Below are 72,089 nucleotides of genomic sequence, written 5' to 3'. Positions count from 1 at the left end.
AGAGTTTGCCTACAACTGATCGGAAAACAATACCATGAGATTGAGTCCTTTTGAGATTGTTTATGGCTGAAATCCATCAAGAGTTCTAGACTTAGCCCCTGTTCCATGTGTAGGGCGAATTAGTCTTAAATAAGATGAGATGACAGAGCATCTTCAAGGTATTCATGAGCAGGTGAAACTGACAATTATGAAAAGCAATACTAAGTATAAGGCTCGAGTCAATCATCATTGTCGATAGGTACTTTTTGATATTGGAGATTTTGTCTGGGTTGTATTAACTCATGATCATTTCCCTGTTGGAGAATATAATAAGGTAAAGGATCAAAAAATTGGACTATACAAGATACTACAGAAGATTAACGACAATGCCTATAGGTTACACCTTCCTAGCCATCTGAAGACTTCTGATGTCTTCAATATGAAGTCCCTAACTCCTTATTCCACGGTTGTCAATAAAGTTAATATGAACTCGAGGGCGAGTTCTTCTCAAGCTAAGAAGATTGATGTAAGCCTAACTTATGTTAAAGCCCAATATGAGTTTTCAAATTTTAAACGAACATAACTTTTGACTCGGGACTCGGAATCAGGCTCTATCAGTCGCCACGTGTGTAGAAATTTGAAAACTTACGTTTGTTACTAATGAAACCATAATCGTCAAATTTTTAGCCCCAAATTCTATCATTTAAACCCTTTTCAAGGTATTTTTACTATTTTTGGTAATTTTTATTTTTTGAGTATTTAGGATAATTTTCATATTTCTAGTATTTTTTAGAGAGGATTTATCTTGATCTGCATCTTGATTTGAGTTAAGATCGTTAAGTTAATTACTTTCCTTTTTGGTTAAAATCTATTTTCTCTTTATAAGATTGGAATTATGATCTATTAATTATAATTTGTTTCCTTATTTGAGTCTTACGTTGTGATTTATATAAGAGTCATGTTTAGATATTGAGGGATCAACCCTCTAGTTTTAATAAAAAGTTTCTTTTTTGGAGGCTCCTCTTCTTGTCTTCTCCTTAATTTTCCTCTTCTCGTCAACACACAGAATTATCGCTATCCTATCCGGCGTCATCGTTCTTGGTTAGCTTGACTCTCTAGATTCCCAAAGATTCTACACATCTAAGAGTAACATTCCAAATCAACGATGTAATTAAAATTCACATGGATCTATGGTGGATTCATTTTCCGTTGTATTTTATTGTTTAATTTTTATATGAAACCCAATAAAAAATTAATAAACTCAACTAGTCCTGGAATGACCGGTCAGATCCTACGAAATTTTTCTACTGACTATCAAGATAAATCGAAAAATGCTCATGATGGACGATCACGAAGTGTCTGTGTGACAACCTGGAATCCAATAGATGGATGAGGAGGTGGAGGTGATGACACAAAAGTATGTAGATGTGGTGGCCATCAAAGTGGAGGGTATAGTTCGACTTGCATAACGGTGTCTGACTTATGTGCATGAGAGCAAACAGTGGAGGGCGCATCTAATGTTATTTTTGGAGAGGTTATTTCCATACTTAGTCACTAATAGTGGATAATATAAGTAGAATGAACAAGATTCATTCTCCTCATATGAAGTATATGCTTGGATATTTATAGGAAGGATTTTAAGAAATACCTGAGAAGATCATGCCCATAATCTCTTAAAAACCAAGGACTATATTCTATCACTGTAGTTGTTAATCCCGATTTAATGGCCACTTAATTATGGTGACCAGAAAAGAAGATTGTAAAGGAACCTATAATTGCAAGGGTGATAACAACTCCGTCAAGGAAAGACCTTGATATGAATCGAGAATGTGGCCTGTTGTGCTTGGAATAAAGAGGTCAAGATAGTTTGTGAGAAAGCTCTTCTGAGAGATGCAATGTGATATTTAATTATATTATATTATATTATATATATATATATATATATATATATATATATATATATATATATATATATATATATCGACTGTGCTATTTGCCGTGCACTCATGCACTCGTGCACGATAGTGGCCTAGGCGCTTGGATCCAAGCGCCTGGATTCCTGCAATAATTTTTTAATTTTATTTTAGGATATATTATAGATATTTAGGGTTCAAGATTTTAGGATTTAGGAGTTGGTTTATAATTAATCTGAGTCAATAAGATTTTCCTCTAGAGTTCAAATTTTCCTTTTGAATTATAGTGTTCAAAATTAAAAATTTTAGATACTCACGAAAATATATATATATATATATATATATATGCTGCAGACCATTCGTCGTGCACTCATGCGCTCATGCACGATAGTGGTCTAGGTGCATCGATCCAGACACCTGGATTCCTACAATATTTTTTAAAATTGTATTTTAGGATATATTATATATATTTAGGGTTCAAGATTTTAGGATTTAGGAATTGGTTTATAATGAATCTGAGTCAATAAGATTTTCCTTCTCGGGTTCAAATTTTTCTTTTGAATTATAGTGTTCAAAATTAAAAATTATATATATATATATATTGTGTTATGCTGCAGACCATTTGTCGTGCACTCATGCACGATAGTGGTCTAGGCGCCTTAATCTAGACGCCTGGATTCCTACAATATTTTTTTTAATTTTATTTTAGGGTATATTATATATATTTAGAGTTCGAGATTTTAGGATTTAGGAGTTGGTTTATAATGAATTTAAGTTAATAATATTTTTCCCTCTATGGTTCAGATTTTCCTTTTGAATTATAGTGTTTAAAATTAAAAATTTTAGATATTCACGGGGTATATTATATGTATTTATAGTTTAAGATTTTAGGATTTAAGGGCTGAGTTATAATAAGTTTAAGTTAATAAAATTTTTCTTGTAGTGTTCACACTTCCTTCTTAGGTTATAGTGTTCAAAATTATAAATTTTAGATGTTTCCTATTTAAAGGAAATGCTATATATATATATATATATATAACAAAATGTCATCTGATTGTACGGACTCAGGGTGCCTGGATTCACTCCAAGCGCCCAAAGTCTGTAGTAGTTATTATTATTATTATTTGGGGGTATAATATATGTATTTAGCGTTTAACATTTTAAAATTTAGGAGTTGTGTTATAATGGGTTTGAGCCAATAAGATTTTCCCTTTAGGGTTCAGACTTCCCTCTTGGGTTATAGTGTTCAAATTAAAAATTTTAGATACTCACAGTGTATATTATATATATTTAGGGATTACGATTTTAAAATTTAGAGGTTGAGTTATAATGAGTTTAAACTAATAAGATTTTCTCTTTAGGGTTTAGACTTTTATTTTAAGTTATAGTGTTCAAGATTAAAAATTTTAGATACTCACAGGGTATAGGATTTCTTTTTAGGAAATATTGTATGCCCATTTCTTATCCCACATCACTTCAACTTAGCTAGGAATGAAAGTTGTCGATGTATATTAAGGTGGTGTTTGGTTTATGGATTTGGAAATGAGGGAATGGATTTATTCCCAAACTTTATATTTGGTTGATGAGAATGAAAATAAATTTTAGAATGAAACCTAAAAAATTGGGTATTGATGAAATTCACCTCCTCCTTTGGGTTTTGATGGGAATGAGAATGAGAATTAAGTTTTAAACAAAAATACCCTTAATATATTTGTTCAATTTTTCTTTCATATCATTTTTTCTCTCCTTATCATCTCTAATCATACTTTCTCTCTCATCATTCTATCATCACACTTTCTCTCTCATCATACTTTCTCTCTCCTCACACTCTCTCATTATACACTCGCTTTCCTTATTTTCTTTCATTATACTTTTTCTCTATTCATTCTCTCTCATCATACTTTCTCTCTCTTCATCCTTTCTCATCATGCTTTCTCTTCTATTACACTCTCTTTCCTTATTTTTTTTATCACACTTTCTCTCTCATTATACTTTCTCTCTTCTCAATTTCTTCCATCACACTCTCTTTCCTCAGTTTATTTCATCTCAATTTCTTTCTCTTCATTCTCTCATATCACACTTTCTCTCTTATCATATTTTCTCTCTTCTCATCCTCTCTTATCAAGCTCTTTTCCATCACTTCCGTGTTGGCCCTAGGACGAGTTGGCGGGGGCATTAGGGCGAGCGTATTTGCCTTTTTGCCATCATGCTCTTTTTCATTACACTCTCTTTTCTCATTTTCTCTCATCACATTTTTTTCTCTTTCATTCTTTTCCATCACTTTTTATCTCTTAATATATTTTTCTCACATTCAACTTTTCCTTACATCTAGGTTTTTTTTCTTATTTTCCTCTAAGAGTAAAAAAGAAAATTTTTATTTATTCTAATAAAAAATATTTAACTAACCAAATATTATTTTTAAGAGTGATATTCATGCTCATATTCATTTCCATTCCACAATACTATAATTTTCATTCTCATTCCAATTCCTAAAAAATAGCCCAACGCCACTTAAGAATCATCATTATTAAAGACTTGATTTCCACTGATTAGCGTCAAAGTAGAAATGCTTCAGCTAATACTTAAAATGTTTATTTTATTCTTTAAATTATTATCTAAATTATGTGAAATTGAAAGAGAAAACAGAGCATTTTGATATTAATTAAAATTTTAAAGATATCTTAAAAAATAGTAAATGTTGAAAGAAAATTAAACTGACTTATGGAGCGGAGCGGGCCAATGTGTAATTTCATTAAAAGGTATAAGCTCACTAGGATTAATCCTAGTCGAGCTCAAACAAGATATCAAGATGCGGAAATAATCTGCATGCGTTTGAAACCACAAAAATTTGGGGAATGCAATCAACAAAAGACGTAAGATAGCAAAGTACCCGAACGATCTCTGGGGCTCAGATTCCCGGATTACCACTCCTCCACGTTTGCTACAAAGATCTCACCCAAAACAGCACCATCCAATGAGAGCAAAGATAGAGATTCCACAAGATAAGCGGAAATCAGGGTGCCTCGGGCTTTAAAACGACGCCCCAATTCCGGTTCCAATTCCCATTCCGATTCCAAACGCAGCAGAAGCCTTTCCTTGATCGAGCACCTCTCCTCCATCAATCTGCTTAAATGGCTTCCACCATGGCGCTCTCCTCCCCGTCCTTCGTTGGCAAGCCAGTCAAGCTCGCCCCCTCACTCTCCGACGGCCTTGGCGGCGGTGGCCGGTTCACCATGCGGAAGACCGGCGGCAGACCCAAGCCAGCGGTGTCGGGGAGCCCCTGGTACGGCGCCGACCGCGTCAAGTATCTTGGCCCCTTCTCTGGCGAGCCCCCATCCTACCTCACCGGTGAATTCCCCGGCGACTATGGGTGGGACACCGCCGGCCTCTCCGCCGACCCCGAGACGTTCGCCAAGAACCGGGAGCTGGAGGTGATCCACTGCCGGTGGGCCATGCTGGGTGCGCTGGGCTGCGTCTTCCCTGAGCTCCTCTCCCGCAACGGCGTCAAGTTCGGCGAGGCGGTTTGGTTCAAGGCCGGGTCACAGATCTTCTCCGAGGGCGGACTCGATTACCTCGGCAACCCCAGCCTGATCCACGCGCAGAGCATCCTGGCCATATGGGCGTGCCAAGTGGTGCTGATGGGCGCCGTGGAGGGGTACCGTGTGGCCGGCGGCCCGCTAGGGGAGGTGGTCGACCCACTCTACCCCGGAGGGAGCTTCGACCCTCTTGGTCTCGCCGACGATCCTGAGGCCTTCGCGGAGCTGAAGGTGAAAGAGATTAAGAACGGGCGGCTGGCCATGTTCTCCATGTTCGGCTTCTTCGTGCAAGCCATCGTCACCGGCAAGGGGCCGTTGGAGAACTTGGCCGACCACCTGGCCGACCCAGTGAACAACAACGCATGGGCCTACGCCACCAACTTCGTTCCCGGCAAATGAGAACACCGTGTTAAGATTGTAAATTACTGTACCAATTGGAATGTGCTATTTAGTCATTGTTTTTTTTTATGCTCCGTTTTTTTGTTGAATGGATTGGGGGAAGAGCTTAATTGCTATGTTCTACTCCAAAGCCTTGTTTGTTTTCTATGCTCCTTGTTCTACTCCAAGGCCACTAATTCACTTTTAAAATCCCACTATAAAACTCATTTTTCAAAGCCATGAAGCCTCTAAAAGTAGTTGGTTAATATTCTACTCGTCCACTTAGTTGTTAAAATATTAATATTAAATTTGTCCTATGTCAAATGCTTATAAAGAGTGACCTCCCCGACTTTAACAGATTGATGTGTGTCAGGCAGGGACAAAGCGATCAATGAAGGCCACAGCGAGGCGTGGAATCCGGTATGATATAAACACTCGTTTAAGTTATTTGTAAGAAGACATAAGGCTTTGGTTCACGTCACACTTTGAATGGTTTGGCTAACCTTCTGCATCTATGAATTCGCAGTAATAGCTACTGTATTCCTTACGGTGAGAATTCTCACAGGAAATAACTGTTCCTTTGTTGTTGGAATACTGATTGTCAGAAATTCTCGTTCCCTTTTTTGATCAACTGTAGGAATAAGCTAGTAGGAACTGTTCTTGTTCCATAAACCAAACAAAGGAATTATACTATTTCATCCTTTATTTATTTCATTCCATGAACAAACATTATATTAAGCTTTGATATATCACAAACTATCAACTACTTTGTGCTTGGGCAGCAGCCAGAGATGGACTTTTCAAGGGCAGAAATAGCCTAATGCTGTGATGAGGGCAGTAACAGAGCTAAGTTTGTGTTTAGCTGAATTAAAATTATATAAAATTAATTTTAACTTATCCATTAAGATGATCAGAATAGATAATCTCAGACTATCGACCTTGAAAGTTAGGCCGAGCTGCTAGGTTATTTGAAAGATGGTTACTCTGTATCGCCGAGTCCGAGTCCCAACCGAGTCCGAGTGACAAGTCAAGTTGGCTGAATTCTTCAAGTGCCAAGTCGGGAAGCGAGTCAATGCAGTGTTCAACTAAATCAGGATGAAAATCACCGAGTTGAGAAAAGAGGCCACCTAGTGGTTCCTTCAGTTGGGAACCAACTACTCGAGTCGGGAAGGAACTCACGGAGTTGGAATGCACGTCACCCAAGGAGGTTGCAAAGTGAAGACACCGAGTGCTCAGTTGAGAACCAAACACTCTGAGTACTCATCTTAGTCAAGAAGCAGAGTCATCGAGTCGGGAGTCGATCGTCGAGTCGAAAATCAAAGTCGTTGAGTTGGGAGTCGATCATCGAGGGAGATGTTAAGGCTTGCGCTCAATGCAGTTTCCTTGAAACAAATTTGTCGAACTTTCAGTTGTTCTTAGAAATTCTCTTGAGTCGTCTATTTCCTAAGATATAACAGTAGATCGCCGAGGGAGATGTCAAGACATGCACTCAATATAGTTTCATTGAAACAGATTCGCCCCACCTTTGACTGTTCAAGATTCTCTCAAATCATTTGTTTCTAAGATACAACGGTAGACTATGATCGTCACCAAGAACTGATGGATCACGGCGAATTGAGATGTACCCAATTGCTATCACCACCAAATTTGTCGAGCGAGTGCATGATAGAGAGGAAGAGATAGGGAATTACGAGTGATCTTGTCCAGAAACTAAGTCAAATGAGGGGTTGGTGACGAGGACAAGAGCGTTGACAAAGAGAAGATTGGACTCCTGGACCCCAACACACATTGCAGGCTTTTAGATCATTGAGGGGAGCAGGGAGAAGACGTTCAAAATGGTACCCATGGGCTTGCACACACCACAGAGAGATCCCACGAGGGCATTAAAGCGAGAATCAGGTAAGAGGTCCCTGACACAGACCCTCCGACGCTCAGTCAGAAAAAAAAGCTTCCTGAAAAGTTCAAGAAAAAGTAGAACTATAGTAGATGTTTGTGTGTACGCATACCTAACCAACGGACAGAGACGGATCTATGTTATAGCTGTAGTGGGCTATAGCACACCCCAAATTTATGATTAATTACCAATAGTGAGGACTCACACATCAAGGTGTTGAAATGAGACTCATTTTCTTACCTGGTAGCTTGTTATGACGTCTAATCAAATGGAAACAAATCAAGTGACATAATATAATTATGGCAAAAAGGGGGGGGGGGGGGGGTGAATCATTCCTTAAAAAAAAAAAATCTATCACGTCTAAATCATATAACGATTTTATTACATAAATAATAAAAAATATAATTTGGATGAATAAATTTGTTTGTAGCATAGTCATCTAGAATAATGAGTTTTCTAATTAATTAATTATGTCTGTCAAATTTTATATAACATTAATGTGATGTACGAATGGACGCAACCAAGTATGCCTATATGTATACTTTTGGATCTGCCACATTTCTTCATCGTATATATCGATGATATTAAGGATTTCACCTAATGTAATGGACTCAATTTTATAGACCCAATATATTAAATGAGATAATTTAGTTAAGAATATAGATGTAAATTTTATTATAAATAATTTTATAATTCAAAATTTCATATGCACAATCTCATTAAACAATATCATGTACGGAGTATATCTTTAGTTCTTTTTCTAGCTTTTGGTTATGTCAATTAAATTTTACCTTTCGGATTTAGGGGTTGAGTTATGATATTAAACACATAAAAATTTATATATATATATATAACCATCTCTTATTTCTGGATCCGTCCATGCCAACGGAGAAGACCTCCCTTTTATACTACCTCTCATAACCTACGCAATAATAAGACATCAGGGAATGTCGAGACTCAGGGTATGTCAGGTGATGGGGGGATATACAACAGACTTCCATTAGGTGAAGGAAGATTCCGTGTCGTGAATGTATGTAGCAGAGTATCAGAATATTCTCTGACATGACCATTGTTCTCTAACGGATGGTTGTGATTCCCTAACAATGTTGTTCTCTGCTGATAGTCCGACCGACACTTGGGCCGACAGGGAATAGACTGAGAGTCATGCCCATGAGAAGTAAGAGACTGAACCCTGGAGGACCAACCGACGTTGGGACCGACCAGGAGTAGACTGGAAGCTATGCCCATTAGAAGTGAGGGATTGATTGGCGCTTGGGCCAACCAGGAGTAGACTAGGAGTCGTGCCCATGAAAAGTGAGGGACTGAGCCCTTGGGCCCGACCAACGTTAGGGTTGACCGAAAGTAGACTGAGAGTTGTGCCCATAAGAAGTGAGGGACTGAGCCCTGAGGGATCGACCGACGTGGAGGATCGATTGGCATTTGGGCCGACTGGGAGTAGATTGGGAGTCGTGCCTATGAGAAGTGAGGGGCTGAGCCCTGGGGCCCAACCAGTGTTGGGGTCAACTAGGAGTAGACTAGGAGTCGTGCCCATAAGAAGTGAGAAACTGAGCCTTGGGGGCTGACCGAATCTGGGGCCTATCAAGAGTAGACTGGGAGTCGTGCCTATGAGAAGTGAGAGACAGGGTCGTGGAGGAACCGACCGGATCTAGGGCCGGCTAGAAGTAGATTGGAAGCTAGGCCTTGTTTAGGGGACTACGGTCCGTTGGGACATGCACTCTTCGACCTTAACTGTCACTTTCTCTTGACTCCTGACTGTCACATCACCTTGACCATTGACCCTATCCTATTCCTAGGGACATCCATTATATGTCGTATCAATGAGCAAATTTGCCAAGCGAGTACACAATAGAGAGAAAGAGATATGGAATCACAAGCAAATTTACCGAGCGAGTACACGACTGAGAGGAAGAGAAGGGGAAACAAAGGTGGAAGATTTTTCTTGAGTGTCCTCTAAGTTTTATATTTTGATCTGTTAATAGCTTCATCCTTATAAAGGACCTTAGCCTTTTACTATAGTAAATGACCGAATAAAGGTCATTTAATATCTTTACTCGCTAGCCATTATTACTCATTGGTTTCAATGCGATTGAATTAATCTCAATTAATTCATCCATTTTACATTTGAGTAGTAGTAAAAAAAATATGGTAAAATATTGGTTCATTGACTTGAATAAATTTTACCCCGATCATTCCATTTGACGCACACAGGTCATGTTGCTCGCACGCAAGTCAACTTGATTCAGTGAAATTTAGATCCTGGATTTGTAACCCCTGCACATCCACGTATAAGATAAAGTTTCTCCCTATACATTTGTTCATATCATCAATACATATATTACAATTTAAACTAATAAACTTATCATGAGATTTCCAATGCTCGAACTAAAGTTCCATTGATAATAAAATTTTCTATTTTCATCGATCTTTTATTTCTCCATCATTTACTATTACATTAAGAAAATACCTCTTCCATTGCTCTTTTATTTCTCCATTGTTTACTAGTACCCTATTACATAAAATATTGATTTATTTACTAAGGCAAATTTTACCCCGATCGTTCAGGCATTCGACGCACGCAAGTCGTGCTACTCGCACATAAGTCAACTTAATTCAATGCAATTAGGATCTGGATTTGCACCCTTACATATCCACAAGTAAAATAGAGTATTTTCTCATATATTTATTCACATCATCAACCTATATACAGGGGTGGATATAGGCGAGGGCTGAAGCCCTCGCCAAGATTTGCCGGAAAAAGAGCTAAAGAGGAGTCCAGCAAGAGAAGTTTGGTCTTCGGCGTGATCGACGTCCAACAGCCACAGGATTAAAACAGAAGCAGCGAGGTTTTCATCTTTTTTTTTAAAAAAAAAAAAATTAAATAAAATTTAAAGGTCTCGCTTTTGCAGCCCAAATGCCCAATAGGTCATCCATATGGTTTTTTTGCCCTTCATGTTCGTCAATTGCGCTTTCTCCCTCCTCGCAATCGCAAATCGTGACTCCGCCTCAGCAATCAGCAGTCGGGGCTTCGTTCCGCAGTCCACTGTTCGTGTTCTATCATCCGCTGTCCGCCGGTCCACTTCCCACCAGTCCGACTCCCGTCGGTCTGCCGCCCGCCGGTCCGCTGCCCACCGATCCGCCGCCCGCTGACTGCAGAAGCCACCCACCACTAGGTCCGCAGTCCGCCGCCTACCTCTGACCCACTCTGGTTTTTTCTCTACTTTTATTTTGTTTTCTTGTGTTGATTCCACTATCACCTGTATGTCGGTTCGCCACCAACCAGTCTGCCACCCGCCGATTCGCCGCCCATCGACTGCAGCAGGCTGGCAGCCGCCAGCTGTTAAACCCCGTGGTAGTTTTGATGTGATCAACCAAGTTGGTTAGGTCCTGCTGTGTTTGATCCCTGTGTCTGAGTGTGCAGGAGCTTAGGAGCACAGGAAGTCGAGCGGAAGACGCAACTAGCGAGAAGGACGGCACGGGAAGAGAGCCGACGGGCTCGGTGCGTCCGAAGGACGAGAGAGCTGCAAAAGAGTACTCCGGTGGGCGTGAAGAGCGTGCGCAGCGTTCGAGGGACGTTAAGCCGGGATGGAAGGCTGCTCGAGGAGAAGGCCGGGAATTGGGTTCGGGTGAGCCCTATTCCGGTTGGCCGCAATCACCCAAAAGAACGGAGCATCGGAAGCCAACGAAAGGAGCTGGAAAAGAGAGCTGTGTTGGAAAACCAACTCAAGGCCCCTTCATTATGGCTTGAAGGGCCTTGAGCTTTAAGGCGCCTTCAAGGCTTGTTTAAGGCGCCTTGAGTCTGGTCAAATCGACCGTTTGGCTTCGGATAGAGTTCTATCCGAACACCTGCTTGGAGGTGCCTTGGACCATTGTTGGAGGCGCCTTGGAGCTTCGGGATAGACTTTTCAGGGGCTATAAAAGGACCCCTTGTAACGCCCGAAAATTCTCAAAACTATTTTAGAAATATTCTATGATTTTTCTGGAATTTTATGATATTTTTACAGAATTTTTATAGTAACGGAAGTAGCAAAAACAAATAGAAAACGAAAACAGCCTAAGCGGGAATTGAACCCGAGACCTACGGTTTACGGATAATGTTAGTAACCAGTTGAACCCAGCAGGGCCGTGCTGAAAGGAAAGGGAAACAATTTTATTTAAGTTGGAGTTGGGCCGGAATTATCACTTAATATAAATAGGAAATAATTAGGTGAAGAGTTATTTTCTTGGATCGTAGCTTTCTCCACCCCAACCTAATTCCGCCGCCCACTTCTCCTCTCCCTCTCTCAGCGCCAACCACAAGGAAGGCTGAGGTTCGGCCCAAGGACACTTTCCGGCGATGACTTCGACACGAGGACGCTCCCCTACGCATAGACGCGAGAAGATCGTCGAAAGGATCGTCTCCTCCGGAAATCCAGCGATTAGAATCGTAAGAAAATCCAAACAGGAGGTAAGAAACCCCTCACCTGCAGCATAAGTAGCTTCCGTGTGAATTCCATGTTTTAGTTTAGTAATATGTAGACTTTCGGCACAAGGATGCGAATTAGTGCATACTAAGTGTTCGATTAAATTATTTAGCACAGAAAAATGCAACTTAGGCATTTTAATAGCTTAGTAAATGCAATAGAAGCATTTAAATAGTTTAGTTAGCCTTGCCACAGCATATATGGGACTACGGTCCAATGGGTGGGCACCCACAATCGCCTCTAGGTTCAGATAACCTAGTAGAAGCAAGGTAAATTAATTAGCTATGATTCAGTATTTTATTTTCAGTAGTGGCACTGTACAGGATTAGATATCCATTGGGTTGGGCTCCCATAGTCGGTCCCTAGGTTTAGATAACCTAGTAAACCTTGCTAAATTCGGGATTTGCAACCCCGGGTTTAGTTGAGGATGCGCGCATAGCATGTACAGTTGCCGGGCCCATTAGCAGTATAATTATATATTTTAATCTATTATATTATAGTTTTTCAAAACTCACAAAGATCAGTTATGTTAGTTGAGTTTGAATTCAGTTCCAGACTAGTTTAATTCATGTTCAGCTCAGTTTTCCTTGTTGTTACACATGATAGTTATGGTTAGCCTTGTATGTCATGTTTTGGTGTTCATGTTCAGCTTTTATTACACATGTTTAGATGATAGTATGTCATGACTAGCTTTGATTTCTATGTATGATAACATGTCATGTTTTAGTCTAATCAGTGCACTTTCAAACAGCATGTTTTAAAAGCATATTGCATCGAATGCATGTTTTAGTGAGGTAGATGGTTTCTTACTAAGCGAAAGCTTATAGATACTTTCTTTTCCTTATACTGCAGATAAAGGTAAAGGAAAGATGGACTAGCAGAGGCTGGAGGACAATGCTACGAAGATGTGTGTGGGCAGGAACTTGGAAAGAAGATCTTAGGGAACTCTAGCAAGCTTTGTTTAAACATTAGTACTTTTTAGTGTTTTAGCAATTTGCACTTTAGTATGTTGATCGCTATGAATTAGTTAACCATGCACTCTATTATGCTTAGAACATTGTTCTTTATGATGTTAGAATGTTAGTTGTGGTTGTTAGAGTGTTTCCTAGCCATCTTAGAACATGTAATGTGATTGAGGCACAAAATAGTGCTGAAATCAGGGGTTCTGGTTCGAAATCAGAAACCCAGATCGATCTACAGATCGATCAGAATTGGGTTGTGTCACTGGATCGGTCAGCTGACCGATACTGGATCGGTCAGCCGACCGATCAGTGTACTCCTGGATCGGTCGGTAGACCGATCCAGCCGCATACAGAAGCAATGTAGCTTATGGATCGGTCAGCCGACCGATCCAGAGTTTTTCTCCGTGCCGGTATCAAGCTGGATCGATCACTGGATCGATCCGACAGCCCAATCGATTCATGGATCGATTGAAATGCCTGATTACAGCTAGCAGGACATCCGAGAGGCATAGATTATCTTCCCTAGCATGTGTACAACTCCTAGGTACACCTAAAATATTAAGTTCAGATTTTACAGTAATCAGTTTAGTAAAATTTTAATCAATCCAGATTTCTGTAATAGTAATTTAGCACAGTATAATGTAGCGATCGGCCTCACAGCCTAGTCAATAGAAGGCGGGTCGTTACACCCCTGGACCTAGGAATTAATCATTCATTCAAGCTTTCAATTCCTAGCAACTTGTGAGTTCATTAAGTGTGTAAAAAGACTTCTCCGCCTACAGTGAAGGAGACTCTGCTAGTGCGATCTTCGATTATCCTGGATTAACAACCTTCTTGGTTGTAACCAGGTTAAACTTCTGTCTCCCGTTTTATTTTTGTCTTTTTATATAGTTGCTAGTTATTTTACTGCTGATTTTATTTCTGAGTTGAAATCTGAGGAGGGTATAGTTTATTTTTGTTTTCAGAAGCAATTCACCCCTCTCTTGCCGGCCTTCGCTGCACCTACAATTGGTATCAGAGCCTGATCGCCTCAGAAGGACTAACCGCCAACTGAAGTACTACGATCAAGACGATGGCCGGAGCGAACATTCATCCCCCAAAGTTCGACGGAGACTTCGTCACATGGAAGCGCAAAATGGAGGTATTTTTTAAAACAGATTTTGATATTCTTATTACAATGAAATATGGTTTTGCAGCACCGAAAGACAAAGAAGAAAACACATGGAGCAAGAAGGAGCAAGCCGATTTCGTTGCCAACGGAAAGGCTGAGTTCCATCTACTCAGTGTACTGCCACCTCAGGGGGTAAATCGGATCGGAAGCTACGACTCCGCGAAAGATCTCTGGGAGAAATTCCTGGAGCTTCACGAAGGTACCTCCGAAGCGAAGCTAGCCAGGCACAACATCCTTCGGACCCAGTTGACGAACCTCCGGATGAACCAAGGCGAGAAGGTAGTGCAACTCCAAGCAAGGATCAAAGAGCTGATCACGCAACTAACCAATCTTGGAGAAGAAGTCACGAACCGGGACTCAATCCGATACGCGCTCAACGCCTTCCCTAGAACTCCAGAGTGGGCCTCCTTAGTAGATGCGTACTACATCTCTAAGGATTTCGAGGTAAGTACTTTAGAACAGTTATTTTCTACTTTTGAACTTCACGAATCTCGAGTTTCAAAGCCCAATGGAGTAGAGAAGACCAGTCAGAACATTGCCTTAAAGGCAAAAAAGAACAGTTCTGACTCTGAAGCCTCAGTCGACGAATCAGAAGCAGCACTACTGGTAAGATGCTTCAATAAAAATTTTAAGTCTAACAAATTTAGATCGCAGAGGCATGAGAGAAAAAGAAGAACGATTCGTTGCTACAACTGCAACGAAGAAGGGCACATCAAGGATGACTGCCCGAAATTGAAGAGCAAGCAAAAAGAAAAGGAAAAGTCAAAATACAAGAAACCAAAACCCTCTAAGCATAAGAACCTGAAGGCTACTTGGTCAGATTCGTCATCCTCTGAGTCGGACATCGAAGAATTCTCGGGGTTAGCGCTAATGGCGAACCATCAACCGGAAGAAGATTCAAGCTCAGAGATGAGCATCGATGAAGGGGGAGGAACATCAGAAGAAGAAAGCAGCAGTGAAGGGGGAGCGTTACCAGTTCAGGTAAGTAAAGTACGCAATCTAACCCCGTCTCAGTCTTTTCAATTTATTAAATCGCTTTCTAAAGACTTATTCGAATTAGAAAAAGAAAATAAAGAATTGAAAGTGAAATTAGCAAAAACATGTCCACTTGAGATGTACGATAGTATAAAATCAGAAAATGATAAATTAAAATTAGAATTTGAAAAATTGAAATATGATGCATGCTTAAATAAATTTCCTAAATCAAAATTAAGAACTTATGGAAAATTAAATTGGTACATTAGAAAACACCAGGGTCAACTTAGAAATGTGCCCAAAAATCATGTACCCCCTAAGTTTTTGACCAACCCTGTATGAAGGAACCTTTATTGGGTTCCAAAATCACTGCTAGTTTAAATTTCTCTTTTAGTTAAAAGCTTACAGTGAGAAAATTAAACATTGAAATTCTTTATGGAAGCTTTGTCTAAGGAAGTGGTTGTTGCTCCAATAACCAAGAAGGCCTAGTGACTCGCCACGACCTGGAAGCTAAAATATTGAAAGAAAATGTTTAATTAACTTTCTGAAAAAGCATTAAAAACTAGAATTAAAAAATGCTTTGAAAGTTTATCAAATATTTTTTTACTTAGAAACTTTTTGTTGAAAATTCTAACTTAGAAAATTTTGTTTAGTTAGAAATTTTTTCCTGGAGAAATTCTAAATAACTCAATTAATTGACTTAGAAATTTTTTCTCTGAAAATTCAGCTTAACTTAGAAATTTTTTTATAAAACTCTAAAAAATCATTTTTGCTTAGAAAAGCTTTCTGAAAATTCAATTTAACCTAGAAATTTTTTCTAAAAATTCATTTTTGCTCAGAATTAATAATTTGCTTAATATTCTCTTATTGGAACCCCTTTTTTGCTGTGATCAAAGGGGGAGAGAAAGGTTACAAGTTAAGAGGGAGTTAAAAAGTTTTAATATTTTTCTAATATGAGAAAGGTTACAAGTTAAAGGGGGGAGTTAGAAAGTTTAAAAATTTTTATTTTTCTAATATGTGTTGCAATTTTATTTATTGCAAAAAAAAATTATGCTTAAACATGCTAGTTTAGTAATTTTACTTTAAAATTACTTTTTGTGTCTGTTTTTACCCTAACTTAAACTTGAGTTGATGCACATCAAAAAGGGGGAGATTGTTAAACCCCGTGGTAGTTTTGATGTGATCAACCAAGTTGGTTAGGTCCTGCTGTGTTTGATCCCTGTGTCTGAGTGTGCAGGAGCTTAGGAGCACAGGAAGTCGAGCGGAAGACGCAGCTAGCGAGAAGGTCGGCACGGGAAGGGAGCCGACGGGCTCGGTGCGTCCGAAGGACGAGAGAGCTGCGGAAGAGTACTCCGGTGGGCGTGAAGAGCGTGCGCGGCGTTCGAGGGACGTTAAGCCGGGACGGAAGACTGCTCGAGGAGAAGGCCGGGAATTGGGTTCGGGTGAGCCCTATTCCGGTTGACCGCAATCACCCAAAAGAACGGAGCATCGGAAGCCAACGAAAGGAGCTGGAAAAGAGAGCTGTGCTGGAAAACCAGCTCAAGGCGCCTTCATTATGGCTTGAAGGCGCCTTGAGCTTTAAGGCGCCTTCAAGCTACCTTGAAGGCGCCTTCAAGGTTTGTTTAAGGCGCCTTGAGTCTGGTCAAATCGACCGTTTGGCTTCGGATAGAGTTCTATCTGAACACCTGCTTGGAGGCGCCTTGGACCATTGTTGGAGGCGCCTTGGAGCTTCGGGATAGACTTTTCAGGGGCTATAAAAGGACCCTTGGACCTAGGAATTAATCATTCATTCAAGCTTTCAATTCCTAGCAACTTGTGAGTTCATTAAGTGTGTAAAAAGGCTGCTCCGCCTACAGTGAAGGAGACTCTACTAGTGCGATCTTCGATTGTCCTGGATTAACAACCTTCTTGGTTGTAACCAGGTTAAACTTCGGTCTCCCATTTTATTTCTGTCTTTTTATATAGTTGCTAGTTATTTTTACTGCTCATTTTATTTCTGAGTTGAAATCCAAGGAGGGTATAGTTTATTTTTGTTTTCAGAAGCAATTCACCCCCCTCTTGCCGGCCTCCGCTGCACCTACACCAGCTGGCCACTAGGTTCGCTGCCTCCTTGTTTTTTCTATACTTTTTTTTTCTGGTGTTGATTCTAGTGTCTGCCAGTCCGCCACCCACTAGTCCGCCGCCGGCCAATCCTGGCCCCTGGGCCCGTCGGTCCGCCGCCCACCACCCGCCGACTACAGCAGCCGCCCACTAGGTCCACCGCCTTCCTCTCTGTTTTTTTTCTCTAGTTTTGTTTTTTTTTTCTTGTGTTGATTCCGCTATTTGCCAATCCGCCGCTGACCAGTTTGCCGCTCTTCGGTCCGTCGCCCGCCGACTGCAACAACCGCCCACTAGGTCCACTGCCTCCCTCTCTTGTGTTTTTCTCTACTATTTTTTTTTCTTTTGTTGATTCATTTATTGGATTGTGTGTGACTTTGTTCTCAAAATCTCTTCTATTTTAAATTGTTCTATTGACTATCATTACCAAATATGAAAATTAATAGTATTCAGTGGCACAATGTTATTCGAGGTAAATAGTAAACTCATTGTGTTGTTTCTCACTTGTTTTGCAGAGTCATTGTCTTATTGGGAAACCCCTATCTACTAGGCAACCACTGCTCAAGTCATTCATATAATTCAAGGTTAATTTTTTTACCATTCTTATTTCTTTTTTTTTACGTTTTAATTTCAATTTAAATTAGGGGTTTAGGGTTTAAATTAATTGTGATTGGTGAATATTAATTTAATTACATCATATACATGACTTTATTTTTAATTATTTATTTATTTATGTAGATTATGAAGAGTTTTTTTAAATCTAAACGTTTTTGTGAGGGTTCTTCCAATGAACCTAATATTAGTGAAGTTGTGGAAATTCAATCTCATGTGGAATTAGATTTAAATGATATTGTTAGTGACACTGGATTACGAAAATCAATTGAAGAGTTTGATATTTCTATTCGAGATCAAGTTCGAAGAGAGTACTTGACTAGGGGCCCTGCCAACTAATTGGGCATATGTATCCAAAAAGAACTTTTGGTAATCAAGAAAGGAGTTTCCAAGATAGTTGGTATAAAATATATACATGACTACAATATAGCATATCAAAAGATGTGGCATTTTGCTTATGGTGTTATCTTTTTAAACCATCAAATAAAGGAGGTCGATATAAAGAGGATGCCTTTGTAAAAACGGGATTCATTAATTGGAAAAATACTTTAGAAAGATTTAATTTGCATAATGGTGCCGTAGATAGTTGTCACAATCATGCTAGAGTACAGTTTGAATATTTTCAAGATCAAAGACATAGTGTTTCAAATATATTACCAGCACATGAGTGAGATATAGAGGTTTCTTATCGCACTCGTTTAACAGCAATGTTGGATGTTATGCGATTTCTTTTGAAGCAGGGTCTGTCTTTCAGTGGACATGATGAGTCAAGTAATTCTTTAAATAGAGGAAACTGTCTTGAATTGCTTCAATGGTACAGTCAACGAAATGAGGAAGTTTCAAAGGTTGTTAATCAAAATGCTCCCGGAAACAATCAAATGATTTCTCCAGCAATTCAAAAAGACTTTACGCGTGCTTGTGCCTCTGAGATCACACTTTCCATAATCAAAGATATTGGAAACAATGTTTTCTCCTTAATGATTGATGAATCTCGAGACATTTCAGTGAAGGAGTAAATAGGAGTTGTTTTGAGATATGTGAAAAAAAGAGGACAGGTGATTGAACGATTCGTTGCAATTGTACATGTATCTGACACTAGCTCTTGTTCTTTGAAGGATGCTATTGATGTTTTATTTGTTAAACATGGATTATCATTATCTAGACTGAGAGGTCAAGGATATGATAGAGCTTTAAATATGTGGGGTGAATTCAATGGGTTGAAATTTCTCATTTTGCAAGAAAATCCATATGCAAGGTATATTCATTGTTTTTCTCATCAATTACAGTTAGTTATTGTTGTTGTTGCCAAGAGTATTCTCAATGCGAGTGATTTTTTAACTATGCCACTATGATTGTCAATACAACGGGAGCATCATGTAAAAGGAGATATCAACTTAGGCAAATTGAACATGATAGGATTGTTGCAATGTTGGAGGGTGGAGACATTAGTACGAGCAGTGGCAAAAATCAAGAAACTAATTTAGTAAGGCTAGGAGACACTCGTTGGGGATCACACTGCTTGACATTGGATCGTCTATTATCTATGTGGTCTTCAGTGATATAAGTGTCGGTTGCTACTCGGAAAACCTAGAGGTTCCACTGTACAAAAATTTTGTACAAAGGTCTGAACCTTTTCCTAGCTACCATGTGTTCTTTTAAATTAAGTTTTGGATCGCCTGCGGAACTTACCACGTTTGATCCAAAACTTAATCTATTTGTTCTTTTAGGTTTTGACTTGGATCTCCTGCGGAACTTAACACGTTCGACCCAAACCGCCTTAAGTTATTAATTCCATTAAATATTAATTTCCATAATTGGTTCCCAGTACTGACGTGGCGAGGCACATGGCCTTCTTGGATATGGGAGCAACCACCACCGACTAGACAAAACCTTTTATAGAAATCTAATATTTAATTTCCTAAAATAACTTTAGGTTAACCGAAAAGAACAATCAAATCACAAGGAAAAAATAAAACAAAAGAACACAACTTCGAAAAACATATTCGAAATACTAGAATCGTAAGCCTCTTGTATTTGGTATTATTTCCATAAATAACTAGCATGATGCGGAAAGAAAAATGACTAGTTATACCTTCTAGAAAGACCTCTTGATCTTGGCGAATAAGGAAAATTTAATAAAAATTTCCTTAATTCTTTTTCCATTGAAAAGGAAAAATTATTTAATTAAAAACAATTTTCTTTCTCAATTCTATTTGGCCGGCCACCATCAAGCTATAAACAAGGAGAGTTTTAATTAATTAAAACTTCCTAATTTGTCTCCAGAAATTTATAAAATTTCTCCAATAATTTAATCCCTTCATGATTGGTTTATAAAAAGGAAATTTAATAAATTAAAATCTTTCTTTTAAACATGTGGATAAAAAGAAAGTTATCTCTAAAAATTAAAATCTCTTTTAATCTACAAATAAGGAAAGATATCAAATCTTTTCTCAATCTTTTGTAGAAACTAATAAAAGAGAATTATTAATTTTTAAACTTTCTTTTAAATCATGAACATGGTTAAAAAGGAAAGTTTTCTTAAAATTTAAAATCCTCCTTTAATCAACAAATAAGGAAAGATTTCAAATTTTAAACTCTCTTTTAAACATGTAGATGATTTACAAATAAGGAAAGTTTTTACCAAAAAATTAAAACTATCCTTTTAAACTACAAATAAGGAAAGAGATTAATCTCTTCTCTTAATCTTTTGTAGAAAGCTATAAAAGGAAATTTTTAATTTTTAAACTCTCTTTTAAAATCATGATATCCACATAAGAAATAATTTTAATAAAAATCCATTTAAATATTCTAGTGGTCGACCACCTAAGCTTGGGACCCAAGCTTTGGCCGGCCACCTACATGGCTCATCCACTTGGTCTTGGCCGGCCCTAGCTTGGGTTCCAAGCTAGCTTGGCCGGCCCCATTGGATGGGTAAGAAGGTGGGTATGCGGTGGGTATAAATCTCTATATACTAGAGGCTACGATAGGGACCGAGAGGAGGAATTGGTTTTGGTCTCTCGATGAAATTAAGCATCCCGTGTTCGCCTCGAACACACAACTAAATTTTATCAATAATAATTCATTCCACTAAAGAACTATTATTGAACTACCGCACCAATCCCAAATTACATTTTGGGCTCCTTCTTATTATGAGTGTGTTAGTCTCCCTGTGTTTAAGATAACAAATGTCCACTAATTAAGTAAGTTACTGACAACTCACTTAATTAATATCTAGCTCCAAGAGTAGTACCACTCAACTTCATCGTCATGTCGGACTAAGTCCACCTGCAGGGTTTAACATGACAATCCTTATGAGCTCCTCTTGGGGACATTCTCAACCTAGATCACTAGGACACAATTTCCTTCTATAGTCAACAACACACACTATAAGTGATATCATTTCCCAACTTATCGGGCTTATTGATTCATCGAACTAAATCTCACCCATTGATAAATTAAAGAAATAAATATCAAATATATGAGCTTGTTATTATATTAGGATTAAGAGCACACACTTCCATAATAACTGAGGTCTTTGTTTCTTTATAAAGTCAGTATAAAAGAAACGACCTCTAATGGTCCTACTCAATACACTCTAAGTGTACTAGTGTAATTATATAGTTAAGATAAACTAATACCTAATTACACTACGACCTTCCAATGGTTTGTTCCTTTCCATTATGGTCGTGAGCTACTGTTTATAATTTATAAGGTACTGATAACATGATCCTCTGTGTGTGACACCACACACCATGTTATCTACAATATAAATTAATTGAACAACTGCATTTATCATAAATGTAGATATTTGACCAATGTGATTCTTATTTCTAGATAAATGTTTATACCAAAAGCTAGGCTTTTAGTATACACTCTAACAATCTCCCACTTATACTAAAAGACTAAGCTGCCATATCTGCTGCCATACATCTGATTCCCATGCCTTTCAAAAAGCTCTTGCCTTAAGGACCTTAGGTTATCATCTGATGCAATCTAGGTGGCAACAACTTCTCCTCGTTATACAATTTCTCGTATTGGGTGGTACTTGCGCTCTATTATGTTTACTTGCCTTATAGATTTATGGTTTCTTCGAGTTTGCTACTGCACCAACATTATTACAATAAATTGTAATAATCTTTGGACAAACCAGAAATCATATCTAAGTCTATCTTGAGGTTATTGAGTCATTCAGCTTTTATGGCTACCTCAGAGGCTTGCCATATACTAAACTTCTATGGTGGACTGAAAAACACCTATGTTTATCACTCTTCCATAGTTATGACTTTACCTCCTAAAGTAAACACAAAACCCCGAGGTCGACTTATTATTGTCCCTATCCGATTGGAAGTCAAAATCCATGCAGCCCACAGGGACCAAATTAACTGCCTTGTAAGCTAGCATATAATCTCTAGTGCCTCTAAGGTACTTTAATATATGCTTTACTGCAGTCCAATGTCCTTGTCTAGGGTTACTTTGATATCTGCTAACTATGCCCTTGGCAAAACAGATTTCTGATCTCGTGCATAGCATACATTAGGCTTCCAACAGCCGAAGCATAAAGAACTGCCTTTATTTCCTTTATCTCCTTTGATGTCTACAGAGACATATCTTTAGATAAAGTTACTCCATCCTGAAAAGGTAAGAAACCTTTCTTGGAGTTTTGCATGCTTAAAACGAGCAAGGATTTTTCTGATATATGAAGCTTGGGATAAGTAAAATATTCTTTTCTTGCGATCACTTATTACTTTGATCTTAAGAATATATACATTCTCCCAAGTCCTTTATATCGAATTGTTTGAACAACCATACCCTTACTTCTGACAATATTTTGATATTGTTTCCAACTACCAAAAATGTTATCTACATATAGTACAAAAAATACCACCACGCTTTCATCACACCTTTTGTATACATAAGACTTATCCGGTTACTAAATCCATAGATCTGGATTACTTTGATAAACCGGATGTTCCAAGACCTTGAAGCTTTACCTCAGTCCATAAACTGATTGAGCTTGCACACAAGATGCTCTTAGCCCTTTGCAATGAACCATTCTGGTTGCTTTATATGGATGCTTTCTTCAAGACTTCCATTAAGGAATGCTGTCTTGACATCCACTTGCCAAATAGATAAAAGAATCCGGATAGACTTAAGCATGGCTACCAGTGAAAAAGTTTCCTTTTTCATCAAGCCTTGCTTTGAAAGTTACTACCTTCCTGTCTATCCCTCTTTTCCTATTATAGACCTTTTTACACCCAACGACTTTTACACCATTTGGTGATTCTACAAGCTTCCAGATTTTATTAGAATACATATATTTAATTCTGTTATTCATTACTCTTTGCCAAGATGCTGCATCTTTATCTTGGAGTACTTTATCATATGATCGGAGATCAGGTTCATGTCCTCCAGGGATCGAATCCAAAAACTCTCCCAAAACATGAACCTATTTAGGTTGCCTAACAACCCTCCCACTACGACAAGGCACTTTCTGCAATTGTGTATCATTTGTGATACGTGTTGCAGTTTTCTTATGGTATCTCATCTTGTACAGTTGGTACTAGGTTAGACATGTCCTTGATTATTTCCTTAAGAACAAATTTACTTATGAGCACGTGGTTCATTATATAGTCCTTTTCTAAAAATCAGTCATTGATGCTAACAATGACCTTCTGATTTTTAAGTCTATAAACCTACTTTTGTTTATCTAGGATAACTTACAAACAAGTGAACTCCTATCCAACTTATCATTATCTCTCTTTAACATATGTGCTAGATTACCTGAATCCGAATATGCTTCAAAATAGGCTTACGCCTATTCAGCAATTCTATATGAGTAGAGAGTTATGTCTTGGAAGGCACTATGTTCACTTTCATTTTCAGAGTTTATCCTTAAAATAAATTTGGTAATTTTCTAAATAACTCATCATCTATCTAATTATTCCATAAGAGTTCTTTACCTTCTTTCTACTACACCATTCTGTTGGGGTGTACCAGATGCAGTTAGTTGGGATTGAAATCCAACTTCTGATAAGTGACTCCTAAAATCTCTTAAGAGGTACTTGCCACTACGATCTTCCATAGTGACTTTTTACTTTATTCCTCCGCATCAACCTTGTACTCTTTGAACTAATCAAAGTACTTAGTCTTGCGGTACATTAAGTAAATTTATTTGTATCTTGAATAGTTGTCCATAAATTAGACAAAATATTCAATACTACCTGTAGTCTGGATAGTCATAGGATCACACAAATCAGAATGAACCGATTTCAACATATCTTTGACTCCATACCCCTTGGACTTAAAAGCTTCTTGGTTATTTTCCTTCCAAATAAGACTCGCAGGTTGGAAAGATTTCCACTACCAATGAACCCAAAAGTTCATCAGCTACCAATGAATCCTACTCAAGTATAACCTAGCTTTAGATGCCAAAGATATAATTGGTTCATTTCCGAAGGTTGCTTTCTCTTAAAATTAGAAGATGTGTTACTAATTTCCATTTGTTGCATCGTGGGAGTTATTGGATTATAAATTGTCAACCATCATACCAGAATAGATAACTTTCCTATTTTCTTGATAACAACTTTGTTATCAAAATAGACACAATATCTATAATAGTTTAGAAACCGAAATCGGGTTCTTTCTAAACTTGGACGTAAAGACAATTACTTAAAATCCATATTTTATTCTTATCAAAGGATAAAAATCTCCACTGCAATAGCTACCACTTTTACAAGAGTGTAGTGTCATGTGGACGGTGATTTACCTTTCATTTAGTTGTCGGTTTCCTCGAACCTGCAATGAATTGCAGACATGATTAATGGCATCTTGTATCTACACCCCGTTCTCGTAGATAACACCACTAGACATGTTTCAACTAATGAATTAAATACACCTAAATTGTTCTTAGTTCTAAGGAGACAGTCTACCTTAATGTCCAAGTCCTATTTCCAATCATTACAATTGAGACTACAAAGTCTTTTTCTATAGTATGACTACTAGGGATTGACAAACATCCTAAGAATCACAAAAATATTTGGTCAAGATCAACTCTTTAAAATCTCCATGAATTTTGTGTATACAAAATCGAAGAGGAGATTTTATTCATTAATTTTATTATCTCATCAACTTTACTTTATGACGAATAAAATTAATAGTTGATCTGTCTTTGATCAAATATTTGGTCAAAACTCTTTGAATTTAAAATAACATTGATTCCTCAAACAATATTATTTAAATTTACCAACACCTCAAACACCGTGAATTTTGCATGCCACGTTAGTGTGGATGTATACAAATTCATCATTTGTAAGAGGAGGGTTTTACCCATTGACTATCTTGTCAATATAACTTTTTGACAAATAAAATTACCTCAAACACCATGAATCTTGTATGCCACGTTAGTGTGGACGTATACAAATTCAAACATTTGTAAGAGGGGTTTATTAATTTTATTATATTGCCAATCTAGTTTTATGACAAATCAATAGTTAGTTTCCCTTTGGTCACACAAGTGATAGTAGTGACTCCGTTGGGGAGGATACTATTAAATGTGTCTAAGTGTATACCATTACTTGACACTAAGTCCATTAATAAGATTATGCCCCTTCCGTTGGGGAAGATCACACACTCTTAATTAACTTCCTATAGTCATCCAAAAATGGAAGTCTGTTCTAGTGATCCACAAACAAGCTCATCCGTTATGGAGGAAGACACTCAGAGCCAACGCGCAAGCTTGTTTGCATCACTTACAAACCAGTAATGGAGACCATGGGATTTACTTAAAAATCCCTCTCCCACTTAGTTATTTATAAATGAGGAATTTTAACTATGCTAGCCTACTAAATATGTAAACCAACATGCACACACAGCACAATATAAAAGCAATAAATAGAAAATCTAATTTTCAACTATTATGGCTTTTATCTCTAGTTGTCCTCCGTGTGTTGTCATCCCAAGCTGTTGCCATATTTGGCCACCACCACCGGGACTAGCTGTCGCATCCATCTTGCTCCTAGTTCCGCTGCGCCTCTGGTCCTTAGAAGGTTCCACGCTTTGCAAGATTCGATCCGCGACATAAATAGAATTTTACATTTTTGATCCTATATTCCATAAAAGGAATGTACATGTATCTAGATCAAAAATAAAATCCTAATAAAACTAAATACAGCTCCTGCTGTATTTTATAATACAATCATGCACACACATATAAATGCCCTTGACATGTCCAAGGGTCCAATCACACACATAATAACTAAAAGCCATAATAGTTGGATCATGCACCCACAAAGTTAGCACATCCTACTATTAACCTGCCTAAATTATGTATGACATATGCATAATTAAACTAATATCAAATACACAGAGGCAAAACCCTAGCTCTGATACCAATTGTTGGTTGCTACTCGGAAAACCTAGAGGTTCCACTGTACAAAAATTTTGTACAAAGGTCTGAACCTTTTCCTAGCTACCATGTGTTCTTTTAAATTAAATTTTGGATCGCCTGCGGAACTTAACACGTTTGATCCAAAACTTAATCTATTTGTTCTTTTAGGTTTTGACTTGGATCTCCTGCGGAACTTAACACGTTCGACCCAAACCGCCTTAAGTTATTAATTCCATTAAATATTAATTTCCATAATTGGTTCCCAGTACTGACGTGGCGAGGCACATGGCCTTCTTGGATATGGGAGCAACCACCACCGACTAGAAAAAACCTTTTATAGAAATCTAATATTTAATTTCCTAAAATAACTTTAGGTTAACCGAAAAGAACAATCAAATCACAAGGAAAAAATAAAACAAAAGAACACAACTTCGAAAAACATATTCGAAATACTAGAATCGTAAGCCTCTTGTATTTGGTATTATTTCCATAAATAACTAGCATGATGCGGAAAGAAAAATGACTAGTTATACCTTCTAGAAAGACCTCTTGATCTTGGCGAATAAGGAAAATTTAATAAAAATTTCCTTAATTCTTTTTCCATTGAAAAGGAAAAATTATTTAATTAAAAACAATTTTCTTTCTCAATTCTATTTGGCCGGCCACACCAAAGATACAAACAAGGAGAGTTTTAATTAATTAAAACTTCCTAATTTGTCTCCAGAAATTTATAAAATTTCTCCAATAATTTAATCCCTTCATGATTGGTTTATAAAAAGGAAATTTAATAAATTAAAATCTTTCTTTTAAACATGTGGATAAAAAGAAAGTTATCTCTAAAAATTAAAATCTCTTTTAATCTACAAATAAGGAAAGATATCAAATCTTTTCTCAATCTTTTGTAGAAACTAATAAAAGAGAATTATTAATTTTTAAACTTTCTTTTAAATCATGAACATGGTTAAAAAGGAAAGTTTTCTTAAAATTTAAAATCCTCCTTTAATCAACAAATAAGGAAAGATTTCAAATTTTAAACTCTCTTTTAAATATGTAGATGATTTACAAATAAGGAAAGTTTTTACCAAAAAATTAAAACTATCCTTTTAAACTACAAATAAGGAAAGAGATTAATCTCTTCTCTTAATCTTTTGTAGAAAGCTATAAAAGGAAATTTTTAATTTTTAAACTCTCTTTTAAAATCATGATATCCACATAAGAAATAATTTTAATAAAAATCCATTTAAATATTCTAGTGGTCGACCACCTAAGCTTGGGACCCAAGCTTTGGCCGGCCACCTACATGGCTCATCCACTTGGTCTTGGCCGGCCCTAGCTTGGGTTCCAAGCTAGCTTGGCCGGCCCCATTGGATGGGTAAGAAGGTGGGTATGCGGGTATAAATCTCTATATACTAGAGGCTACGATAGGGACCGAGAGGAGGAATTGGTTTTGGTCTCTCGATGAAATTAAGCATCCCGTGTTCGCCTCGAACACACAACTAAATTTTATCAATAATAATTCATTCCACTAAAGAACTATTATTGAACTACCGCACCAATCCCAAATTACATTTTGGGCTCCTTCTTATTATGAGTGTGTTAGTCTCCCTGTGTTTAAGATAACAAATGTCCACTAATTAAGTAAGTTACTGACAACTTACTTAATTAATATCTAGCTCCAAGAGTAGTACCACTCAACTTCATCGTCATGTCGGACTAAGTCCACCTGCAGGGTTTAACATGACAATCCTTATGAGCTCCTCTTGGGGACATTCTCAACCTAGATCACTAGGACATAGTTTCCTTCTATAGTCAACAACACACACTATAAGTGATATCATTTCCCAACTTATCGGGCTTATTGATTCATCGAACTAAATCTCACCCATTGATAAATTAAAGAAATAAATATCAAATATATGGGCTTGTTATTATATTAGGATTAAGAGCACACACTTCCATAATAACTGAGGTCTTTGTTTCTTTATAAAGTCAGTATAAAAGAAACGACCTCTAATGGTCCTACTCAATACACTCTAAGTGTACTAGTGTAATTATATAGTTAAGATAAACTAATACCTAATTACACTACGACCTTCCAATGGTTTGTTCCTTTCCATTATGGTCGTGAGCTACTGTTTATAATTTATAAGGTACTGATAACATGATCCTCTGTGTGTGACACCACACACCATGTTATCTACAATATAAATTAATTGAACAACTACATTTATCATAAATGTAGATATTTGACCAATGTGATTCTTATTTCTAGATAAATGTTTATACCAAAAGCTAGGCTTTTAGTATACACTCTAACAATCTCCCACTTATACTAAAAGACTAAGCTGCCATATCTGCTGCCATACATCTGATTCCCATGCCTTTCAAAAAGCTCTTGCCTTAAGGACCTTAGGTTATCATCTGATGCAATCTAGGTGGCAACAACTTCTCCTCGTTATACAATTTCTCGTATTGGGTGGTACTTGCGCTCTATTATGTTTACTTGCCTTATAGACTTATGGTTTCTTCGAGTTTGCTACTGCACCAACATTATTACAATAAATTGTAATAATCTTTGGACAAACCAGAAATCATATCTTAGTCTATCTTGAGGTTATTGAGTCATTCAGCTTTTATGGCTACCTCAGAGGCTTGCCATATACTAAACTTCTATGGTGGAGTCCAGAAAAACACCTATGTTTATCACTCTTCCATAGTTATGACTTTACCTCCTAAAGTAAACACAAAACCCCGAGGTCGACTTATTATTGTCCCTATCCGATTGGAAGTCAAAATCCATGCAGCCCACAGGAAATTAATCGCCTTGTAAGCTAGCATATAATCTCTAGTGCCTCTAAGGTACTTTAATATATGCTTTACTGCAGTCCAATGTCCTTGTCTAGGGTTACTTTGATATCTGCTAACTATGCCCTTGGCAAAACAGATTTCTGATCTCGTGCATAGCATACATTAGGCTTCCAACAGCCGAAGCATAAAGAACTGCCTTTATTTCCTTTATCTCCTTTGATGTCTACAGAGACATATCTTTAGATAAAGTTACTCCATCCTGAAAAGGTAAGAAACCTTTCTTGGAGTTTTGCATGCTTAAAACGAGCAAGAATTTTTCTGATATATGAAGCTTGGGATAAGTAAAATATTCTTTTCTTGCGATCACTTATTACTTTGATCTTAAGAATATATACATTCTCCCAAGTCCTTTATATCGAATTGTTTGAACAACCATACCCTTACTTCTGACAACATTTTGATATTGTTTCCAACTACCAAAAATGTTATCTACGTATAGTACAAAAAATACCACCACGCTTTCATCACACCTTTTGTATACATAAGACTTATCCGGTTACTAAATCCATAGATCTGGATTACTTTGATAAACCGGATGTTCCAAGACCTTGAAGCTTTACCTCAGTCCATAAACTGATTGAGCTTGCACACAAGATGCTCTTAGCCCTTTGCAATGAACCATTCTGGTTGCTTTATATGGATGCTTTCTTCAAGACTTCCATTAAGGAATGCTGTCTTGACATCCACTTGCCAAATAGATAAAAGAATCCGGATAGACTTAAGCATGGCTACCAGTGAAAAAGTTTCCTTTTTCATCAAACCTTGCTTTGAAAGTTACTACCTTCCTGTCTATCCCTCTTTTCCTATTATAGACCTTTTTACACCCAACGGCTTTTACACCATTTGGTGATTCTACAAGCTTCCAGATTTTATTAGAATACATATATTTAATTCTGTTATTCATTACTCTTTGCCAAGATGCTGCATCTTTATCTTGGAGTACTTTATCATATGACCGGAGATCAGGTTCATGTCCTCCAGGGATCGAATCCAAAAACTCTCCCAAAACATGAACCTATTTAGGTTGCCTAACAACCCTCCCACTACGACAAGGCACTTTCTGTAATTGTGTATCATTTGTGATACGTGTTGCAGTTTTCTTGTGGTATCTCATCTTGTACAGTTGGTACTAGGTTAGACATGTCCTTGATTATTTCCTTAAGAACAAATTTACTTATGAGCACGTGGTTCATTATATAGTCCTTTTCTAAAAATCAGTCATTGATGCTAACAATGACCTTCTGATTTTTAAGACTATAAACCTACTTTTGTTTATCTAGGATAACTTACAAACAAGTGAACTCCTATCCAACTTATCATTATCTCTCTTTAACATATGTGCTAGATTACCCGAATCCGAATATGCTTCAAAATAGGCTTACGCCTATTCAGCAATTCTATATGAGTAGAGAGTTATGTCTTGGAAGGCACTATGTTCACTTTCATTTTCAGAGTTTATCCTTAAAACAAATTTGGTAATTTTCTAAATAACTCATCATCTATCTAATTATTCCATAAGAGTTCTTTACCTTCTTTCTACTACACCATTCTGTTGGGGTGTACCAGATGCAGTTAGTTGGGATTGAAATCCAACTTCTGATAAGTGACTCCTAAAATCTCTTAAGAGGTACTTGCCACTACGATCTTCCATAGTGACTTTTTACTTTATTCCTCCGCATCAACCTTGTACTCTTTGAACTAATCAAAGTACTTAGTCTTGCGGTACATTAAGTAAATTTATTTGTATCTTGAATAGTTGTCCATAAATTAGACAAAATATTCAATACTACCTGTAGTCTGGATAGTCATAGGATCACACAAATCAGAATGAACCGATTTCAACATATCTTTGACTCCATACCCCTTGGACTTAAAAGCTTCTTGGTTATTTTCCTTCCAAATAAGACTCGCAGGTTGGAAAGATTTCCACTACCAATGAACCCAAAAGTTCATCAGCTACCAATGAATCCTACTCAAGTATAACCTAGCTTTAGATGCCAAAGATATAATTGGTTCATTTCCGAAGGTTGCTTTCTCTTAAAATTAGAAGATGTGTTACTAATTTCCATTTGTTGCATCGTGGGAGTTATTGGATTATAAATTGTCAACCATCATACCAGAATAGATAACTTTCCTATTTTTCTTGATAACAACTTTGTTATCAAAATAGACACAATATCTATAATAGTTTAGAAACTGAAATCAGGTTCTTTCTAAACTTGGTACGTAAAGACAATTACTTAAAATCCATATTTTATTCTTATCAAAGGATAAAAATCTCCCACTGCAATAGCTACCACTTTTACAGTAGTGCCCATGTGGACGGTGATTTACCTTTCATTTAGTTGTCGGGTTTCCTGGAACCCTGCAATGAATTGCAGACATGATTAATGGCATCTTGTATCTACACTCCAGGTTCTGGTAGATAACACCACTAGACATGTTTCAACTAATGAATTAAATACACCTAAATTGTTCTTAGTTCTAAGGAGACAGTCTACCTTAATGTCCAAGTCCTATTTCCAATCATTACAATTGAGACTACAAAGTCTTTTTCTATAGTATGACTACTAGGGATTGACAAACATCCTAAGAATCACAAAAATATTTGGTCAAGATCAACTCTTTAAAATCTCCATGAATTTTGTGTATACAAAATCGAAGAGGAGATTTTATTCATTAATTTTATTATCTCATCAACTTTACTTTATGACGAATAAAATTAATAGTTGATCTGTCTTTGATCAAATATTTGGTCAAAACTCTTTGAATTTAAAATAACATTGATTCCTCAAACAATATTATTTAAATTTACCAACACCTCAAACACCGTGAATTTTGCATGCCACGTTAGTGTGGATGTATACAAATTCATCATTTGTAAGAGGAGGGTTTTACCCATTGACTATCTTGTCAATATAACTTTTGACAAATAAAATTACCTCAAACACCATGAATCTTGTATGCCACGTTAGTGTGGACGTATACAAATTCAAACATTTGTAAGAGGGGTTTATTAATTTTATTATATTGCCAATCTAGTTTTATGACAAATCAATAGTTAGTTTCCCTTTGGTCACACAAGTGATAGTAGTGACTCCGTTGGGGAGGATACTATTAAATGTGTCTAAGTGTATACCATTACTTGACACTAAGTCCATTAATAAGATTATGCCCCTTCCGTTGGGGAAGATCACACACTCTTAATTAACTTCCTATAGTCATCCAAAAATGGAAGTCTGTTCTAGTGATCCACAAACAAGCTCATCCGTTATGGAGGAAGACACTCAGAGCCAACGCGCAAGCTTGTTTGCATCACTTACAAACCAGTAATGGAGACCATGGGATTTACTTAAAAATCCCTCTCCCACTTAGTTATTTATAAATGAGGAATTTTAACTATGCTAGCCTACTAAATATGTAAACCAACATGCACACACAGCACAATATAAAAGCAATAAATAGAAAATCTAATTTTTCAACTATTATGGCTTTTATCTCTAGTTGTCCTCCGTGTGTTGTCATCCCAAGCTGCTGCCATATTTGGCCGCCGCCACCGGTTCTAGTTGTCGCCTCCATCTTGCTCCTAGTTCCGCTGCGCCTCTGGTCCTTAGAAGGTTCCACGCTTTGCAAGATTCGATCCGCGACATAAATAGAATTTTACATTTTTGATCCTATATTCCATAAAAGGAATGTACATGTATCTAGATCAAAAATAAAATCCTAATAAAACTAAATACAGCTCCTGCTGTATTTAATAATACAATCATGCACACACATATAAATGCCCTTGACATGTCCAAGGGTCCAATCACACACATAATAACTAAAAGCCATAATAGTTGGATCATGCACCCACAAAGTTAGCACATCCTACTATTAACCTGCCTAAATTATGTATGACATATGCATAATTAAACTAATATCAAATACACAGAGGCAAAACCCTAGCTCTGATACCAATTGTTGGTTGCTACTCGGAAAACCTAGAGGTTCCACTGTACAAAAATTTTGTACAAAGGTCTGAACCTTTTCCTAGCTACCATGTGTTCTTTTAAATTAAATTTTGGATCGCCTGTGGAACTTAACACGTTTGATCCAAAACTTAATCTATTTGTTCTTTTATGTTTTGACTTGGATCTCCTGCGGAACTTAACACGTTCGACCCAAACCTCCTTAAGTTATTAATTCCATTAAATATTAATTTCCATAATTGGTTCCCAGTACTGACGTGGCGAGGCACATGGCCTTCTTGGATATGGGAGCTGTTGGTTGCTACTCGGAAAACCTAGAGGTTCCACTGTACAAAAATTTTGTACAAAGGTCTGAACCTTTTCCTAGCTACCATGTGTTCTTTTAAATTAAATTTTGGATCGCCTGCGGAACTTAACACGTTTGATCCAAAACTTAATCTATTTGTTCTTTTAGGTTTTGACTTGGATCTCCTGCGGAACTTAACACGTTCGACCCAAATCACCTTAAGTTATTAATTCCATTAAATATTAATTTCCATAATTGGTTCCCAGTACTGACGTGGCGAGGCACATGGCCTTCTTGGATATGGGAGCAACCACCACCGACTAGACAAAACCTTTTATAGAAATCTAATATTTAATTTCCCAAAATAACTTTAGGTTAACCGAAAAAAACAATCAAATCACAAGGAAAAATAAAATAAAAGAACACAACTTCGAAAAACATATTCGAAATACTAGAATCATAAGCCTCTTGTATTTGGTATTATTTCCATAAATAACTAGCATGATGCGGAAAGAAAAATTACTAGTTATACCTTTTAGAAAGACCTCTTGATCTTCTACCATATTCCTCTTCTAACCTCGGACGTTGTGTGGGCAACGATCTTCCGAGATGAGAACCACCAAGCAGCTTCTTCTTCCTTGCAAGTTTCGGCCATCAAAACATCTTCTAGGATGAAGAGGTTCGGCCACCACCACCATGCTCCAAGGGATGCTAGAAACGAGGCTTGCTTTCTCTCCTTCTTCTCCTTCCTTGATCCGACCACTAACAAAAACTCCACCAAGAGATAAGTTTCGGCCAACAAGAGGAGAGGAGAGAAATAGGGCCGGCCACCACACCAAGAAGAAAAGAGGGAGAAAAAGAATAGAGTTGTTCACCATGAAGCCTCCTCTATCCCCTCTTTTATAATCCTTGGTCTTGGCAAATAAGGAAAATTAATAAAACCTTCCTTAATTCTTTTGCCATGAAAAAGAAAAATTAATTAAAAAATTAATTTCCTTTTTCCAACTTATTTGGCCGGCCACCTTCTCCACAAATCAAGGAAAGTTTTAATTAAAACAAAATTAAAACTTCCTAATTTGTTTCTAGAAATTTATAAAAATTTCTCCAATAATTTTATCCCTTCATGATTGGTTAATAAAAAGGAAATTTTATAAATTAAAATTTTTCTTTTAAACATGTGGATAAAAAGAAAGTTATCTCTAAAAATTAAAATCTCTTTTAATCTACAAATAAGAAAAGATATCAAATCTTTTCTTAATCTTTTGTAGAAACTTATAAAAGAGAATATTTAATTTTAAACTCTCTTTTAAATCATGAACATGATTAAAAAGGAAAGTTTTCTTAAAATTTAAAATCCACCTTTAATCAACAAATAAGGAAAGATTTCAAATTTTAAACTCTCTTTTAAACATGTAGATGATTTACAAATAAGGAAAGTTTTTACCAAAAATTAAAACCATCCTTTTAAACTACAAATAAGGAAAGAGATTAATCTCTTCTCTTAATCTTTTGTAGAAAGTTATAAAAGGAAATTTTTAATTTTTAAACTCTCTTTTAAAATCATGATATCCACATAAGAAATAATTTTAATAAAAATCCTTTTTAATATTCTAGTGGCCGGCCACCTAAGCTTGGGACCCAAGCTTTGGTCGGCCACCTACATGACTCATCCACTTGATCTTGGCCGGCCCTAGCTTGGGTTCCAAGCTAGCTTGGCCGGCCCCATTGGATGGGTAAGAAGGTGGGTATGCGGTGGGTATAAATCTCTATATACTAGAGGCTACGATAGGGACCGAGAGGAGGAATTGGTTTTGGTCTCCCGATGAAATTAAGCATCCCGTGTTCGCCCCGAACACACAACTTAATTTCATCAATAATAATTCATTCCACTAAAGAACTATTATTGAACTACCGCACCAATCCCAAATTACATTTTGGGCTCCTTCTTATTATGAGTGTGTTAGTCTCCCTGTGTTTAAGATAACAAATGTCCACTAATTAAGTAAGTTACTGACAACTCACTTAATTAATATCTAGCTCCAAGAGTAGTACCACTCAACTTCATCGTCATGTCGGACTAAGTCCACCTGCAGGGTTTAACATGACAATCCTTATGAGCTCCTCTTGGGGACATTCTCAACCTAGATCACTAGGACACAGTTTCCTTTTATAATCAACAACACACACTATAAGTGATATTATTTCCCAACTTATCGGGCTTATTGATTCATCGAACTAAATCTCACCCATTGATAAATTAAAGAAATAAATATCAAATATATGTGTTTGTTATTATATTAGGATTAAGAGCACACACTTCCATAATAACTGAGGTCTTTGTTTCTTTATAAAATCAGTATAAAAGAAACGACCTCTAATGGTCCTACTCAATACACTCTAAGTGTACTAGTGTAATTATATAGTTAAGATAAACTAATACCTAATTACACTACGACCTTCCAATGGTTTGTTCCTTTCCATTATGGTCGTGAGCTACTGTTTATAATTTATAAGGTACTGATAACATGATCCTCTGTGTGTGACACCACACACCATGTTATCTACAATATAAATTAATTGAACAACTACATTTATCATAAATGTAGACATTTGACCAATGTGATTCTTATTTCTAGATAAATGTTTATACCAAAAGCTAGGCTTTTAGTATACACTCTAACAATCTCCCACTTATACTAAAAGACTAAGCTGCCATATCTGCTGCCATACATCTGATTCCCAACCCTTCAACATGTCCATCAAAAGCTCTCGCCTTAAGGACCTCAGTGAAAGGATCTATAGGTCATCACCTGATGCAATCTAGACGGCAACAACTTCTCCTCGTTTATACGATTTCTCGTATTGGGTGGTACTTGCGCTCTATTGTGTTTACTTGCCTTATAGACTTATGGTTTCTTCGAGTTTGCTACTGCACCAACATTATTACAATAAATTGTATTAATCTTTGGACAAACCAGAAATCATATCTAAGTCTATCTTGAGGTTATTGAGTCATTCAGCTTTTATGGCTGCCTCAGAGGCTTGCCATATACTAAACTTCTATGTTGGAGTCCAGAAAAACACCTATGCTTATCACTCTTCCATAGTTATGACTTTACCTCCTAAAGTAAACACAAAACCCCGAGGTTGACTTATTATTGTCCCTATCCGATTGGAAATCAAAATCCATGTAACCCACAATGACCAAATTAACTGCCTTGTAAGCTAGCATATAATCTCTAGTGCTTCTAAGGTACTATATGCTTTATTGCAGTCTACTATCCTTGTCCAGGATTACTTTGATATCTGCTAACTATGCCCTTGGCAAAACAGATTTCTGATCTCGTGCATAGCATATATTAGGCTTCTGACAGCCGAAGCACAAAGAACTGCCTTTATTTCCTTTATCTCCTTTGATGTCTACAGAGACATATCTTTAGATAAAGTTACTCCATCCTAAAAAGGTAAGAAACCTTTCTTGGAGTTTTGCATGCTTAAAACGAGCAAAGATTTTTTCGATGTATGAAGCTTGGGATAAGTAAAATATTCTTTTCTTGCTATCCCTTATTATTTTGATCTCAAGAATATATACATTCTCCCAAGTCCTTCATATCGAATTGTTTGGACAATCATACCCTTACTACTGACAACACTTTGATATTGTTTCCAACTACCAAAAATGTTATCTATGTATAGTACAAGAAATACCACCACGTTTCCATCACGCCTTTTGTATACACAAGACTTATCCGGTTACTAAATAAATCCATAGGTCTGGATTACTTTGATAAACCGGATGTTCCAAGACCTTGAAGCTTTGCCTCAGTCCAAAGACTGATTGAGCTTACACAAGATGCTCTTAGCCCTCTGCAATGAACCCTTCTAGTTGCTTTATATGGATGCTTTCTTCAAGACTTCCATTAAGGAATGCTGTCTTGACATCCACTTGCCAAATAGATAAAAGAATCCAGATAGATTTTAGCATGGCTACCAGTGAAAAAAGTTTCCTTTTTCATCAAGCCTAGCTTTGAAGATTTCTACCTTCCTATCTATCCTTCTTTTCCTATTATAGACCTTTTACACCCAAAGGCTTTTACACCACTTGGTGGTTTTACAAGCTTCCAGATTTTATTAGAATACATATATTCTAATTCTATTATTCATTACTCTTTGCCAAGATGCTGCATATTTATCTTGGAGTGCATCGTCATATGTCCGGAGATCAGATTCATGTCCTTCAGGGATCGAGTCCAAAAACTCTCCCAAAACATGAATCTTTTAAGGTTGCTTAACAACCCTCCCACTACGACAAGGCATTTTCTGTAATTGTGTATCATTTGTGATACGTGTTGCAGTTTTTCTTGTGGTATCTCATCTTGTACAGTTGGTACTAGATTAGACATGCCTTTTATTATTTCCTTAAGAACAAATTTACTTATGAGCACGTGGTTCATTATATAGTCCTTTTAAAAAATAGTCATTGATGTTAACAATGACCTTCTGATTTTTAAGACTATAAACCTACTTTTGTTTATCTATGATAACTTACAAACAAGTAAACTCCTATCCAACTTATCATTATCTCTCATATGTGCTGGATTACCTGAATCCGAATATGCTTCAAAATAGGCTTACGCCTATTCAGCAACTCTATATGAGTAGAGAATTATGACTTTGGAAGGTACTACGTTCACTTCCGTTTCCAGAGCTTATCCTTAAAACAAATTTGGTAATTTTCTGAATAACTCATCATCTATCTAATTATTCCATAAGAGTCCTATACCTTCTTTCTACCACACCATTCTGTTGGGGTGTACCAGATGCAGTTAGTTGAGATTGAAATCCAACTTCTGATAAGTGACTCCTAAATTCTCCCAAGAGGTACTTGCCACTACGATCTTACCATAGTGGCTTTTACTTTAACATTTCTCCGCATCAGCCTTGTACTCTTTGAACTAATCAAAGTACTTAGTCTTGCGGCACATTAAGTAAATTTATTTGTATCTTGAATAGTTGTCTATAAAATAGACAAAATATTTAATACTACCTCTTGTCTGGATAGTCATAGGATCACACAAATCAGAATGAACCATTTTCAACATATCTTTGACTCCATACCCCTTGGACTTAAAAGCTTCTTGGTTATTTTCCTTCTAAGTAAGACTCGCAGGTTGGAAAGATTTCCACTACCAATGAACCCAAAAGTTCATCAGCTACCAATGAATCCTACTCAAGTATAACCTAGCTTTTAGATGCCAAAGATATAATTGGTTCTTTTCTGAAGGTTGCTTTCTCTTAAAATTAAAAGATGTGTTACTAATTTCCATTTGTTGCATCGTGGGAGTTATTGGATTATAAATTGTCAACCATCATACCAGAATAGATAATTTCCTTATTTTTCTTGATAACATCTTTGTTATCAAAATAGACACAATATCTATAATAGTTTAGAAACTGAAATCAGATTCTTTCTAAACTTGATACGTAAAGACAATTACTTAAAATCCATATTTTATTCTTATCAAAGGATAAACATCTCCCACTGCAACAACTACCACTTTTACAGTAGTGCTCATGTGGACGGTGATTTACCTTTCATTTAGTTGTCGGGTTTCCTGGAACCCTGAATTGCAGACATGATTAATGGCATCTTGTATCTACACTCCAGGTTCTAGTAGATAACACCACTAGACATGTTTCAACTAATGAATTAAATACACCTAAATTGTTCTTAGTTCTAAGAAGACCTACCTTAATGTCCAAGTCCTATTTCCAATCATTACAATTGGGACTACTAAGTCTTTTCTATAGTATGACTACTAGGGATTGACAAACATCCTAAGAATCACAAAATATTTGGTCAAGATCAACTCCTTAAAATCTCCATGAATTTTGTATATACAAAATCGAAGAGGAGATTTTATTCATTAATTTTATTATCTCGTCAACTTTACTTTATGAATAAAATTAATAGTTAATCTGTCTTTGATCAAATATTTGGTCAAAACACTTTGAATTTAAAATAACATTGATTCCTCAAACAATATTATTTAAATTCACCAACACCTCAAACACCGTGAATTTTGCATGCCACGTTAGTGTGGACGTATACAAAATTTAAACATTTGTAAGAGGAGGGTTTTACCCATTAATCATCTTGTCAATAAATCTTTATGACAAATAAAATTACCTCAAACACCGTGAATTTTGTATGCCACGTTAGTGTGGACGTATACAAAATCAAACATTTGTAAGAGGGGTTTTTAATTTTATTATCTTGTCAACCTATTTATTTGACAAATTAATAGTTGGTTTTCTTCAGTCACACAAATAATAGCAGTGACTCCGATGGGGAGGATACTATTAGACGTGCCTAAGTGTATACCATTACTTGACACTAAGTCCATTAATAAGATTATGCCCCTTCCGTTGGGGAAGATCACACGCTCTTAATTAACTTCCTATAGTCATCCAAAATTGGAAGTCTGTTCTAGTGATCCACAAACAAGCTCATCCGTTATGGAGGAAGGCACTCAGAGCCAACGCGCAAGCTTGTTTGCATCACTTACAAACCAGTAATGGAGACCATGGGATTTAAAAATCCCTCTCCCACTTAGTTATTTATAAACGAGGAATTTTTAACTATACTAGTCTATGTATACTAACATACACACACAACACAATATAAAAGCAATAAATAGAAAATCTAATTTTCAACTATTATGGCTTTTATCTATTGTTGTCCTCCGTGTGTCACCAACCCTAGCTGCTGCCATCTTTGGCCACTGCCACCGGGTCTAGTTGTCGCATCCATCTTGCTCCTTGTTCCGCTGCGCCTCTGGTCCTTAAAAGGTTCCACGCCTTGCAAGATTTGATTTGCGACATATATAGAATTTTACATTTTCGATCCTATATTCCTCGAAGGAATGTACATGTATCTAGATCAAAAAATAAAATCCTAATAAAACTAAATACAGCTCCTGCTGTATTTTATAATACAATCATGCACACACAATAAAATGCCCTTGACATGTCCAAGGGTCCAATCACACACATAATAACTATAAGCCATAATAGTTGGATCCTGCATCCACAAAGTTAGCACATCCTACTATTAACCTAAAATAAATTGTAAGAGTGCCAATAATTAAAAAATAAAGAGCAGGCTAGCTCTGATACCAATTGTTGGTTGCTACTCGGAAAACCTAGAGGTTCCACTGTACAAAAATTTTGTACAAAGGTCTGAACCTTTTCCTAGCTACCATGTGTTCTTTTAAATTAAATTTTGGATCGCCTGCGGAACTTAACACGTTTGATCCAAAACTTAATCTATTTGTTCTTTTAGGTTTTGATTTGGATCTCCTACGGAACTTAACACGTTCGACCCAAATCACCTTAAGTTATTAATTTCATTAAATATTAATTTCCATAATTGGTTCGACGTGGCGAGGCACATGGCCTTCTTGGATATGGGAGCAACCACCACCGACTAGACAAAACCTTTTATAGAAATCTAATATTTAATTTCCTAAAATAACTTTAGGTTAACCGAAAAAAACAATCAAATCACAAGGAAAAATAAAATAAAAGAACACAACTTCGAAAAACATATTCGAAATACTAGAATCGTAAGCCTCTTGTATTTGGTATTATTTCCATAAATAACTAGCATGATGCGGAAAGAAAAATTACTAGTTATACCTTTTAGAAAGACCTCTTGATCTTCTACCGTATTCCTCTTCTAACCTCGGACGTTGTGTGGGCAACGATCTTCCGAGATGAGAACCACCAAGCACCTTCTTCTTCCTTGCAAGTTTCGGCCATCAAAACATCTTCTAGGATGAAGAGGTTCGGCCACCACCACCATGCTCCAAGGGATGCTAGAAACGAGGCTTGCTTTCTCTCCTTCTTCTCCTTCCTTGATCCGACCACTAACAAAAACTCCACCAAGAGATAAGTTTCGGCCAACAAGAGGAGAGGAGAGAAATAGGGCCGGCCACACCAAAGAAGAAAAGAGAGGAAGAAAAAGAATAGAGTTGTTCACCATGAAGCCTCCTCTATCCCCTCTTTTATAATCCTTGGTCTTGGCAAATAAGGAAAAATTAATAAAACCTTCCTTAATTCTTTTGCCATGAAAAAGAAAAATTAATTAATTAAAAATTAATTTCCTTTTTCCAACTTATTTGGCCGGCCACCTACAATCCACAAATCAAGGAAAGTTTTAATTAAAACAAAAATTAAAACTTCCTAATTTGTTTCTAGAAATTTATAAAAATTTCTCCAATAATTTTATCCCTTCATGATTGGTTAATAAAAAGGAAATTTTATAAATTAAAATTTTTCTTTTAAACATGTGGATAAAAAGAAAGTTATCTCTAAAAATTAAAATCTCTTTTAATCTACAAATAAGAAAAGATATCAAATCTTTTCTTAATCTTTTGTAGAAACTTATAAAAGAGAATATTTAATTTTAAACTCTCTTTTAAATCATGAACATGATTAAAAAGGAAAGTTTTCTTAAAATTTAAAATCCACCTTTAATCAACAAATAAGGAAAGATTTCAAATTTTAAACTCTCTTTTAAACATGTAGATGATTTACAAATAAGGAAAGTTTTTACCCAAAATTAAAACCATCCTTTTAAACTACAAATAAGGAAAGAGATTAATCTCTTCTCTTAATCTTTGTAGAAAGTTATAAAAGGAAATTTTAATTTTAAACTTTCTTTTAAAATCATGATATCCACATAAGAAATAATTTTAATAAAAAACCCTTTTAATATTCTAGTGACCGGCCACCTAAGCTTGGGACCCAAGCTTTGGCCGGCCACCAACTTGGCTCATCCATTTGGTCTTGGCCGGCCCTAGCTTGGGTTCCAAGCTAGCTTGGCCGGCCCCATTGGATGGGTAAGAAGGTGGGTATGTGGTGGGTATAAATCTCTATATACAAGAGGCTACGATAGGGACCGAGAGGAGGAATTGGTTTTGGTCTCCCGATGAAATTAAGCATCCCGTGTTCGCCCCGAACACACAACTTAATTTCATCAATAATAATTCATTCCACTAAAGAACTATTATTGAACTACCGCACCAATCCCAAATTACATTTTGGGCTCCTTCTTATTATGAGTGTGTTAGTCTCCCTGTGTTTAAGATAACAAATGTCCACTAATTAAGTAAGTTATTGACAACTCACTTAATTAATATCTAGCTCCAAGAGTAGTACCACTCAACTTCATCGTCATGTCGGACTAAGTCCACCGGGGTTTAACATGACAATCCTTATGAGCTCCTCTTGGGGACATTCTCAACCTAGATCACTAGGACACGGCTTCCTTTTATAATCAACAACACACACTATAAGTGATATTATTTCCCAACTTATCGGGCTTATTGATTCATCGAACTAAATCTCACCCATTGATAAATTAAAGAAATAAATATCAAATATATGTGCTTGTTATTATATTAGGATTAAGAGCACACACTTCCATAATAACTGAGGTCTTTGTTTCTTTATAAAGTCAGTATAAAAGAAACGACCTCTAATGGTCCTACTCAATACACTCTAAGTTTACTAGTGTAATTATATAGTTAAGATAAACTAATACCTAATTACACTACGACCTTCCAATGGTTTGTTCCTTTCCATTATGGTCGTGAGCTACTGTTTATAATTTATAAGGTACTGATAACATGATCCTCTGTGTGTGACACCACACACCATGTTATCTACAATATAAATTAATTGAACAACTACATTTATCATAAATGTAGACATTTGACCAATGTGATTCTTATTTCTAGATAAATGTTTATACCAAAAGCTAGGCTTTTAGTATACACTCTAACAGGAGCAACCACCACCGACTAGACAAAACCTTTTATAGAAATCTAATATTTAATTTCCTAAAATAACTTTAGGTTAACCGAAAAGAACAATCAAATCACAAGGAAAAAATAAAACAAAAGAACACAACTTCGAAAAACATATTCGAAATACTAGAATCGTAAGCCTCTTGTATTTGGTATTATTTCCATAAATAACTAGCATGATGCGGAAAGAAAAATGACTAGTTATACCTTCTAGAAAGACCTCTTGATCTTGGCGAATAAGGAAAATTTAATAAAAATTTCCTTAATTCTTTTTCCATTGAAAAGGAAAAATTATTTAATTAAAAATAATTTTCTTTCTCAATTCTATTTGGCCGGCCACACCAAAGATACAAACAAGGAGAGTTTTAATTAATTAAAACTTCCTAATTTGTCTCCAGAAATTTATAAAATTTCTCCAATAATTTAATCCCTTCATGATTGGTTTATAAAAAGGAAATTTAATAAATTAAAATCTTTCTTTTAAACATGTGGATAAAAAGAAAGTTATCTCTAAAAATTAAAATCTCTTTTAATCTACAAATAAGGAAAGATATCAAATCTTTTCTTAATCTTTAGTAGAAACTAATAAAAGAGAATTATTAATTTTTAAACTTTCTTTTAAATCATGAACATGGTTAAAAAGGAAAGTTTTCTTAAAATTTAAAATCCTCCTTTAATCAACAAATAAGGAAAGATTTCAAATTTTAAACTCTCTTTTAAATATGTAGATGATTTACAAATAAGGAAAGTTTTTACCAAAAAATTAAAACTATCCTTTTAAACTACAAATAAGGAAAGAGATTAATCTCTTCTCTTAATCTTTTGTAGAAAGCTATAAAAGGAAATTTTTAATTTTTAAACTCTCTTTTAAAATCATGATATCCACATAAGAAATAATTTTAATAAAAATCCTTTTAAATATTCTAGTGGTCGACCACCTAAGCTTGGGACCCAAGCTTTGGCCGGCCACCTACATGGCTCATCCACTTGGTCTTGGCCGGCCCTAGCTTGGGTTCCAAGCTAGCTTGGCCGGCCCCATTGGATGGGTAAGAAGGTGGGTATGCGGTGGGTATAAATCTCTATATACTAGAGGCTACGATAGGGACCGAGAGGAGGAATTGGTTTTGGTCTCTCGATGAAATTAAGCATCCCGTGTTCGCCCCGAACACACAACTAAATTTTATCAATAATAATTCATTCCACTAAAGAACTATTATTGAACTACCGCACCAATCCCAAATTACATTTTGGGCTCCTTCTTATTATGAGTGTGTTAGTCTCCCTGTGTTTAAGATAACAAATGTCCACTAATTAAGTAAGTTACTGACAACTCACTTAATTAATATCTAGCTCCAAGAGTAGTACCACTCAACTTCATCGTCATGTCGGACTAAGTCCACCTGCAGGGTTTAACATGACAATCCTTATGAGCTCCTCTTGGGGACATTCTCAACCTAGATCACTAGGACACAGTTTCCTTCTATAGTCAACAACACACACTATAAGTGATATCATTTCCCAACTTATCGGGCTTATTGATTCATCGAACTAAATCTCACCCATTGATAAATTAAAGAAATAAATATCAAATATATGTGCTTGTTATTATATTAGGATTAAGAGCACACACTTCCATAATAACTGAGGTCTTTGTTTCTTTATAAAGTCAGTATAAAAGAAACGACCTCTAATGGTCCTACTCAATACACTCTAAGTGTACTAGTGTAATTATATAGTTAAGATAAACTAATACCTAATTACACTACGACCTTCCAATGGTTTGTTCCTTTCCATTATGGTCGTGAGCTACTGTTTATAATTTATAAGGTACTGATAACACGATCCTCTGTGTGTGACACCACACACCATGTTATCTACAATATAAATTAATTGAACAACTACATTTATCATAAATGTAGATATTTGACCAATGTGATTCTTATTTCTAGATAAATGTTTATACCAAAAGCTAGGCTTTTAGTATACACTCTAACAATAAGTGTTGGAGAATATTTGTGATGATTCTAGTTCTTTTGATAATAGAGGGGTTGCCAAAAGTTTGATTCATAAAATGGAGAATTATGAGTTTGTTTCATGTTGCACTTGATGAAGATGATATTGGGAATGACACATGAGTTGTCACTTGTGTTACAACAAAATGATGAAAATATTGTCCAAGCCATAAGTTTGATTGAGAGTGTGAAAGGTCAATTTCAAATATTTAGGGAAGAAGGATGACATATAATTATAGATAAAGTCGACACATTTTGTGAATTGAATGAGATCCCAGTACTGGAGATGAAAGACAATTGTTTGATTGGTGGTCGTAGTAGACGTAGAAGGCAAGTCATCACCAATTTGCATTATTATCGTGTGAAGATTTTCTATCAGGTATTATTTCTAAAAAAAAATTATTATTATTATTATATTTATCACTAAGATTTTTTTTTTTACTTATTAATTATTATTCTTGCAAATTACAATGTCAGGTTGTTGATTTAGTTATACAAGAGACGAATATTCATTTTTCAGAAGATGACACAAAATTGCTTAGTTGTATAGCATGTCTTCATCCAAGGAATTCTTTTTCTGAATTCAATGTTCAGAAACTCGTTCGACTTTGTGATTTATATCCTGAGGACTTCTCAACAAATGATTGTATAGTTATTGAACAACAACTTCAGAATTTCATTCATAATATACGACAAGATCCAAATTTTTATGAAATTGAAGATTTGGGAAGTTTTGCTCAGAAAATTGTTGAAACTCTAAAAAATCAAGCTTATCCATTGGTTTATCGTCTGATTGAGATGACATTAGTTTTACCAGTTGCGACTGCTTTTTGTTGAAAGAGTATTTTCTACAATGAAGACGATAAAGACTGATTTACGTAACAAAATGAGAGACGAGTGGATGAATGATAGTCTAGTCGTATACATCGAGAAAGATATCTTTTCAAAAATTGAAAATGAGCAAATATTGCAACTTTTTCAAAAGATGAAAAGCCGCAGGATGCAGTTGCCTCCTCTTTCTAATTATCCAACGACCACTTACCTCTTTCTTATCCAACGACCACTTAATATGTCACCAAGTGTTAACCAATACTTTAATAAGCAATAGTCTAATTGTAATTTATTAATTTAGTATTTTATCTTTTTATGATATCAAATTGAATTTTTTGTTATTAAATATATTTATTATGTTAAAAAAAATATTCTATTAGCTCTCGTTAAAATTTATCACGGGATCCACCCCTGTCTATATATATAATAATATATTATAATTTAAACTAACAAATTTATCGTGAGATTTCCAATGTCAAAGTAAAAGTTCTATTTATAATAAATCTCCTACGTTTTTTTTTCTTTTCATCTCTTTTCTATTAACATTTCTAACCCTTTTTTATCCTCATGTAAAGTGCTCATTATGGAATCGAGATAAGCATGTCTTTTGAGTCAGTATCTTGGTTATGGCAACGCGTTTCTATCTCGAATCTAGAGTGTGTTACTTATCAGATGTTTTCTGACTTATTTTACATCTATGGTTTGTTCCACTGCTTCAAAAACTGGAAGATGAACTGATCGTTCCACTTATAGCGGTGATTTTGAGTTTGCCCGAGAAATTTTGATCAACTGATTGCATATCATACTTGTAGTCAAAATCACATAACAAATACAATTACTGATACTGTTCAAATGTTTACATTGTGGTGCTTATCAGCGCGTGCGTTGGAGCAAAGATGAGACAAAACTTTTATTTCAAAGTATTTTTATAAAGTTGCATGAAAAGCAAGAGTGGATAGGATTGAAGGTGATTATGTTTTCTTTTTAAAACTTAATTAGTGTCATAAATGAATTATATTATTCTAAATTTAAAAAATACATACAAATAATATTAAGAATATGTTGAGGCATGGAATCCGAGGTCCTTAGACCGCTACTGGTTCCAAAATCTTTTAGCATTTCTGTTATGACGCCTCCTTAAAAGAAAGTCTTCGTCTCGATTTGGTGATGGCTGTTGAACCAACCGAACCGATTGCTCCCCCAAGATCTTAACAAAAAAAAAAAAAACGGTTGAAGATGATTGATTCTGATGCTCACTGCTTGTCATACATATCAATTAAGCTCATTTATCAATTAACACAATCAAAACTATAAACATCTGTAATTTAACTGCAACATAGTAATAAATTAGCTCTCGACCCAATCCATTCATGGTTCAACAAAGGAGGAACATATGAGGTATTGTCACAATGAGGTCCGGGGTTCGAATTTTGGTAAAGTCGAGATAAATACTTCCCTTATGTGCTAGTCACTATTCCAAAGGCTAGTAGCCTACTCTAAGACGGATTAACGGAGACGCTAGGACGAACGTATCCACCTTTTGCAAAGGAGGAACATAAAAACAACAAGAAGCAAACACATTCCAATTGGCATATTAATTAATGTACATCTGAGTTTACAATCTAAACACGGCGTTTTCATTTGCCTGGAACGAAGTTGGTGGCGTAGGCCCACGCGTTGTTGTTCACTGGGTCGGCCAGGTGGTCGGCCAGGTTCTCCAACGGCCCCTTGCCGGTGACGATGGCTTGCACGAAGAAGCCGAACATGGAGAACATGGCCAGGCGCCCGTTCTTGATCTCTTTCACCTTCAGCTCCGCGAAGGCCTCAGGATCGTCGGCAAGACCCAGCGGGTCGAAGCTCCCTCCGGGGTAGAGCGGGTCGACCACCTCTCCCAGGGGGCCGCCGGCCACACGGTACCCCTCCACGGCGCCCATCAGCACCACCTGGGACGCCCATATGGCCAGGATGCTCTGCGCGTGGATCAGGCTGGGGTTGCCGAGGTAATCGAGTCCGCCCTCGGAGAAGATCTGCGACCCGGCCTTGAACCAAACCGCCTCGCCGAACTTGACGCCGTTGCGGGAGAGGAGCTCCGGGAAGACGCAGCCCAGCGCGCCCAGCATGGCCCACCGGCAGTGGATCACCTCCAGCTCCCGGTTCTTGGCAAACGTCTCGGGGTCGGCGGAGAGGCCGGCGGTGTCCCACCCGTAGTCGCCGGGGAATTCGCCGGTGAGGTAGGATGGGGGCTCGCCAGAGAAGGGGCCGAGATACTTGACGCGGTCAGCGCCGTACCAGGGGCTCCCCGACACCGCTGGCTTGGGTCTGCCGCCGGTCTTCCGCATGGTGAACCGGCCGCCGCCGCCAAGGCCGTCGGAGAGTGAGGGGGCGACCTTGACGGGCTTCCCGACGAAGGACGGGGAGGAGAGAGCCATGGTTGAAGCCATTTAAGCTAGCAGCTGATTGATGGAGGAGAGGTGCTCGATCAAAGCAAAGGCTTCTGCTGCGTTTGGAATTGGAATCGGAATTGGGGCGTCGTTTTAAAGCCCGAGGCCACCTGATTTCTACTTATCTGGTGTAATCTGTATCTCTTCCCTCAGTGGCTGGGGCTTTGACGGGGTGAGATCTTTGTAGCAAACGTGGCGGAATGGTAATCCGGGAATCTGAGCCACAGAGTTCTTTTGGGTACTTTGCTATCTTACATGTCTTTTGTTGATTGGCTTCCCCAAAATTTTGGGAGTTATTCATTCCAACATCTTGATATCTTTTCTTCAGATCGAATAGGGCCGGTTCTAGTGACCTTGATGACATTTCGTTTAATCTATTATTATGGTTGATATATCTGTAATAATCTACGATTATGAAAAATGGGCCAGCTAGGTATTTGGAACTTATAAGGTAGGGATCGGGAAGCGAAGCTCAAGTAGCACCATGTTCAGAATTCGGATTTAGAGTTATAAGGTAATACAATGGGCTCCTTTGGAAAGGATCAAAGTTTAGGAAGTCAGATTCTTTGATCCAGCATCTTCTGGGTCAAAAGAAGCCTTTCAAGTTCATTGGGGATGAGTTGGGCACTATCTGTTAAATAGATGGGCCCAATTCATCCTATCAATGAATGGACATGAGTCTAAGACGGATCCAATAGGCCTAAGCAGGAATTTGATCGGGCTAGCTTCGAAAATTGGTCTCACAATCATTGATGAAGTACGATAAAATATGAAGCCAAGTATCAACTATCTTGACTGAGTACTCTATCGAGTGTACAGTCAGATTGGGTATACTAGACATCTAGTTGTGTACAATTCAAATAAATCATAAACATTGACCCGATATTCTTTAGGAGTCACAGTCGGTTAGACTATTCCAGTAATTTAATTAGTTGGTCAAAGTAATTTATTGTGGGCCTCATAATCTAACAAATTTTTTTTTTTTTTTGGTCTTTTGTGCCACGAATGACAAAATATATTCTATAGGTAAATCATACAGATTTGCGGGTTCATTTTAAGAATGGTGTCAGGGTCAATCTATAGCCTATCTTTTTTAAAAGTACTTTGTAGTTCGTGCATAGATACAACTGTGACATTATAAAAGAGGGATCTTTATTCACATGTGAAAATATGTGACGCTACATATTTTTATACTCTCATTACTACAGTTTTTTCACTATTCCTTTCTCAAAATCGATTACAAATTTGAGTGTGAGAGTTAATATTGGGGACCTCATTCTTAATCTGGCACTAATACTTTTTATGACGCGTAAGATAATAAAAAATCTCTATCCAATTAATATTAGAGCCTAATTTTCAACTTAGTCTATCTTCCCAACTTTTAGATAAAATGATAAGACATTCGAAAAGTGGAGCCAGAGTCGTACCATGTTCAGAAATCAGATTTAGAGTTGTAAAGCGTTCAGAAAGCGGAACCGGAGTCGCACCGTGTTCAGAAATTGGGTTAAGAATTATAAGGTATTCAGAAAGCAGAGCTGGGATCGCACAATGCTCAAAAGTTGGGTTCAAAGTCTTGCGATGCTCGGAAGTCTGGTTCAAAATTTTATAGTGCTTGGGAGAGGATGTGTTCGAAAATCGATGATAGAGTCAAAGGTGATCAAAATTTTGGTTCAAGACCCAATGACACTCAACTTTAATGTTTTGTTGATTTGTGATAGCGGAGAGTAAAATTAAGAAAAAATTTTAAAGTCAAATTTTTTTTTATCATTTCTTTTACTAAAATTTTAAAAATAAAGATAAACATAGATATTTTTTAATTAAAATTAATCATCTCAAAATCAAACAAAAAATAACGAATGAAAAAACATGACACATATGTCTTTTTTTATTTATAAAATTATACCATATACTAAAAAAATGATACATATATTATTTTTAACTCATACAATTATATCATATACTCAAAAATAAGACAAGTATCTTTTTCAATTACAAAAATTACATGACATATATTCACTTTCCTCAATAAAAAAACTAAATATGCAAATTAACAGATTTCTTTCTCTTTTTATTTTCTTTCCATGTCCTTATATTTATTTCGTCTCTTTATCGTTCACTCCTTTAAAGAAACCGAGCATAAAAGCCAAGAGTCGGAGTTGATTTCAGAACCCATTGGTTCAAGACCCAATCGTACAGAGAAGACAGAGGAACGTGTGGCCATTAATGTCCAAGAAGAGCTTCCGAATTCTGCCGTATCGTTAGGCATAAACGTGAGTGTTTGGTTGCATTCTAATTTGATTATAAAATTAAAGAAATTAACTACTAATAATTATTTCTATAAAATTCGTAACATAAAAATTAGTATATAACAAAAAAATAATTACAGAAAATATTTGTTAATTATACATATCTAAAAATAATTTATTTTGGTCATCCCCTTTTTCGTTATCCTCTTCATCTTTCTCGTGTGCCAATCTTCATTGTAATGCACCTCGTCAACTATCATGCCTTTTGTCAGTTTGTGTGTCTACTGAGTATCACAAGGCATTTGATATCCTCGCATTGCGTTGCGTTGCATTGCATTAGTAGCATTGAAGGAGCATTATTACTCACTCAACGGTTGACCATAAACAATTATATTGATCCTGGGACAACTTTTTTCGGTGGAAAATCACTCCTGAGTTATAAACTGCTGCTTCTCCTTAGTATGATTCGTTCTCAATCATGAGTGATTATCCATAGATAACTACTAAAAGTGAGCTCAAGGCAGAGTGATTACTGCTTGTAGTACAAGCATGAAGAGCGAATTGTGCACAGCGAGTGGAAGGGGAGAAAAGAAATTTGGACATGTGTAATGGAGCCAGTTTCCTAATGGCAGCAGAGTGTTGTGTTTGCTTTATTAGAAATAATTTTCTATTTCTAATTAATGCTCATATACATAATTTATTTCTCTATTCGATGACTCATATATCTTAATTTTATTATGATTAAATAACATGATTAAATATAAACAATTATACAAGTAAGCAGTGGAACTCCCCAGGCGATTTGCCAAATCAACAAAATGATGTCACATACAAGACAACTTCTCAGATAAAGCCACAGAACGATAGCTAACAATGTATTCACTGATACTTTGTCTATCCGTAAGTAAAATACTTCTCCTTAGTTGCACAACCACACAAATTCTTTTTCTTTGTTTTTATAGCTAGTCATTAAGAATATTGATGCGGCGATAAAAGAAAGCATATTTGATAGAGGTTAACTATCATGTTGGAAGTTAAAATCAAGATGATCAACGCTCAAGCGTCAAAGGGCTGAACGGGGAATAATTGCAATGGTCGATCAGGACAATCAATCCCCTTCCAGGAGGATATGGGTCCGAGCTGACCCCCACTCAAGCTCGGGATGATACATAAGACAGTCGACACTTGATACAGAGTGGTAGGACGTCGTACGAGACCTTGCCAAGGACGTAGAGGAATCCCGACCGAGTGGCTACCCCGCTCGGCCAAGCAACGGGACCTAGCCAGGGACGCAGCAGCGGTCCCAATCGAGCGGCTACCCCGCTCAGCCCAGCAATGGGACCTAGTCATGGACGGAGTGGAGTCCCGGTCGAGCAGCCACTCCGCTCGAACAAGCAACGGGACTATAGTAGTATCTCTCGACATCCTTTTGGGAGATAGTGCCGCTGACACGAGGCATAGTCGACAGGCGAATCATACGGCCAAAGCTTCTATTGTCGTGTCAGGGATATGCATGCCCTATTAAAGTATAATGTCATGGGTACTTTCCTGACAAAGCCCCTTCATGGGATATATGGGAAAGTGTGCCCATGCCTCGAGAAATGTGCACGCCGTCCACCAGAGCTCTATATAAAGAAAGGTCCTTTACCAGCGAAGGTACACGTTACTATCAAATTCCATTGTTGTTACTATTGCTCTGCTTCTTTACATTTTTCTAGTGACTAACTTGAACGTCGGAGGGCCAATGCCGAGATCCCTTCCTTGGCACGGCACTGACGCCTTTTGTTTTGCAGAGCGCCGCGAAGTCCATATCTGATCAGCAAAGCCACCACTTCCCAGCTTTCCAGCTTCACGGTTTTGGACAGGATCATTTTGGCGTTGTGATGCGGCGATGGAGGGAAGCCTACCTGGAACGGGGTCAACTGCCACGGTGGGGGTCAAAGTCAAGGTGGTCAATGGCCAAGCGTTAAAGGGACGAACGGAGGATAATTGCAACGACCAGTCGGAACATTCAGGCCCCGACCGGGGGGATACGGGTCCGAGCTGACCCCCCCACTTAGGCTTGGGATGATAGCAAGACAACTGACGCTCGATACAGAGTGATAGGACGTCACACAGGACCTGGCCAAGGACACAGCAGAATCCCAACCAAGCGGCTAACCCGCTCGGCCAAGCAACAGGACCTGACCAGGGACGCGGAGGGGTCCCGATCGATCGGTTACCCGGCTCGGCCCAGCAATGGGACCTAGTCATGGACGGAGTGGAGTCCCGGATGAGAAGCTGCTCCGCTCGAACAAGCAGTGGGACCACTGTAGTATCTCTCGACATCCTTTTGGGAGATAGTACCGCTGACACTAGCCATGGTTGACAGGCGGATCGTATAATCGAAACTTCTACTATTGTGTCAGGGATATACATGCCCTGTTAAAGTATGACATCAGGGGTACTTTCCTGACAAGACCCCTTCTTGGAACATATGGGAAAGCGCGCCATGCCTCGATAAGCGCGTACGTCATCCACCAAGGCTCTATATAAAGGGGGGTCCTTCACCGGTGGAGGTACGCGTTACTATCGAATTCCACTATTGTTACTGTTGCTCTGCTTCTCCATATTTTTCTGGTGACTGACTTAAGCGTCGGAGGGTCAACGCTGGGGATCCCTTCCTTGGCCTGGCACTGACGACATTTGTTTTATAGAGTGCCACGAAGTCTACATTCGGTCAGCGAAGCCGTCACCTCCCAGCTTTCTAGCTTCACGGTTTCAGACAGGATCATTTTAGTGTCATCTGTGAGAATGCAACTTGCATCTAAATGGGAAGATGGAAGACCTTGCATGCTTCACAACGGTGACGCTAATGCAAGAAGAACTCGACATATTGATACAAGCCTGAGTGGTGAAGATAATGGAGCAACAACAACAACAAGCGTTTGTCGAGCACCAACAGGCGCTAGTCGAGTGCCAAGAGGAGGAGCCCACAACCTCAGCTATGGGTCGCCCGACTGAGCAAGGTGACTGAGTGGGTCGAGTGTCTGCTCAGAGTAATAGCAAGAAATTGGTCGACACGTACGGGGATGTGCCCAATGCGCCTATCCCCTTCCACCGAGCATTGTTCCGGACCGCATTTGAGGAAAGGGGCCGAGTGGACAAGAACAGGGGGTCTTCCTCAGACGACGCACCCTTTCAAGACGCGACGAAAGGGAAGGCACCCAGAGAGGATAATTCACTCGAGCGGGTCAATCAGCAGTTTTCAGAGGAGATTCTAAATGACCCTCTGCCAAAACATTACACTCCGCCGACGATCGGAGAGTACAACGGAACCACTGACCTAGACGACCATTTAACCAAATTCAACAATGCGGCCACACTTCATCAGTATACTGATGGAGTTAAATGTCGGGTCTTCCTCACTATCTTGCCAGATCGGCGCAACGATGGTTCAAAAGATTGTCGAAAGGGTCGATCCACAGCTTCAAGGACTTTCGAGAGGCGTTCCTCCACCAATTTGCCAATAGTAGCTGCCACCAGAAGACGAGCATGAACTTGTTCTCGCTCAAGCAAGGGCCAAGAGAGGCCTTGAGGGCCTACATCCAGTGCTTCAATCAGGTGGCGATAGACATCCCGGCGGTCTCCTCAGACATGTTGGTGAACGCCTTTACCCAGGGGCTCACCGAAGGGGAGTTCTTTTGATCGTTTATTCAAAAGCCGTTGAGGGACTTCAGCCACCTGCAAAAGAAGACCAACGACTATATCAACGTGAAGGAAGCTCAGACGACAAGGAAAAAGGAGGCACCTGTCGAGCCTGTTGGAGTATCTGAACGGTGACATCCGAGCAGTCATCAACCCCCTAAGGGGTCACGGTCGAGAGGAGCCCCGTTGCACCATGAGCCCAGAGCAGATGTTGTTCAGCACAAAGGCTGCAAAAGGCAGAATGTGGATGCTGATGTTCTGCTCCTACCACCAGTCAACAATGCACAATACTAGGGACTCCTACGACCTGGCAGCTAGCAGGATGGCCCCGCGTGTTTACCGCCACTGATCCCCATCTCCTGATCGGCCACATAGGCACCTATCAGCTGGTCAAAAAGAAGAAGGAAGGACAGCCGAGCCACGTCACTATCATCCCCAGGAAAGAAACAACCAAAGTCCTGCCCAAGCCTCTGCCTAGCGGATTAAACATTTGACTCGAGAAGAGGAGAACAGGAGCAACGCCGCTCGGGAAGAGATAGGAATGATTGCCGGAGGGCCGATCAGCGATGATTCCAATCGAGTGAGAAAGGAGCGGGCCGAAGGACCTAAGATCATCTTCGGCCTGAGAGACTTAGAGGGAGTCGAGATCCCTCACGATGATGCGCTGATCATCTGAGCGGTACTCACCAATTATATTATTCACCGAACCTTCGTTGATATAGGTAGCTTGGTGAACATCATATTCAAGAAGGCGTTCGATCAGCTACAAATGGACCGGAGCGAGCTGTTGCCCATGACGACCCCACTCTATGGCTTCACAGACAACGAAGTTTTGCCGCTCGGCCAAGCAAGGTTGGTCGTCTCACTCGGGGAAGAGCCGTTAAAGAGGACAAGGACCACCAACTTCATTGTGGTCGACGTACCATCAGCCAACAATATTATATTGGGTCGACCGACCCTTAACGAGTTCCGGGTAGTTGTATCTGTTGGAGCCCCAAGGTTGTTTTGGTGTGATCAACAAGTTAAGTTAGGTCCTGTGTGTTTCTAACCTTGTGTCTAAGTGTGCAGGAGCTTAGGTGCACAGGTACTCGAGCGGAAGACGTAGCTAACGAGAAGGATGACACGCGGTGTGTTCGAGGGACGAGGTGCTGCGGAAGAGTACACCGACGGACGAGAAGGAAGTGTGCGGTGGTTCCGAGGGACGAAAGCCGGAGCGGAAGATTGCTCGGGGAGCAAGAGACGCAGCTAGCGAGAAGGACGACACGCGGTGCGTCCGAGGGATAAAGACTGCGGATGAGTACGTCGGCGGATGAGAAGGAAACACACGGCGATTCTGAGGGACGAGAAGCCGGAGGGAAGCCCGTTCGAGAAGATCGGAAGTTGGGTTTGGGTGAGCCCTTTTCCGGATGGCAGAGATCACCCAAGCAAGCGGATCCGGAGTTGAAGACCCGGACCGAGGCGAACTGAACCGGAGCAGTGGTCCCCGGATGAAAAAGTCAACATCTGTTGACTTTAGGCTCTGGGGCGCCCGGAACCCTTCCGGGCACCCGGACCTGATTTGTTGACCAGATCGCGTCAAATGTGATCTAAACGTTGGGGGATAAAGTTTTATTCCCCCAGGGCGCCCGAAACCCCTTCCAGGCGCCCCGACCAAGGCTATAAATATAGCCTTGGTCCAGAAGATTTTCAATCAGTTCAGAAATTGTAACAACGCTTATGCACTTCCACTGTTTAGATTAGTTTCTTTCTTTCTTTGCCTACATTGCTGTAAAAGAGGCTTCTCCGCCTGAAGGAGATAGTAGTGCGATCATTTTCCTTCGATTAACAACCTCCCCGGTTGTAACCAAGTAAACATCTGGTGCCTCATCTTTTTCTGTTTTAATTTATTGCTTTTCTATTTTATATGCAAGTGTTAGTTTGAAAAGTCGGGAAGGGTTGTGTTTTATTTTTACAGGGCTATTCAGCCCCCCTTCTAGCCGACCGCAACGGTCCTACAAGTGGTATCAGAACCAAGGTGCTTCAGGAGGACTAACCGCCGAACGAAGCAACGAGATGATCGGACCAAGCATCCACCCGCCGAAATATGAAGGGGACTTCGCGACCTAGAAAAAATTGATGCAGGTATTTTTTACAACAAATTTTGAATTAGTTTTAACAATAGAATCTGGCTTTGTAGCTCCAGAAGGTAAGGAAAAATGTCAATGGACAAAAAGGGAGCAGGCTAAATACGTGGCGAACGACAAAGCAGAATACCATATGCTAAGCATTCTTCCACCTCAAGAAGTCAACAGGATCGGGCACTACGACTCGGCAAAGGAACTTTGAGAGAAGTTCCTCGAGCTGCACGAAGGGACGTCCGAAGCCAAGCTCGCCAGAAGAGATCTACTTCGCAATCAGCTCACCAGCCTGCGACTTGGGGAAGACGAGACAGTCGCGCATCTACACTTGAGAATAAAAGAAATTATTACCGAACTTTCGAATCTCGGAGAAAAGGTAAGTAACCGAGATTCGCTCAGGTACGCACTGAATTCCTTTCCTAGAAATACCAAATGGGCATCATTAGTAGATGCCTTTTACATTTCTAAAGATTTAGAAAAAATTTCGTTAGAAGAATTCTTTTCAACATTTGAAGTGCATGAGTCAAGATGTACTGGAATGAAGGAGCCCAAGAACAACGTCGCCCTCAAAGCTTCGAGAGACGAACCAGAGTCGGAATCTTCTCTCGACGACGAGGAAATGGTAATGATGGTAAGAAGATTCAAGAAACTTTGTAAATTCAGATCTACTAACCATCCGCAGGGGAAGAAGAAAAGGACGATCCACTGCTACCACTGCGACGAAGAAGGGCACGTCAAGGACAACTGCCCCAAGCTGAAGAACAAGGACAAGGAGAAGGGTAAGAAGCCTATCCAAAAGCAAAAGGCCCTAAAGGCGATGTGGGACGATACGTCGTCGGAGTCGGAAGTCGAGACATTCTCCGGACTTGCTCTAATGGAAAGTCATTAAGACGACGACTGTGAGTCAAGCTCTTCCGAAATGAGCATCGAGAGCATCGATGAAGGGGGGGCCACGTCGGAAGCAAGCAGCAGTTCAGGGGGAGAAACAGACAACGAGCTCGACAAGATAAGTCAGGTACGTTCTCTTCCTCCCGATAAACTTTTTAAGTTTGTTAAGTTATTAACTAAAGACTGCTGTAAATTAGAAAAAGAAATCAAAATTTTAAAAATAATTTTAACTAAATCCTGTACTTTAGAAGAATTACATAAATCAAAATTGGAGAATGAAAAATTACAATTAGAAAATCAAAATTTGAAAATTCAAATAGACAATTTGAAAAACTATGCATGTTCACCTAAATCCAATTTTAGAAGATTTAATAATTTAAATTGGTACTTTAAAAATCACCAGAGACAAATTAGGAATATCTCTAGAAAATATGTCCCTAAGAAATTTTTAATCAATCCAGTAAGCTGGAACCCTTATTGGGTTCCTAAATCTTGCTTAGTCTAAATATTAATAAAAATTAGCGCTTTCAGTGAGAAAATTAAACAATGAATTTCTCTATGAGACTTTGACTAAGGAAGTGGTTATTGCTCCAATAACCAAGAAGGCCTAGTGTCTCGCCACAACCTGGAAGCCAAAATATTGAAATAAATGTTTAATTAACTTTCTGTCAAAGCATTAAAATTAGAATTAATTAATGCTTTTAAAGTTTTTCAAACATTTTTTTTCAAAATATTTTTATAGAAAAATACTTTTACGTGAAATTTTTACTTAGAAAATCTTACTTAAAAAAATCTTAAGTTAGAATTTTTTTTATAATTTTTGCAAAGACTTAAATTTTTTTTAAAAAAAAAATAATATTTTTTTAACTTAGAAAATTGTTATTTTTATTTTATTTTTTTTTCAAAACCGTCTAAGTTAGAATTCTTTCTTATAATTTCACTTAGAAAATTTTATTAAAATTTTACTTAAAATTTTTCAGAGACTGTTTATGTAAAAATTATTGCATGTTTTTAAGGATCTCGTAATTTTCTAAGTCTTTAACCCTTAGATTTTTTTTTTAAACCCCATTTTTTTTGTGATCAAAGGGGGAGAAGGATTAGTATAAGTCTAGGGGGAGGTAGACCAAAATTTAACTTGTTTTATTTTTTTACACTTAATTGCAAATTTAGTTAAGTTTATTTCATGTCTATTTTTACCCTAGCTTAACTTGGGTTGCTCACACCAAAAAGGGGGAGATTGTTGGAACCCCAAGGTTGTTTTGATGTGATCAACAAGTTAAGTTAGACCCTGTATGTTTCTAACCTTGTGTCTAAGTGTGGAGGAGCTTAGGAGCATAGGTACTCGAGCGGAAGACGTAGCTAACAAGAAGGATGACACGCGGTGTGTCCGAGGGACAAGGTGCTGCGGAAGTGTACACCGGCGAACGAGAAGGAAGCGTGCAGTGGTTCCGAGGGACGAAAGCCGGAGCGGAAGATTGCTCGAGGAGCAAGAGATACAGCTAGCGAGAAGGACGGCACGCGGTGCGTCCGAGGGACAAAAACTGGGGATGAGTACGCCGACGGACAAGAAGGAAACACGCGGCGATTATGAGGGACGAGAAGCCGGAGGGAAGCCCGCTCGAGAAGATCGGAAGTTGGGTTTGGGTGAACCCTTTTCCGGATGGCAGAAATCACCCAAGCAAGCGGATCCGGAGTTGAAGACCTGGACCTAGGCGAACTGAACTGGAGCAGTGGTCCTCGGATGAAAAAGTCAACATCTGTTGACTTTAGGCTCTGGGGCGCCCGTAACCCTTCCGGGCGCCCGGACCTGATTTGTTGACCAGATCGCGTCAAACACGATCTGAACGTTGGGGGATAAAGTTTTATCCCCCCCCCCCAGGGCGCCCGGAACCCCTTCCAGGCGCCCCGAACGAGGAGATGAAGGCATCCACGGTATCTTGCTCGTTTGACCAATAGGGCATGGACATCGTTGGGTCGTTCCCCATGGTGACCACACAGTGAAGATTCTTGCTCATCATGGTGGATTACTTCTCCAAGTGGGTGGAGGTCGAGCAGTTGGCTAAAATAAGTGAACAGATGGTTATTAAATTCATCTGGTAGAACATTCTGTGTCGGTTCAGCATCCCCTGCCCGCTCATCTCAGACAACGGAAGGCAATTCGCTGGTCGGAGACTTCGAGAATGGTGCTAAGGCTACGACATCCAACAGGCCTTCACCTCAGTGGCCAACGCCCAAAGCAACAACCAGGCGGAGGTCACCAACCGAGAGATCCTCAGAGGCCTACGAACTCGACTCGACCATGCGAGAGGCAGCTGGTTCAACGAGCTCCCTAGCGTTCTGTGGGCCCTCCGTATGACTCCCAAGGAGATGACCGGCGTCACACCATTTCACTTAGTGTACGGCGGTAAAGTGGTGGTCCCCATGGAGGTCGGAGTAGAATCCAACTGGCTTCATCTCTACGATGAGGGGAATGCTGAGCGGAGGTACATGGAGCTTGATTTGGTGGACAAGACATGGGACAAGGCTACCATTCGACTGATGGCATATCGACAGTGAATGAAGCAGAGCTACAATCGAAGGGTGATCCCAAGATCCTTCCAAGTTGGCGACCAGGTTTGGAAAAGAATCAAGCTGGTCAGCGAAGTCAACAAGCTCGAGGTACCATGGGTGGGACCTTATATGGTCGTACAAAAATTCCGCTCAGGAACTTATTATATGGAGAACAAGGATGGAAGGCAGCTCGAGCGGCCATGGAGAGCGAATCATCTCTAACCCTACAAGGCCAGATAAGAGGCGTGCGAGTGAACATTGATGTAATCCGTGTGTGTTTTTGTGATGCAGAATGGATATTAATAAAAGCACAAGTATCCTAGACTCTTGAGCCGATCGACCTTGTTAAAAGTTAAGCGATGACTATAAACTCTTGTCTACGCATTACAACAGTCGAGCGACGATGTTAAACCCCTATCTTTGTCAACCGTCGAGCAGTAGCGTTAAACCCCTATCTTCATCAACCGTCGAGCAGCGATGTTAAATCCCTATCTTCGTCAACCATCGATCGACGACGTTAAACCCCTGTCTTTGTCAACCATCGAGCGATGATGTTAAACCCATGTCTTTCTCAGTGGTAGAGCGACGACCTTAAACTCATGTCTAAGCCTATCTAACGGTCGAGTGACGACCTTAAACTCCTGCCGTCCTCAGCAGTCGAGCGGTGACCTTAAACCCCTGTCTTCCTCAACGGTCGAGTGACGACCTTAAACCCCTACCTTCCTCGACGGATGTGAAAGTGGGTAGCTCGTCACCAATCGAAAAAGACACATTTACAAGTAGAAATGTCGAAGCGAAGACATAAAGCAACAGAGAAAACTCGCCGAATGGGCGATTAAGCATTAACACTTCAAAAATTCTTACAAGAGCATGGAAGGCAATACAAAATCAAGCAACATTCGCACAAGCGAGTTCACTCAAGGTAATCTAAAGAATCGTCGGACAGCAACTCGGTCAGCATGTCCCGGCTAATGACATTGCTTGTCAGAGTAATCAGACTGTAGTGGCATTCCCTGAGTTGGCTGAGCATCCCGTTGATCGCAAGGTTGAAGAGGCGGAGAGCCCGATCGGCGACCTTGTCATTAAAAATGTCCGAGCAGAGGTAGGCCTTCTTCATCAGCTCAAACCTGCCAGACTCGGCTCCCTGATAAGTTTCGAGGCCCAATCAGGATGCTTGCAGCTCCTCCTTCAGTTGGGCCAGCTCCTCATCCTTGGCATCAAGATGGGCCTTTGCTGCAGACCGATCATCCAACCTGCCCTCTCGCTCGGCATTCAGCGAGGCCTCCGCATCCTTCAGGTTCTGAGCCAACACCCAAAACTCCTTATTTTTGATTTCCAAGTCTTCTATAACTCGGAGCTTCGTGGTGTTGATCGAGTGGATCTTCACTTCGAAGGAGGTGGCCTGTTTATTAAGCCGAGCCAGCTGTGTTGCCAACTCAGCACTCTTGCCCTTCTCCGCTTCAAGCTGCTCAGAGCTCTTATTCAAATCGGCTCTTAATTGAGCCATCTCAACGTTTATCTGCTCCAGTTGCGCCTGAGAAGCAGATGATTGGCCGCTCAGAGCACGAAGCTGTTGGACTTTATGCTCCAAATAAGCAAGCCTATGGCACATGGTCAAGCTTTCCACCTACTACTGCAATGATGATAACCGTATATAAGCCGAGCGGGAAGGGGAGAGAGAAGAAAGAGAAAAAGAACGGTATACATACCCTAGTAGACATTTGGTGTGCCTATTAGCCAGTTCCCCTGGAGCTATAATCGCTGCACGGGCTCGGGCATCAACCCATATCTGTACGAGAAGCCCTTGGATAATTATTTGATGCTCGAGGGTGAGGGACACTGGGTCATCCAGATTTCGGTACTCGTTAGTTGGTAAGTGGATGATTGTCGTTATTGATCTATGGTCGCTCGGACCAGAAGGTGCAGAAGTTGCCCTGTCCATGTGTTGTGAGGAGACTAGCCAGATGCGGGACACTTGTGCTGTCGGCAAAGGAGAGGGCATGAAGGCGATCGGTGGCACGCAGATAGTCCCCTGAGGCAGCCCGGACAGCGAAGGCGCCCAGTCAGAGGATAGGGACACAGGGAGTTCTCCGATTCCCTGCTCGAGAGGTGGAATAGAAGTCTCACCCCGCTCGGATGAGGGTCGAGAAACAACCATCGTGGGGTTTTGCAATGCCGAAGTTGTAGATCAGGATGACGAAGGGGTCTCTTACATTGACGAAGGGGCTCGTCGGATGTGGCCGAGTCGAAGGCGATCAATATAGGGACCATTGATGGCTGAACAAGCGGAAGTTTCGTTGTTACAACCGCTGCATCGCTCTCAGCTGTCCGGCTCTCCCCAACTCTGCTCCCCAACACTTGGGTTCCCTCCTCGTTGAGCGGATCCTCATTGGAGGCGACCTGCTGCAAACCACGGCTCTCTAGCTCGGCTACAGCCACGACATTGATGTCTACATCTGTAAGCTTGCACTTGCTGACCAGCCAAGCTCACAATATGATTCGAGTTGCACAAAAGGAAGAAAAATCAATTAGATTCAAAGGTTGTGAGAAAAAAAGAGCATACCTAGGCTGGATGGAAGCTTTGTGCGGATCATGCTCAGTCCGAACACGTAGAGGACTCCCTCCATCAATAACTTGTGGATATGGTACTTCTGACCGGCCAAGCTTGAAGCTGCATGGCGATAGTCCAATCAGTTCTTGTAATTCTTGAGCTCCGGAGGGTTTGGCACTTCTAATTGCCTGATGGTCGGAAAGTCCAACTGTTTGGGAAAGCGCACATAGAAGAAGTAGTCCTTCTAATGTTTGTTGGAGAACGACATCTTATCAAAAAAAAAAAATGACGCTCACTCGGGCTTAGAAGAGAAAAGTCCTCGGCTAGGACAATTTAGGATAATAAAAATAGTGGAAGAGCCGAGGAGTAAGAGGAATGTCGTGCAGGCGGAATACGATGATGACCCCGCATAACAGCCGAAAGGAGTTCGATACTAATTGGTGGAGAGAAATGCGAAAATATTTACAAATGGCAGAAAAGAAAGGGTGGATTGGGAATCACAGACTGGCGATAAATTGGTCCCTAAAGAAACACAAAAAACCCGGTGGTGGTTCGTTCGGGCGGTTGAAAGCTGAAGGAAGAACGATCTGATAGTCGACGGGAATTTTGTAAATGGCTCTCAAACTCTCAACATCACCGCCGTCGAACTTGGACTCGATGGAGGTGTACCAGAGCCCAAGAATGGCGGCGGGGGATAGGGATGAGCTCGCCATCGAAAAATAAAAAGATTGAAGAAGTGCGACGCAAAGATCCAATTGAAAAGGGAGGAAGCTTACTGAAAGATCGTCAGAGAGACAGAAGGAATGAAAGGTCGCCGGAGAACTCGAGGACAAAGGTGCGCGAAGGGAGAAGGAGATGCACGCGAGGTTTATAAACCCCACGATCGTCTTGAGCTATTCGATACAGGGTTGCGAAAAACTAGGAGAAGATCCAGTCGTTGAATTCGAAAAGGCGTCTGTCACGTCGCCAGCTGATATCCGCCTGCCACGTTAAATGTGCGGCGGCATAAAGAAGGACACGTGGCGCTCAGCCATCGGACGACATTAATGAATCCTAATTAAAAAGCATGGTCGTGTGCTCAGTCATAATGATAAGGGATTTGCATGGTCTCCGAGAAATTTGGATGACGTCATGGCGCATGGTCGAAGAGCGCAAGAAAAAGATTTTTCCCAAGTGTTGCTCCACCTTGCCCGATCGGCAGGAATAAGCGGGCATCACAGCCGAACGACTGAAGCTCAATTTTCTTTGAAGAGCTTAATCCGAGCAGAGTTTATATATATCAGTCTGACAAGGCGTGGCCGAATGGCAAAGGCGTGGGAATCCTCAAGGGCTACACTGGTCCAGTTAGTCGAGCTTGCAGCCTCCTTCGACTAGACTTGAGGGGGAGGCTTGTGATGCGACGATGGAGGGAAGCCTACTTGGCATAGGGTCAATTGCCACGATGGGGGTCAAAGTCAAGGTGGTCAACACCCGAGTGTCAAAGGGCTGAACGGAAGATAATTGCAATGGTCAGTCGGGACAATCAAGCCCCGATCGGAAGGATACGGGTCCGAGCTAACCCCCACTCAGGCTCGGGATGATACACAAGATAGCTGACGCTCTATACAGAGTGGCAGGACGTCACACGGGACCTGGCCAAGGACGCAGCGAAATCCCGACTGAGTGGCTACCCCGCTCGACCAAGCAACGGGACCTAGCTAGGGACGCGGCGGGGTCCCGACCGAGCGGCTACCCCGCTCGGTCCAACAACGGGACCTAGTCATGGACGGAGTGCAGTCCCAGACGAGTGGCTATTCCACTCGGACAAGTAGTGGGACCACTGTAGTATCTCTCGACATTCTTTTGGGAGATAGTATCATTGACACGAGGCATAGTTGACAGGCGGATCGTACGGCCGAAGCTTCTACTGTCATGTCAGGGATATGCATGCCCTATTAATGTATGATGTTAGGGGTACTTTCCTAACAAGATCCCTTCATGGGGCATATGAGAAAGTGTGTCTATGCCTCGAGAAGCGCACACGTCGTCCACCAGAACTCTATATAATTGGGGGGGGGGGGGGGGGGGGTTCTTCACCGGCGGATGTACACGTTATTATCGAATTCCACTGTTGTTATTGTTGCTCTGCTTCTCTATATTTTTCCGGTGACTGATTTGAACGTCGGAGGACCAATGTCGGAGATCTTTTTCCTAGCTCGACACTGACACCATTTGTTTTATAGAGTGCCGTGAAATCCATATCCGATCAGCAAAACTATCACCTTCTAATTTTCTAGTTTCATGGTTTCGAACAGATTGATGTTTAACTTTACCTTTTGTATGTTTTTTACAATCTGTATTATATTTCTCATTCCTTGATGTTTTTGCAATCCAGATTATGTTCATTCCTTGTGTAGAAACGAAAGAGTAAACCTGAAAACCATTACATAGTCTGTAATTACACGAGTTGCAAGATGACAGATTTTGATCACTTCAACGTAGCACTAGCAATCATGCTCTTGAAACAGTCCATACGAGTCAAACATCAAGTACAAAAACAGAGTCACTTACAAACTTCCATTAATTCGCTCACAAATTCCAATTCCAATTGCATGGCACGTTAATGTACGTCTCACTTTACAATCTCAACACGGCGTTTTCATTTGCCGGGAACAAAGTTGGTGGCGTAGGCCCATGCGTTGTTGTTAACCGGGTCGGCCAGGTGGTCGGCGAGGTTCTCCAGCGGCCCCTTTCCGGTGACGATGGCTTGCACGAAGAAGCCGAACATGGAAAACATGGCCAGCCGCCCGTTCTTGATCTCCTTCACCTTCAGCTCCGCGAAGGCCTCAGGATCGTCGGCGAGACCCAGAGGGTCGAAGCTCCCTCCGGGGTAGAGCGGGTCGACCACCTCCCCCAGGGGGCCGCCGGCCACACGGTACCCCTCCACGGCGCCCATCAGCACCACTTGGGACGCCCATATGGCCAGGATGCTCTGCGCGTGGATCAGGCTGGGGTTGCCGAGGTAATCGAGTCCGCCCTCGGAGAAGATCTGCGACCCGGCCTTGAACCAAACCGCCTCGCCGAACTTGACGCCGTTGCGGGAGAGGAGCTCCGGGAAGACGCAGCCCAGCGCGCCCATCATGGCCCACCGGCAGTGGATCACCTCCAGCTCCCGGTTCTTGGCGAACGTCTCGGGGTCAGCGGAGAGGCCGGCAGTGTCCCACCCGTAGTCGCCAGGGAATTCGCCGGTGAGGTAGGACGGGGGTTCGCCGGAGAAGGGACCGAGATACTTGACGCGGTCAGCGCCGTACCAGGGGCTCCCCGACACCGCTGGCTTGGGTCTGCCGCCGGTCTTCCTCATGGTGAACCGGCCGCCGCCGCCAAGGCCGTCAGAGAGTGAGGGGGCGAACTTGACGGGCTTGCCGACGAAGGACGGGGAGGAGATCGCCATGGTGGAAGCCATTTGAGCAGATTGATGGAGGAGAGGTGCTTGATCAAAGAAAGGCTTCTGCTGCTTCTGGAATTGGAATCGGAATTGGGGCGTCGTTTTAAAGCCCAAGGCCATCTGATTTCGGTTATCTTGTGGAATCTATATCTCTTCCCTCATTGGCTGGGAGCTTTGCGGGGTGAGATCGTAGCAAACGTGGCGGAATGGTAATCCTGGAATCTGAGCCACAGAGATCGCTGGGTACTTTTCTATCTTACGTGTCTTTTGTTGATTGGATTCCCCAAATTTTTGGGGTTTCTCACGAAGATGATTTCTAACATCATGATTGATATCTTTCTTAAGTTCGAATAGGCCCAGTAACCTAGATGCCATTCAATGAAATAAACATCGCCTTCATTATCGTGATTTCTTCTTCTTCTGTTTATATATATATATATATATATATCAGTTTGGTAAAATTATAATTTGATTATTAAATAATATAAAAATTAACCACTAATAATTATTTCTGTCAAATTCGTAATATAAAAATAAATTTATCTATAACAGAATTTTTAAATTTATATCACAGAGGGTATATATATATATATATACAGGGTCCGAAATATATACTTGTTATATACATTTAAAAAAAATCACTCATCATCTTAGTCACTCTTTGTCATCCTCTATTCACCTTCTAGTCCTGTGAATATCGATTGATTGCTTTAATAAATTTTAAGGTGAATTTTTAACCGATATAAGATATTTAATTAATTGGGTACTTGATCTCCTCATACTAAAGGTTGCTATATTAGGATAAATATCATCCGAGATTTATCTCCTTCTAGAGAATATAGGGTCACCCTAGAGAGACTACTAAAATGACTACTTTTGCTATAGCAAATAAATATCAGTCATTACTATTATTAGGATGCAAGTCTAGTTGGAAAATTAGTTTTTGGTGACTAATAAATTAAATAGGGATAAGATGACTATTTCACAAATAATGAATAGACCGTCGTAAATTAATTTTTCAAGTGAATAAGAAATTAATGGCTAATGAAATATTGGTCTGATATGATCAAACGAAAGTTTGATTCACACATAAGTTCGATTCATGGATGAGATTACATAAATGCTAACGTGAGTCTGTACTGTTGAGGTGTGTGAAATTATAATTAATTTCGTTGATTGATTAATTAATTAAAAGATGAATCATGATTGTGATATTAATTCATTAATATTTATAATAGATTAAATAATAAATTAATCAGATTAATCAATTGAATTAATTAATGATAATTGATAAGATTTAAGTGAAAAGATACACTCATATCTTTTCACCTCTTGGAAGAAATCTTTCACCTTTTGGGAGTAATCACTCATCCTTTTAAAAAAATTCACATTCTTTTGACTCAAATAACTCAATTCTCAAGTTATAAATTTTCATCTTGAGTTCTCTTCTTTCTCTCCTCTCTTAAAAGTTTTAAGGTTTAAAAAGTTTGATAGGGCTCGACATTTAGAGTGCTCCTATTTCGAGACGTAAGTCATATCTTGGGAGATAAATGTCGATAAATCGTAAGCACCTGAGCGGGGCAATATTATCTTAAGGAAAGAATGCCTAGCTTTTATCTTAACCTTAATACTCTTATCCTTAAGATAAGCTTACTCAAAGGGTACCTCAATAACCAAAAGCGATGTCGAGAGTATAAATGGAACAAGGTCCACGTCGCCATATTGAGCTCCATTGGCTCAAGCCATTGACTTATTATCGAGATAAATAACTAGGCCCAACTGTTGGATCGAAATCAACTAGATCCATCTCATATATATATAAATTTTCAACAATCTTAAGATGATATTGATGGTTATAACGACCGTGGATCCCACTCCTTCTAGAGAGAAATAGGAGAAATTTTTCGTAATCATCTTCATGCGATGACAATAAGAAAGACATTGTATTACTTGAAGAAAATGTACCTTTTAAGGTTACTATCAAAAGATGTCATAGCGCATCTAAAAGTGAACCTTAAGCGATGGGAGAGTTATTCTCAAGGAAGAATAAAATTTTACTATACGAGAATCATACCTTAAAAGGATAGACGATAAAATTAATTATATCATGGGTATAATGTAACAATGATGGTCTAAGGCTTTGTGGTGGTATTTGACTAAAACACAAAGTTAAAGATAATAAATTTAAACTGTCCAAAAAGAGGGCTAATGAAAGTCTTCATATAGAAGATTAAGCTCACTTGGCAAAAAGTTAGATTTGAGTCTAACTCAATGAGACCTAAGTGGAGGTCAAAATAGATGATTTAGAGCGATTGTATCACATGTGTTGCAATTGACTATGAAATTGAGTCAAGTATCTCTCGAAGAATAAATGCAATCATGGTCATCACTCCAATTAGACTACTATAGCTATGGCTCGATGAGATTAGAAGACCAAGAAATATATATTTCTTGAGTTGAGTGTCTCTCAAAGAGTAAATACAATCCTTATCAACACTCCAACCAAACGACCATAGTTTTGGCTATAAGATTGGAAAACCAAGGGATGTATGCTTTTTCAGTTGAGCGTCTTTTGGTCAGCACTCCAATCAGACGACTATAACTTTGGCTCGACGAGATTGGAAGACCAAAAGATGTAGATTTCTTAAGTCGAGTGTCTCTTGAAGAGTAAATACAATCTTAATCAGCACTCCGATCAAACAACCATAATTTTGGCTTAGTGAGATTGAAAGACCAAAGGATGTATACTTCTTGAGTCGAGTGTCTCTTAAATAGTAAATGCAATCTTAGTCAACACTCCAATTAGACGATTGTAGCTCTAGTTCAATGAAATTGGAAGACCAAGTGATGCATATTTTCTAGATTGAGCACTTGGAACAAGTGCAATCTTGGTCATTATCCTATTAGATGACCACAATTTTAACTTGGTGAAATCAGAAGATTGGAGTTAAGACTTGTTTTTAAGCAAGATTAACGCCCTTAAAGTGTTTTAAAAAAACACTAGAAATGTGGTTGGAAAAATCAACTAGGAAAGATCATCTATGGTGATTGAGGGAGAGAATGTAGTATTGCTTAAGGAATGTTTCTTGAGAAAGATCAACAGTCAATAATCGACTATATCATATTCACCTCAATTCAATAATATATAATGACTAAAACATGGAGAAGATGATAAAAGCTATATTGATAAGTTTTGGATTTGTCTTGAAAATTACGGAGGAAGTTATCCTCTCGACAAATCACAAGCCTTAGTGAGATAAAAATGAAACATCTCTATAAGGCATTAAAAGGTCATGAACCTTCTAATAAAAAATGTAGATCCGCTACATTAACGACCCCCTAGTACCGACCCCACGGATATGGAGGGAGGTACATGCAGGTACACAGGCGTCAGGCGCATGGTGGGGTAAACCACATGTCATCAGTTCTTGAGAATCGATCCCTGACCATTACGCTAGAGATTGTTGGGGTTGCAAGGTTGCAAACATAGTCCCATATTGGAAACACATGGGAAAGATCATGGGTTTATAAGAGAAAAGATATCTCCATTGGCATGATGCCTTTTGGGTAGAGCCCAAGAGCAAAACCATGAGGGCTTAGGCCCAAAGTGGACAATATCATGTCATTGTGGAGATATCTAAATTCTTTTCGATCCTACAATTGGTATCAGAGCCCGGACTGCCAGAAGGTTTAACCGCCGACTGTGTACAAGAGCTATGGTATGATTGAACCATGTGAGTACAATATTGACCTCAAACAAAAAAATAAAAGTGGGGGCTCCTATGTTCGGATCAAGAGGACCAGACACCAGGCAGGAAGTCCTAGTAGGTCGGGTGGACCGAGGGGCAGGAAGTCCTAGTTGCGGCTAGGCAAGGAAGTCCTAGTAGGTCGGGTAGACCGAGGGGCAGGAAGACCTGGTGGGTCGAGGATCGGACGTGGGAAGCCCATGGTCCTTTGTTTGAGGGGGGGGATTGTTGGGGTTGCAAGGTTGCAAACATAGTCCCATATTGGAAACACATGGGAAAGATCATGGGTTTATAAGAGAAAAGATATCTCCATTGGCATGAGATCTTTTGGGTAGAGCCCAAGAGCAAAACCATGAGGGCTTAGGCCCAAAGTGGACAATATCATGTCATTGTGGAGATATCTAAATTCTTTTCGATCCTACAATAGAGATGTCATGCGTCCACCGTCTGTGTTACTCCCTGGGGGCTCATGAACCTTCTAATAAAACATATAAATGTGGGGGTGAACCAATAAATGTGGAGGTATTTAGATATAAATATCTAAATTGAGTGCTCAAAGAATTAATTGCATAAAATGCATCAATACGTGCCAATGTATATGATACATTATGATATCTAAGAAATTATGAAAATAGCACTTGTGCAAAATGGTAAGTCTTGAAATGACTTAATACCATTAAACTAGTAGATCTCTACTAGTGAAATTTTCATTGAATATGGAGAATTGTGCGGATCCGCCAGTTTAAAAAGGCCTATTGAGAGATCAAATATATTGCATGTCTAGGGGAATGAGTCTGAAATTCAACATTTAAATCGAGAGGTGATAACTCAACCATGTTGATTGGAGATCCCAAGATTATGGTTCAAAGAGGACAACTAAGCTACAAGGTTCAAGGCACCTAAGAGTAATTACTCCAACTTACTCATCGATACAAAAGGTGCGACCTATAAAATGAGTAAAGGATGAACAAAAGTTCTTAATGATATCTATTTTATACCACAAAAGGTATGATAGGATATTACAAGATACTATTAATAGGAGATCACCTATATAAGTATGAAGATAGACCGCTTCAATGAAACACTTATGAATCCCAAACTTTATCCATGGGCAAAACAGACATGATAGAGAACTAGTAAAAGCGTAGGGGCTATTGTGTAGATATGATTGTCTTGGTTTACACCAATGCACTATAAGAAAAATGCTCATAGACAGCGATTTTTCATCGATGTCTATGACAAAATCGACCGGTGTCTATGAAGGCGTTGTAAAAGGTCTGACATTTTAGACACCTATTTATAACCGGTGTAGTATCACTTAACAACACCGGTTTCTGAATCGATTATTAACCGGTGTAGTATCACTTAACGACAACATTTCAAAACCGATGTCATTGAAGTTAAAACTGTTGTAATAATACTTATTTTTTCCTACTATTTGTAAATTATGATTGAGCAAGAGTATGAAATTGATATGATTTCCAATAGTATAAAATTAAGCTAATATTATAAATTCACTAAGCAAATCACAAATAAAAATGTACTGATGTATTTAAATACACCAAGTCAATATCCACCGATGTAACCAACAAATAAATATTCTTCTTGCAACATAAAAAGCTAATAGATATTGTAGAGATACACATCAAGTTAATATCCGCAGATTACATTCCATGAAAATGTTGGTGCGGGAAGCATCCGACGATCGAACCTTAGTTTTGATAATGACAAAGGATTCAAAGTTAAGCTAGTGTGTGATTTAACATGTTTGAATGAGTGTTTCAGGAAAGTCCTAGCTGCGGTTAGGCAGGTGAAAAACCCTAAGGGGTGGTAACCTTAGGTCCTAGGGGCGGTAACCCTAGGTGGAGGAAAACCCTAAGGGGCGGTAACCTTAGGTCCTAGGGGGCGGTAACCCTAGGTAGAGAAAAACCCTAGGGGGCGGTAACCCTAGGTCCTAGGGGGTGGTAACCCTAGGCGGAAAGTCCAGTCGGTCTGGAGGACCGGACTGGCATCAGGTAATCTCTCCTGAGGGGAGTAGGTGAGGACGTGTTCCCCGTAGAGGGAACAGTAGGCGTCGAGTCTACCTGGGTTTCTGGTAGGAAATCCGAAGTCAGACTCGGACAGTCTGAAGACTGTCAGCTCTTTTTCACTTATGAATTATCAAATTCTAACATTGTCTTGCAGGGTATGCAATTGCTCGGACTAACCT

The 72,089-nt window shown here is 39.0% G+C and overlaps 4 protein-coding genes across 4 annotated transcripts; 2 read left to right on the top strand and 2 right to left on the bottom strand.

Moving 5' to 3' along the window:
- The first annotated feature begins 4,947 nt into the window (after window positions 1-4,947).
- Window positions 4,948-5,972, top strand: LOC122006290 (chlorophyll a-b binding protein of LHCII type 1). The gene has a single exon (XM_042561741.1). The coding sequence runs from the start codon at window positions 5,024-5,026 to the stop codon at window positions 5,825-5,827; it is 804 nt and encodes a 267-aa protein (XP_042417675.1). The 5' UTR covers window positions 4,948-5,023; the 3' UTR covers window positions 5,828-5,972.
- A 41,814-nt stretch (window positions 5,973-47,786) lies between these two features.
- Window positions 47,787-48,754, bottom strand: LOC122006288 (chlorophyll a-b binding protein of LHCII type 1-like). Its single transcript, XM_042561738.1, has one exon. It carries the CDS (start codon window positions 48,669-48,671, stop codon window positions 47,868-47,870), a length of 804 nt encoding a protein of 267 aa, XP_042417672.1. The 5' UTR covers window positions 48,672-48,754; the 3' UTR covers window positions 47,787-47,867.
- A 10,871-nt stretch (window positions 48,755-59,625) lies between these two features.
- LOC122004545 lies at window positions 59,626-60,165 on the top strand. The gene is made up of 2 exons (XM_042559416.1): window positions 59,626-59,688; window positions 59,818-60,165. The coding sequence occupies exons 1-2, from the start codon at window positions 59,626-59,628 to the stop codon at window positions 60,163-60,165; spliced, it is 411 nt and encodes a 136-aa protein (XP_042415350.1).
- A 5,074-nt stretch (window positions 60,166-65,239) lies between these two features.
- LOC122006287 (chlorophyll a-b binding protein of LHCII type 1-like) lies at window positions 65,240-66,264 on the bottom strand. The gene has a single exon (XM_042561737.1). The coding sequence runs from the start codon at window positions 66,252-66,254 to the stop codon at window positions 65,349-65,351; it is 906 nt and encodes a 301-aa protein (XP_042417671.1). The 5' UTR covers window positions 66,255-66,264; the 3' UTR covers window positions 65,240-65,348.
- Between the last annotated feature and the right edge of the window lie 5,825 nt (window positions 66,265-72,089).

This window comes from Zingiber officinale, chromosome 7B, assembly GCF_018446385.1.
Source record: "Zingiber officinale cultivar Zhangliang chromosome 7B, Zo_v1.1, whole genome shotgun sequence".
Taxonomy (NCBI): Eukaryota; Viridiplantae; Streptophyta; class Magnoliopsida; order Zingiberales; family Zingiberaceae; genus Zingiber; species Zingiber officinale.
This window is presented reverse-complemented; position numbering and strand designations above follow the sequence as displayed.

Coding starts and splice junctions, on each gene's coding strand:
- LOC122006290 (XM_042561741.1), top strand. CDS start 5,024: ATGGCTTCCACCATGGCGCTCTCCTCCCCGTCCTTCGTTGGCAAGCCA.
- LOC122006288 (XM_042561738.1), bottom strand. CDS start 48,671: ATGGCTTCAACCATGGCTCTCTCCTCCCCGTCCTTCGTCGGGAAGCCC.
- LOC122004545 (XM_042559416.1), top strand. CDS start 59,626: ATGGTGGATTACTTCTCCAAGTGGGTGGAGGTCGAGCAGTTGGCTAAA. Junction 59,689..59,817: donor CTAAAATAAGTGAACAGATG/GTTATTAAATTC, acceptor GACATCCAACAG/GCCTTCACCTCAGTGGCCAA.
- LOC122006287 (XM_042561737.1), bottom strand. CDS start 66,254: ATGGCCTTGGGCTTTAAAACGACGCCCCAATTCCGATTCCAATTCCAG.